The sequence below is a fragment of the Salmo trutta genome, chromosome 15 (genome assembly GCF_901001165.1).
Source record: "Salmo trutta chromosome 15, fSalTru1.1, whole genome shotgun sequence".
In the NCBI taxonomy this organism is placed as follows: Eukaryota; Metazoa; Chordata; class Actinopteri; order Salmoniformes; family Salmonidae; genus Salmo; species Salmo trutta.
In genome coordinates, this window is record NC_042971.1 from 39831537 (window position 1) to 39903625 (window position 72089).

At 42.7% G+C, this 72089-nt stretch overlaps 3 protein-coding genes across 8 annotated transcripts; 2 read left to right on the top strand and 1 right to left on the bottom strand.

Moving 5' to 3' along the window:
• Positions 1-13029: 13029 nt before the first annotated feature.
• LOC115149014 (uncharacterized) lies at positions 13030-14336 on the top strand. The gene is made up of 4 exons (XM_029691462.1): positions 13030-13299; positions 13429-13530; positions 13646-13855; positions 14060-14336. The coding sequence occupies exons 1-4, from the start codon at positions 13138-13140 to the stop codon at positions 14291-14293; spliced, it is 708 nt and encodes a 235-aa protein (XP_029547322.1). The 5' UTR covers positions 13030-13137; the 3' UTR covers positions 14294-14336.
• A 116-nt stretch (positions 14337-14452) lies between these two features.
• LOC115149013 (unconventional myosin-Ic) lies at positions 14453-50366 on the bottom strand. Of its 4 annotated transcripts, none has more exons than XM_029691460.1 (31): positions 50213-50366; positions 30599-30757; positions 28000-28115; positions 27545-27743; positions 27107-27187; positions 26440-26619; positions 26247-26345; positions 26001-26114; positions 25775-25846; positions 25409-25528; positions 25180-25265; positions 22122-22227; positions 21902-21982; positions 21676-21767; positions 21406-21500; positions 21255-21301; positions 20972-21052; positions 20678-20783; positions 20487-20604; positions 19622-19735; positions 19421-19497; positions 18346-18414; positions 17856-18100; positions 17332-17415; positions 16904-16997; positions 16748-16803; positions 16323-16458; positions 16119-16189; positions 15914-16011; positions 15604-15703; positions 14453-15359 (listed from the first exon to the last, which is right to left on the bottom strand). In XM_029691460.1, exons 2-31 carry the CDS (start codon positions 30722-30724, stop codon positions 15336-15338), a joined length of 3087 nt encoding a protein of 1028 aa, XP_029547320.1. In that variant the 5' UTR covers positions 30725-30757; positions 50213-50366; the 3' UTR covers positions 14453-15335. The 4 variants fall into 4 exon arrangements, with proteins under 4 accessions (XP_029547320.1, XP_029547319.1, XP_029547318.1 ...); XM_029691459.1 differs by lacking the exon at positions 50213-50366 and adding an exon at positions 42256-42950 and having other exon boundaries at positions 26001-26086; positions 26267-26345; XM_029691458.1 differs by lacking the exon at positions 50213-50366 and adding an exon at positions 42256-42950.
• An 886-nt stretch (positions 50367-51252) lies between these two features.
• LOC115149012 (rho GTPase-activating protein 35-like) lies at positions 51253-66888 on the top strand. 3 transcript variants are annotated; one of them, XM_029691456.1, is made up of 8 exons: positions 51253-51735; positions 51915-51966; positions 56871-60770; positions 61237-61378; positions 61882-61959; positions 62351-62482; positions 63585-63690; positions 63882-66888. In XM_029691456.1, exons 3-8 carry the CDS (start codon positions 57048-57050, stop codon positions 64285-64287), a joined length of 4587 nt encoding a protein of 1528 aa, XP_029547316.1. In that variant the 5' UTR covers positions 51253-51735; positions 51915-51966; positions 56871-57047; the 3' UTR covers positions 64288-66888. The 3 variants fall into 3 exon arrangements, with proteins under 3 accessions (XP_029547316.1, XP_029547315.1, XP_029547317.1); XM_029691455.1 differs by having other exon boundaries at positions 51253-51966; XM_029691457.1 differs by having other exon boundaries at positions 51253-51966; positions 56879-60770.
• The last annotated feature ends 5201 nt before the right edge of the window (positions 66889-72089 follow it).

The following is a 72089-nucleotide window of genomic DNA, read 5'->3' on the forward strand; positions in this document are numbered from 1 at the left end:
TCACGCAACATTCTTCCCATCAAGCAATGTCCGTTTAAGAAGCTTAATCACCTCATCGCCACTGTAATATTTGTGTTGTGGAGAAAATGACCAGGCGGGAGACGGGAGTACAGTTTAGTGCTGTTGAGTTAAAACATCTCGTGCCCTACATTAGTAGCATGTGCACTTCCTATTAGGTGTCATAACATAACACTACCGTAATACATTACTGCTTAGTAACAGCATAGTAACTAATATAGGCAGACATACAGTATCAGTCAAAAGTTTGGACACTCCGACTTATTCAAGGTTTTTTCTTCTTTTTTATTATTTTCTACATTGTAGAATAATAGTGAAGACATCAACACTATGAAATAACACATGGAATTATGTAGTAACCAAAAAAGTGTTAAACAAATCAAAATATATTTTATATTTGAGATTCTTCAAAGTAGCCACCCTTTGCCTTGATGACAGCTTTGCACAGTCTTGGCATTCTCACAACCAGCATCACGAGGTAGTCACCTGGAATGCATTCCATTTAACAGGTGTTCCTTAAAAGTTAATGTGTGGAATTTAAGTTAATTTGGGCCTCCTGAGTGGCGCAGTGGTCTAAGGCACTGCATCGCAGTGATAGCGGGGCCACTAGAGATTCTGGGTTCGAGTCCAGGTTCTGTCGGCTGGCCGCAACCGGGAGACCCATGGGGCGACACACAATTGGCCCAGTGTCGTCCGGGTTGGGGGAGAGGCTTGGCCGGCAGGGATATCCTTGTCCCATTGCGCACTAGCGACTCCTGTGGCGGGCCGGGCGCAGTGATACGGTGGTCAAGTAGGTGTATGGTGTTTCCTCCAACACATTGGGGCGGCTGGCTTCCGTGTTAAGTGGGCATTGTGTCAAGAAGCAGTGCGGCTTGGTTGGGTTGTGTTTCGGAGGACGCATGGCTCTCGACCTTCGCCTCTCCCGAGTCCATATGGGAGTTGCAACGATGAGACAAGACTGTAACTACCAATTGGATACCACGAAAAAGGAAGAAATTTTTTTTTTTCTTGGGGAATTTCTTTCCTTCTTAATGCATTTGATCCTATCAGCTGTCTTGTTCAAGTAACAGACACATCTCCACATCAACTGTTCAGAGGAGACTGTGTGAATCAGGCCTTCATGGTCGAATTGCTGCAAAGAAACCACTACTAAAGGACACCAATAAGAAGTAGAGACTTGCTTGGGCCAAGCAACACGAGCAATGGACATGGTGGAAATATGTCCTTTGGTCTGACAAGTCCAAATTTGAGATTTTTGTTTCCAACGGCCGTATCTTTGTGAGACGCAGAGTAGGTGAACGGATTATCTCTGCATGTGTGGTTCCCACCGTGAAGCATGGAGGAGGAGCTGTGATGATGTGGGGGTGCTTTTCTGGTGACACAGTCTGTGATTTATTTAGAATTCAAGGCACACTTAACCAGCAAAGGCTACCACAGCCTTCTGCAGTGATACGCCATCGCATCTGGTTTGGGCTTAGTGGGACTATCATTGGTTTTTCAACAGGACAATGACCCTAAACACACCTCCAGGCTGTGTAAGGGCAATTTGACCAAGGAGAGTGATGGAGTGCTGTATCAAATGACCTGGTCTCCACAATCACCCGACCTCAACCCAATTGAGATGGGTTAATTGAAATGCATTCCAGGTGACTACCTCATGAAGCTGGTTGAGAGAATGCCAAGAGTGTGCAAAGCTGTCATCAAGGCAAAAGGTGGCTCAAATATAAAATATATTTAGATTTGTTAAACACTTTTTTGGATACTACATATGTGTTATTTTATCGTTTTGATGTCTTCACTATTATTCTACAATGTAGAAAATAGTAAAAATAAAGAAAAATCCTTGAATGAATAGGTGTGTCCAAACTTTTGACTGGTACTATAGATCACCGCTACTACAGCTATGTAATCACACTGAATATTGACAGTTTATTATTTTTACTGTCTTTAGGGCTTCTCTAGTGCAAATAATATGGCAGGGTACAGATGTACAGTGGGAGATAGAGATATAAGTAAAGGGATTGCTGGGGTCAGGTACTGTCCGTACATTGCAAAAGAGCAGAGCAAGCGTTTTGGTGTTCCATGGTATCGTCAGTGCTCTCTTGCTTACCAAAAATGGGAAGGAAAGCAAATGAAACTAAAACAGATGTATTGAAACTAAAAGTGACCGAGACAGGGGAATCTCTGTCAGTGTTCCTTCAAACAGAATGAGGGTAGCTCTACTGGTGAGTCATGTGTGTGATTTGACACTGTCGTGCTCGTGCGTGAAAAGCCTAGGATGCCGGCCGTTTCTGAGATACTGGAACCGGCGCTCCTGGCACTGACGATCATACCACACTCAAAGTTGCTTAGGTCACTTATTTTGCTCATTCTAACATTCAATCGAACAGTAACTTATGTGGCAGACAGGCATCCAGGCATTGACTCACTTTCTGTAGCAGTGAAATGAGGTTGGCCCACTGTCTTCTGCTGTCTGTCCTCTGTTGCTCTACAGCAAACTCTATAAGACAACAGATTTGTCTTTCCTTTGAGCGGATGAATATGGTCACATTGCTGAATAGGTTACATTCCACTAAATCTTCAACTTAAAAGGGATTTGTTGAAAAAGTGGTACAATTTTGAGATATTACTGTCACGGTTGTTGTAAGAGACGGACCAAGGCGCAGCGTTTGTTGAGTTCCACATATTTATTTAAAGTGAAACTTCTTTAACCAAAACAATAAAACACAACGTGATTACATGGTGACACAAGCACCAAAACAAACAATATCCCACAAACACAAGTGGGCGAAATGGCTACCTAAATATGATCCCCAATTAGATGCAACGATTACCAGCTGCCTCTAATTGGGAACCATACAAAACACCAACATAGAAATATTGAACTAGAACACCCCCTTGTCACGCCCTGACCTACTACACCATAGAGAACCAAGGGCTCTCTATGGTCAGGGTGTGACAATTACCTTGATATACATCATATTTCACTGCTCCACAGCTCAGGTAACACAGCATGTTGACTGGTCTATAATCAGTGATCTGACATGCATGGACATCCACATGCTTCAGGATTCAAATCTGGATACATTGTAATAGACACAATCCAAACACTGTAATAGTTGAGTTGTTCCACGAAATGAGTGCCTTTGGCATCCTTTTGATATTTTAAGTACAAATAGTGTACCAATATTTAATGTTAAAAGCCTGTTATATTCAATGGAGTGGAGAATTCGATATATCAATTTTTTTATATAAATAATGACTTGCTAAATTGACAAAATTCAGCATTTTGACAAGTCTCTCCGTGCACCCTCTGTGACTTCAAGGGAGATTTTTACCCACTTAACCCCAACATTTCTCCAAGTTTACACCATGATTGTAAAGTCCTAGTTATTTTGATTGATTTGACAGTCATTTCTGAAGATTATTATTTATTTCATGTTTTTAGTGATTCATTTGAAGGTAAAAAAAAAACCTGTCCCTCATTTTAAGGTCAACCCTGTAACATGAACTGAACTCTCATTTTAATAAGATGAAACTATTTTAAAAAATTCAGAAGAAACATTCAACATCTAATAGTCAATTCATAATGTAAAAGCAGGTCAGCTGGTTCTACTCTTCTTGGCCATTTTAAGGTATTTGTTGTGGAAAACTGACTGGGTCGAGCGTGACACTCCAACCTTCTTACCCATTGTTAGGTTCTAATTCTCAGAGTAAAAAACTCACCGGACACCATGAAAGCTTAACCAAGTTTATCCTTCCCAGAGGATCAATACAGCTGCATTAGACAAAACATGTTTCCACCAACACAAGTGTATATATACTCCAATTTAGATGCACTCCTCCTTCTCTCCAACCCCTACATCTGTTATGGTTCGACAGGAAGACGAAGTGATGGGGTAATAAACCGCTCCTCCTCCATTAACCTGTTATGGATAGGGGGCAGTATTTTCACGGCTGGATAAAAAACGTACCCGATTTAATCTGATTATTACTCCTGCCCAGAAACTAGAATATGCATATAATTATTAACTTTGGATAGAAAACACTCTAAAGTTTCTAAAACTGTTTGACTGGTGTCTGTGAGTATAACAGAACTCATTTGGCAAGCCAAAACCTGAGAAGATTCTGTACAGGAAGTACCCTGTCTGACCATTTCTTGGCCTTCTTTGTCATCTCTATCCATTACAAAGGATCTCTGCTGTTATGTGACACTTCCTACGGCTCCAATGGGCTCTCAGAGCCCGGGAAAAAGCTGAATGACGTAATTCAAAGCCCTGGCTGAAACACACGAGTGCTTTGGCTAAGTGGTCTATCAGAGGACAAAGGGCTTAGGCGCGTGCCCGAGTCGACCCAGTGATTTATTTTCTTTCGTCTGTTTACCTAATTGCAGATTCCCGGTCGGAATATTATCGCTTTTTTACGAGAAAAATGACATAAAAATGTATTTTAAACAGCGGTTGACATGCTTCGAAGTACGGTAATGAAATATTTAGAAATCTTTTGTCACGAAATGCGCCATGCGCGTGACCCTTATTTACCATTCGGATAGTGTCTAGAACGCACGAACAAAACGCCGCTGTTGGATATAACTATGGATTATTTGGGACCAAACCAACATTTGTTATTGAAGTAGAAGTCCTGGGAGTGCATTCTGACGAAGAACAGCTAAGGTAATCAAACTTTTCTAATAGTAAATCTGATTTTGGTGAGTGCTAAACTTGGTGGGTGTCTAAATAGCTAGCCCTGTGATGCCGGGCTATCTACTGAGAATATTGTAAAATGTGCTTTCACCGAAAAGCTATTTTAAAATCGGACATATCGAGTGCATAGAGGAGTTCTGTATCTATAATTCTTAAAATAATTGTTATGTTTTTTTTAAACGTTTATCGTGAGTAATTTAGTAAATTCACCGGAGGTTTGCGGGGGGTATGCTAATTCTGAACGTCACTTGCTAATGTAAAAAAGCTGTTTTTTGATATAAATATGAACTTGATTGAACAAAACATGCATGCATTGTATAACATAATGTCCTAGGGTTGTCATCTGATGAAGATCATCAAAGGTTAGTGCTGCATTTAGCTGTGGTTTTGTTTTTTGTGACATTATATGCTAGCTTGAAAAATGGGTGTCTGATTATTTCTGGCTGGGTACTCTGCTGACATAATCTAATGTTTTGCTTTCGCTGTAAAGCCTTTTTGAAATCGGACAGTGTGGTTAGATTAACGAGAGTCTTGTCTTTAAAATGCTGTAAAATAGTCATATGTTTGAAAAATTGAAGTTTTCGGATTTTATAGGAATTTGTATTTCGCGCCACGCCCATCATTGGATATTGGAGCAGGTGTTCCGCTAGCGGAACATCTAGATGTAAGAGGTGGTGACCTGAACTCAACCCCCTTGATGCCTAATCCAAAGCTCTCCACCCGTATCACCTATAGCACTCCCGTGACTGCCTCCCCTCTACCCAGCACATTCCAAAGCCATCTGGCTCCTACAGATAACCATTAACTTCTGATGTAAAAAAAACAGTTTCTATCACTCCTCATATACTATAGTATTACTCCTGATGTATCATGTCTCTAGTTTAACAATATTCTAAGCTTAATCCAGAATCTAACACCATAGACAGGATAGAAATGTTTTATGTGAAGCTTGCCAGCTTCCATTTCTCCTGTCACGAGGGGATTTATGGCTGATTTAAGATTAAATCTTGAACCCTACACTTAATAGGCACTTACTATAGTATTTTTTTAATTTAACCTCTTTAGATGGGAAAACATGCTTTTTATGAAGTTGAACATGTGCTCTTTATGACAGAATGTTAAAATTAGGTGCAAATCAAATGTTTTCTTTCACCAAGTTACACATCTCAAAAGGCACCGAATTGGTGGACGGGCCCAGTTAGTAAAATATGCACGTTCGAAGTTTACACAAGATACAAATCCAGACAGTACTGTCGATGAAAAATTCGGACCCTGGCATACAGAGAGAGACAGGATCACATCCCAAAAATAAGTTATCGGACAAGGAGAGCTCATCTTAGTGCACATAGGCTTGTAATCACACTGAAATGGTTTTAGGCTAGCACTCCCCCAAGCGGATCTAGACTAACACCGAACTGTTCTTCAGCATTTGGTCCCTGAACTGATAGAAACTGAGGCAATCAATCCAATTTGATTTGTTAGCACTTATCCCCAATACATTTCTCACAGTGACAAAGACCCCAGGAGAAGGAACAGAATTACTATCTGGTTTAATATTGACAGTTTATGCTTTTAACTGTCTTTAGAGCTTCTCTAGTGCAAATAATATGGTACAGATATAAGGAAATGGATTGCTGGGGTCAGGTGCAAAAGAGCAGAGAAGAGCAAACATTTTGGTGTTCCATGGTATCGTGACTGCTCACTTGGTCACTAAAACCTACCCTAACCAGAAACCATGGATAGATGGCGGCATTCGCACAAAACTGAAAGCGCGAACCACCGCATTTAACCATGGAAAGGTGACTGGGAATATGGCCGAATACAAACAGTGTAGTTAGGCAATCAAACTGTCACGTCCTGACCAGTATAAGGGTTATTTGTTATTGTAGTTTGGTCAGGACGTGGCAGAGGGTATTTGTTTTATGTGGTTCGGGGTGGTGGTTTATTTAGTAGGGTGTTTGATTTATTATTTCCGGGTTTTTGGGTACTGTTCTATGTTAGTGTATTTCTATGTTCTGTCTAGTCTTTTGTATTTCTATGTTTTGTTTATTGGGGTTGGACTCTCAATTGGAGGCAGGTGTTTTCTCGTTGCCTCTGATTGAGAGTCCTATATATGTGTATGTGTTTGGTATAGTGTTTGTGGGAGATTGTTCCATGTATAGCTTATGGCCTTACAGGACTGTTTATTCGTCGTTGTGTTTCATTTGGTGTACGTGTTTATTTTGTTTTTTCCTTCTTTCCATAATAAAAGAAGATGAGTATACATATACCCGCTGCGTTTTGGTCTCAATCCGACGACAACCATTACACAAACAGGCGAAATGTCAGTATAGAGACAAAGTGGAGTCGCAATTCAACGGCTCAGACACGAGACGTATGTGGCAGGGTCTACAGACAAACACGGACTACAAAAGGAAAACCAGCCACGTCACAGACACCGACGTCTTGCTTCCAGACAAACTAAACACCATCTTTGCCGCCTTTGAGGATAATAGAGTGCCACCGACGTGGCCCGCTACCAAGGACTGTGGGTTCTCCTTCTCCGTGGCCGACGTGAGTAAGAAATTTAAACGTGTTAACCCTTGCAAGGCTACCGGCCCAGATGCGGCAGAGGATAAGTTCATTCGAGTTACCAGGCTCAGAAATTGCAGCCGAAATAAATGCTTCACAGAGTTCAAGTAACAAACACATCTCAACATCAACTGTTCAGTGGAGACTGTGTGAATCAGGCCTTCATTGTCGAATTTCTGCAAAGAAACCACTTCTAAAGGACAGCAATAAGAAGAGTCTTGCTTGGGCCAAGAAACACGAGCAATGGACATTAGACCGGTGGAAATATGTCCTTTGGTCTGGAGTCCAAATGTGAGATTTTTGGTTCCAACTGCCGTGTCTTTGTGAGGTGCGTGTGGGTGAACGGATGATATCAACATGTGTATTTCCCACCGTAAAGCATGGAGGAGGAGGTGTGATGGTGTGGGGGTGCTTTGCTGGTGACATTGTCTGTGATTTATTTAGAATTCAAGGCACACTTAACCAGCATGGCTACCACAGCATTCTGCAGCAATACACCATCCCATCTGGTTTGCACTTAGTGGGACTATCATTTGTTTTTCAAGAGGACAATGTCCCAACACACCTCCAGGCTGTGTACAGTATGGGCTATTTTACCAAGAAGGAGAGTGATGGAGTGCTGCATCAAATGACCTGGCTTCCACAATCCCCCAACCTCAACCAAATTGAGATGTTTTGGAATGTATCAGACCGCAGAGTGAAGGAAAAACTGCCAACAAGTGCTCAGAATATGTGGGAACTCCTTCAATACTGTTGGAAAAACATTCCATGTGAAGCTGGTTGAGAGAATGCCAAAAGTGTGCAAAGCTGTAATCAAGGCAATTGTTGGCTATTTGAAGAATCTCAAATATAAAATGTATTTTGATTTGTTTAACACTTTTCTGGTTACTACATGATTCCCTATGTGTTATTTCATAGTTTTGATATCTTCACTATTATTCAACAATGTAGAAAACAGTAAAAATAAAGAAAAACCCTTGACTGAGTAGGTGTTCTAAAACTTTTGACCGGTAGTGTATATATTCTTTATTCCGTTCCTTTACTTAGATTTGTGTGTATTAGGTAGTTGTTATGGAATTGTTAGATTACATTGTTAGATATTGCTGCACTGTCAGAACTAGAAGCACAAGCATTTCGCTACACTTGCAATAACATCTGCTAACCATGTATATGTGACCAATAAAATTTGATTCGATTTTTGATTTGATTTGAAAAATGGTAAGGAAAGGTAATGAAATTAAAATATATGTATTGAAACTAAAAGTGACCGAGACAGGGGGAATCTCTGTCAGTGTTCCTTCAAACTGAGAGAGCACAGGGAGTCATAAGAATGAGGGAAGCCCATCTGGTGAGTCATGAGTGTGATTTGAAAGGGGTAGTATGTATGTATGTGACTCATAAAGATCTTCTTCCACACAACACACACATCCACACACTCCCACTCAGCCCCTCCCGATACCACATCACTGTGAGAGTGTTTTGCTCCCCAAGGAGAGGAAGTAGATACTGTATCTGTCCCGACTGTCCACTTCCTCTCTCCAGGTCTGAACCTGACCTGTGTGCACGGACCAGTAGGGCCACAACAGTGACACCACAGATACACACTCAGATAGTACCAAGTACCACAGCTGTGCCCATACTACTGCCTGGTTTTGACTGATCACTAAATCGATTAAGCAGCTGCTTAATATATCTTTTATCTCTCATTTGAATCTTGATTATGACTATTTATGACCGTTGACCTTAGGGTAATGCCAGAGTGCCATATCATATCTCTGCTATGGCTCTTGATAACAGAAAGTGGGATGGATAGTCATGATGGTCATGACGGTGGTGGTGAAGGTGGTAAAAATGTTACTGATGATGTACTCTGAGACATTCCCATGGCAGTCCCCCTGCAGGCTGCTGATTCTGGGGGATCACCAGGAGATTGGCAGGACAGAAACTCCTCTCTGCTCTTTTTATCACCTGCCACTCTCTGCATAAGACTGTGATGAAACGGCCTGCTTCCGCAATCCAGAAAATGACTCCTCTCGCTCTCTCTCTCTCTATCGCTTGATCGTAATTGAGAAAGTAGATGGAGAGAGAAAGCGAAAAGAGAGAGACCACTATTACTCAGACTGTCTATGACACACAAATGTGACGCAATGCTCTCTCAAGACGGCACTATGATACAACAACTTACAAATATTTTTTTTGTCATCAAAAGTATATTTTAAAACTGCCGGAAATGTTTATTTTCCAAAAATCTCAACTGTCAAATTGTATAAATAAATGGCAAGACAGAAAGCCAAAAACTGTAAACTGCTACATTTGCAGCAATAATTCTGCAGTGGAGGGGACATTCTTGTCTAGGCACAAGGGTTATTGAGTGACCTTTGATCCCTTCACTGTATGATTACCACATTTTACATGCACACCTTTGCCCTGTAGTGTACATAATTTATATGGTGCAACAACCAGAGTGGGTATGCATTATGATGACTGACAGTGTGTGTGTGAATGCAAGAACGCTGGCTGTATTTGTGAAATGTTGTCTTGTGACTTATCTCATACCGTGCAGCAACAGGTAAGCTGTAAAAAAATGGTTGATAACATCAATAGGTGCTTCTACACTTTTTTTATTTAATTATACAAAAATATACCCTACCGTTCAAAAGGCCAGCATCCCAGAGTCGCCTCTTCACTGTTGACGTTGAGACTGGTGTTTTGCGGGTACTATTTAATGAAGCTGCCAGTTGAGGATTTGTGAGGCATCTGTTTCTCAAACTAGACACTCTAATGTAGTTGTCCTCTTTCTCAGTTGTGCACTTGGGCCTCCCACTCCTCTTTCTATTCTGGTTAGAGCTAGTTTGCGCTGTTCTGTGAAGGGAGTAGTACACAGCGTTGTACGAGATCTTCAGTTTCTTGGTAATTTCTCGCATGGAATAGCCTTCATTTCTCAGAACAAGAATAGACTGACGAGTTTTAGAAGAAAGTACTTTGTTTCTGGCCATTTTGAGCCTGTAATCGAACCCACAAATGCTGATGCTCCAGATACTCAACTAGTCTAAAGAAGGCCAGTTGTCAGTTTTCAGCTGTGCTAACATAATTGCAAAAGAGTTTTCTAATGATCAATTAGCCTTTTAAAATGATAAACTTGGATTAGCTAACACAACGTGCCATTGGAACACAGGAGTGATGGTTGCTGATAATGGGCCTCTGTACGCCTATATAGATATTCCATAAAAAATCTGCCGTTTCCAGCTACAATAGTCATTTACAACATTAACAATGTCTACACTGTATTTCTGATCAATTTGATGTTATTTTAATGGACAACAAATGTGCTTTTCTTTCAAAAACAAGAACATTTCTAAGTGACCCCAAACTTTTGAACGGTAGTGTATATTCCAAGCAGACTCCTGATATGACTTGTGGATTAGTGCATGCTGCTGGTCAATGCAAAGTGTATCATTTGATTAACTATGCTGCCAGACTTAGAGTAGTGACATACTGCATCCTGAATGAGAACAGTGCTTTCACAATTATTCACTTTCAAAATTACTATCAATTGCATTTTGAGATATTATTTCAGGTGGGCATAAATGGGATATGTTTTTCATACTCTACAACTACCTTGGTGGGCTGTGCAGTAACATCAAAGTGAATAAAAAAATGTCATTGCCCAATGAAGCTTTAGTTTCCACGATTATTTTAGGCAGTGATTAGTTGTCTATTTCTGGAACAAAATACTGTAATTTAGATAATAATGCTGCTTCATCCTCTTCTTCTACAGTCACCCACCTACGTCTTGGTCATCCATCCATCCAAGTTCACAATTTTTTTTAACACTATACATTATACATAGTATAAGGTATACTATTATAAAGATTTCTGAAAAATAAAGGGATTCGTTTAATTTACCTTTTAACTCTTAATTTGGATTAAAACAATTTGCATGTGGAATCAGCTGTTTCTGGTAAACTTGTTATTGTCAACGTCTCAGCTAGTGCTATCCTATAGCCAAACCCATAATGTATGCCCTCATTATAAGAGGTGCTGTATGCATATAAAATGTGACAGAATTCAAGATTACATGTTGATGTAGGTATTTATGCATTAAATATTTTTGACCAGATTTTGATATTTCTACTTTAGCTTATTTCCAATGCGTGTTTTCAGACTACCGACTGGATTCGTCAGGGCGTGTCACATATATGAATATATAAAGACATTGGGGTCCGAAATGATTAACACCGTTGATAAAGATGAGCAATAATGACTGTATAAAATAAATGATTGAAATACTGAGCTACAGGTAAATGCCAAAATAATGGAAAGACTTGAGTAAATGAGGGATACAAAGTATATTGAAGGCAGGTGCTTCCACACAGGTGTGGTTCCTGAATTATTTAAGCAATTAACATCCCATCATGCTTAGAGCCATGTATAAAAATGCTGGGCAGGCCATTATTTTGGCTGCCATAGCTATGCCTCCATAGGATGACAATGCCCCCTTCCAAAGCGCAGTGGTTTGACAAGCATGAAAACTATATGCCATACTATACGCCAGGGTTGTGGGTTCGATTCCCACGGGGGACCAGTACGGGGGAAAAAATGTATGAAATATATGAAATGTCTGAAGTGTATGCATTCACTACTGTAAGTCGCTCTGGATAAGAGCGTCTGCTAAAATTTAAAAAATGGTGCCCCAACACCCTATTAAGACACATGTTGTTGTTTCCTTTATTTTGGCAGATACCTGTAGTTTATACATCATTAATAAACAGCTAGGAATCCAATGGTTGAATTTGTGTGATTGATATTTTGGTTATATGACAGTATTTGGCAACCAGCTAAATGACAAATCACACAATTTCAATCATTGTTTTATAACTGTATATTAATTATTTATAAACGATTAACAAGTAACTAACTGTGTATAAACTACTTATAAGCCCCGTTTAAAATAATTTGGCACACTACTAATGGAAAGAGTAAAGGAGGGATTGTAGGTCTTTAAACCCAATACCGATCCAATGGTCTAATAAATCAGATACAAAAATAAAATGTAGTTCACTATTCTCATCAGAATATCATATATAATGACTAATTAAGCTAGATTGCAATTACACTGTAAAAAGTTTAAAAAGTAGAGTTCGATCAAGATAAGATTTATTAGCATAATTATACAACATTTATTAGCCTAATTATACATCCTATTAGGCCCTTTTATCTCAAAATGATAGTGAAAACCTTACAACCTTCTACATTGAATTGGCAATTGAGATGAATCATCCGTGCAGGAACCCCTAATCAAGCTCCTGAGAAAAACTCCAGGCCACAAGAGAAACTAAAGACATATATAAATATCAAAAGATGCTCCTAGGATGTATGTCAATCACAGATTTTTATCGCTAAAAGGTAAGTCTGCTCTGTCTCTCGAGCTCACTCTCTGAACTAGTGTTGAGCTTTACAGGTGTTCCATAGCTGGACCACCTGTGGTATACTCCATTATCGCTATAAGGCTTAGATACTAAGAAGTCTGTGTTAGTGTGATGGGAGAATGATACTAGGTTAGAAAGCAAGGATTTTTGGAGCTTGTCAAATTCTACAGTTTTCCATAGTAGGTACTAGATTGTCAAGGATCTACAATTTGTACCATCTGTCAGTGTAGTCTCCATTAAAACCAGAACATTGCCTTTAAATTTCAATCACGCTATAAAGCTGAACTTCCGCAATACAGATTGAATAGAGCCATTACAGAGTTCCACAAGTAGCCAACATGTAATGAATATTGATTGGAATAAATGTTGTGATTGTGCAGTTCAGCATACATTCATCCTCTCCCTGTCTCTTCCAGATGGCTGTTTGGTGGTGCGTTCTGTTTCCCCTGTTCTTCCTCACCCTGAGCTGTGTGTACCCATGTTGTGGTTCCACTCCAGGCCTACTCCAGGCCTACTCATACTCCCTGAAATCCACCAGGTGCACCCACGCCCGGGTTCAGCAGCTGCTCAGGAGATATGTGAGTTAACTCCTCTGTTATTCCTCTGTTACTGGTGGCTAGTCTGCTAGCACTTGTACGCCCAGAGACAACAGCTATCCTCACCTACTACAGGCTGTTATCATAATGTACCCTCATTTGTCTTGTCAGAAAGAAGAGCTGTTAGATGATGAGCAGTTTGAGGACATAGATCTGGAGTTACAGACCATACCATCACTCTCTACAGACTTCTACCACTGGCTTCAGATGAAGGTTTGTGTTTGTGTGTGACCTGTGTATGAATCACTGTTAACCTGTGGTGGTTTAATGCTTTAAAAGGTACGATGGAGCAGGAGGGACATTGTGTATAATGTTACGATCTGTACAGGACTGGGAGCGTCTGAGTGCTGCCTCTCAAGCCCTGCACACTTTCTGGGCTCACCTGGATATGAAGAGAAAGGAGATGGAGGTGGATAAGGTGGAACAGAGAGAAGCCCACTGGATGGGGACAAGGGGGAAGGCTAAAACCTCCATACCCCAGGGTATACACCGCATTCAGACAGACCTGCGGGATCTCATGACAAAAGTCAACTTTCAGGTACAATGCCCATCATATAAATTAATGAACAAACACATGCACAGATACACATGAGGTGTTGACACATTGTGTGTATACTTATTGTCTTTGCTTCGCTACATTAGGTGTTCACATAGCTACCCATCACTCAGCAGCTACTGCATATCCACCGTGAGGAGAATATTGTTACGAGCTGTCTGATAAACCTCTCTGTGGTCTTTACAGTTGAGGTATGTGAACAGTTCCAGTGTGAGCCCCACCTCTCCCCCAGCCCTGACCCGTCCAGTGAGCCCTTCCTCCAGCCACCAGGCCCCATCAAAGTCCCTGTGGACCAGCCGCCTGGAGGGCTACGTCATCCTCAGGGACCTGGAGCGCTACCTCACCAAGCTGGCCAGAGACTTCATCCTCCTGAAGACCAAACCCAGTGGTCCTCCAAGCGCCCAGCCCAGTGGCAGATAGACACGGTGTGCATGGATTCATATTCATAATGCGTAATAGTACTGCACTAGCCTGGAAAAGTTGTGGTCAGAGTGGCTTTTAACTTATTTTGTGGACGAGGGATATTATTGGATGTAAGAATTTACGTATTGTTATGAATCATAACACAACAGTATTTTATGTTGTCAATGCACACAGTTTATTTCAGCAGTAACAAGTTAATACAGCTAATACCAATAATAATGATATTCATATAATAATGATATTCATATTATTCACATTTATAAATAATTCTGTATGACTTTTGACAGAAAGACTTCAATGGAGTTTAATTTCTGGTATTTACCCTAAGATCATGATTTCTGATCGTTGAGAGATGCTCTGTTCACTTTGTTAGACTGAAATCAGGTTTACATGTAGTATTACTGTAAATTGTACAGCCTTACTCTCCTCTGGGTTTCTCCCTGAGTTTCCATCTTTTCTGTCTCTCACTTTCTCTGACTAACAGCCGAGAACCGGAAGAGTGTTGAGAAACACAACCCAACATCCCCTTCTCCAAAGCCCTCACTGACTTCAATGCCTATTTGCCTATTTATTTACTTATTTATTACTTATTTATTTGAAAATGCTGTTTATTGTTGTTACTATGGAAATATAAATATTGTTTTGTATTTGTATTACATACAAGAGCTAATATATTGTAAACAGGACTACAAAATAAAGATGAAGCATAAGATTTAAAATGTGTGGTTTCATTTAATACGACTATTGCTAATAAACATCAAAGTATTCTGAATGCCGGCAAAACCTCTGAATCCATTATATATGATATGTCGTCAATAACTAAATCAATAACTATATAAATGCAGATTGATAAGTGCAATTGTGTTAAAAGAGAAAATAATCATATTTTTTGCAGTGAGTGTATGGCTATGGTCTCACATTTAAAGATGAAAAACAACTTTGTGTGGCTATAATCTGATTGGCTATGGCAGAAAATCATCCTGTGGAATGATTGGTTCGCTGTGGATTACAGTGAGGCGGCCATTACTTCCCATCATCATCATGGGTTGAGTTTAGGAGCCGTCTGCAAAACAAGTCCATTCACAAATGGCGTCATTGTTATTACCTAATGTGGATTATTGGTCAAAACTTCCAATGAAAATATAAAGACGAAAGAGGTGGCTATCTTTAAACTCTACTGCTTTCCATTTTACAATCCCAGTCCTCCATCTACAAGTCCTCTCTTCTCTTCTATCCCCCTTTCTCATCCTCCCTTCCTCAGCCCTGCTGTCCTCATAATAATATGTCTCTTCCGTCCCCTTACTCACCACTAGCAGGTGTCCTTTCTTGCCTTTGGCCACCTTCAGCTCTGGTCCACTGGTGAAGTCAATGACCCCCTCTTTCCCCTGAGCCACTGCAAACTTAATACTGCACACAGGAACAGACAGGAGGAGAGGACCAGAGGGAGGAGAGTAGGAAAGGAGGGAAGGGGATGAGAGAGAAGAGGGGATAAAAGATAACTATTATGATCACTAACAGTGGATGACAGTTGGAATGGGTTGACAAATGTCAGCAGGCTCTCAAAGATACTCTGATGAAGCTATCCAGTGTCCAGATGATCAGAGGAGCCAAACTCACCTGTCCTGGCTCATGTTGACCTTGATCTTCTTGTCCGCCATAGTGGCCAGCTTGGTCACCACCTCGATCAAATGATCACACTGGAGCACCACATCACTCTACAGGGCAGACAAGGGGTCAGAGGTACTGTACTTTATGGCACCATGGCAGTAAGTCACCATGACAACTGCTAGATAGAATAACCAGGATGAGGTCATCCTGTTACCTTCTGCTTGTTGTCCTCACTGGGCACATGGAGAACCATGAACCCATCACTGAGAGAACTCACAGAGATGCCTGGAAAGAGAAGAACCGTGTTATACACTGGACACATACACTACAACTACCTCATAACCAAGGTTACACCCCCCCACCCCTGGCCGACCACCCCTGGCCCCTCAATTCCCTATGGCCCCCAGCAGAGACTCACTCTTCAGGGCTGCATAGTCGATCCTCTGCTTCAGCTTGGCTTCGGCCACCAGCATGGCGAAGGAGGAGGTGAGGAGCAGCAGGCGAGGCCGTGCCTTGTAACCCCTCCTATCATACTTAGTCACCTCAATTCCATACTGACACAGACAGATAGAAAAAGAGAGGGATTGAGAGAGAAAGAGAGAGAATGACAGAGAGAGAGGGAGAGACACAGAAAGAGGGAGGGGTTGTCATAAAAACCCAAAGTTTGAAGTCTAACTGTGTAAATACTGATTCAAAGCAATACATGACATTGTAAAGATGATGTACACAGCAAACAGACAATTAGCAGGATTAAACTGCTCAGCCAACAACGTGAGACAGGGGTCACAAACACTGTCTCACAAACACTACAGAGGAATAGTATTACAATATCATATTACTCACCTTCACTTTGTCATTGCCCAGAGTCTGTATCACTTTGAGGTTGAACTCCTCATTGTCTGTATACAGGAGAGAACATCTGTCAGTGGTGTGTTTGTCAAGTACGTGGTCTGTGAAGTTTGGAAGTGTGTGCACACTGTGTTAGTGAGTGGACCCTACTTAGTCTGGAGGCCACAAACAGCTTAGGGACACTCTGGGGATAGCTGTCCTTCTGGTCCTTGAATATCTGACTGGCTACCACCTTCTGCTCCATCTATAGAAAGAGGACAGAAGAGATGCCTGTAGAGTGAGGTTGGAGAGAGAGACAGAGGGAGAAAGAATGGAGAACTGTGGACAGAGACAAAGAGAAAGAGACTCAGAGAAAGAGACACACAGATAGAGAGACACAGAGACAAAGAGACACAGAGAAAGAGACACAGAGAAAGAGACACAGAGAAAGAGACACACAGACAGAGAGACACACAGACAGAGAGACACAGAGCGAGAGAGAGAGAGTGTGAGATTTAAAAAATGAATAGAAAGAGGACAGAAATATCCTTCCTATGTGTTCCCGTCAGGTGACAGTAACAGACAGTAGAGTAGCCTACTTGTTTCTTCCACTCTGGCTGGATCCTCCTGCAGTAGGCGTGCATCATGTTCTGCATACACAGCCTGCACAGGTGCTCTGACGCCTACACAGACATAGGGACAGATACAAATAAAACATTGACAACAGTCAGATGCATTGCACCATCACCCCTTGGCTTACGCTTAATGTCCCTCAGTGAGTTTTGTGTGGAGTGTTGTTGGGCTGGTTACAGTACCTCAGTGAGTTTTGTGTGGAGTGTTGTTGGGCTGGTTGCAGTACCTCAGTGAGTTTTGTGTGGAGTGTTGTTGGGCTGGTTGCAGTACCTCAGTGAGTTTTGTGTGGAGTGTTGTTGGGCTGGTTGCAGTACCTCAGTGAGTTTTGTGTGGAGTTTTGTTGGGCTGGTTGCAGTACCTCAGTGAGTTTTGTGTGGAGTGTTGTTGGGCTGGTTGCAGAACCTCAGTGAGTTTTGTGTGGAGTGTTGTTGGGCTGGTTGCAGTACCTCAGTGAGTTTTGTGTGGAGTGTTGTTGGGCTGGTTGCAGTACCTCAGTGAGGCTAGGTGGGGGGATGGGCCAGCTTTTGTCCAGGACATTCTTAGGTGAGTTCCTGAAGAGCATCATCAGGAAGGAGAAACGCTGATGGTCCAGGAAGTACTCGTTTTCTGGACAACGCTCGTAGTGGCGGTAGATGAAGCCTTTGATGAACTTGCGTATGATGTCCACAGCGTGTCTGCGACGCCTGGCCCTCTGGCGGGATTTCATCCCTCTCCACGCAGACTGGATCACTACAACTAATAGATAGATAGATGGATAGATGCATAGATGGATAGAGGACACAATCAGTCATGTCACAGACACACCACAACAAGCTACAACTGTGCAGAGCTCATAAGAACAAACAACAAAGTAATGTCCTTTGCATTACTTCATTCATAGATTCAGCAGATATCAAGAAAGTGGCTACAGAGTAACTGCTTCAGGAAGCAGTAATTGAGAAGCAGAGAAATAGTGTGAGCTCTTTGATCCAGACCCTCACCTGCATGTCTGATGCGGAGGTACTTGGCCCTCTCTCTGTAACCCCTCCATGAGGTCTGTAGGGTGAGAACTAGAGCAGAGAACAGGAACAGAGGAGACAAAATGATTGGACCACAGAACAGAAATGTTTAATTGGATCCTACACTGAACAAAAATATAAATGCAACATGTAAAGTGTTGGTTCCATGTTTCATTCAAATAAAAAATCCCAGAAATGTTCCATAGGCACAAAAAGCTTATTTCTCTCAAATTTTGTGCACACATTTGTTAGTGTTAGTGAGCATTTCTCCTTTGCCAAGATAATCCATCCACCTGACAGGTGTGGCATATCAAGAAGCTGATTAAACAGCATGATCATTACACCGGTGCATCTTGTGCTTTGGACAATAAAAGGCCACTTTAAAATGTGCAGTTTTCTCACACAACACAATGCCACAGATGTCTCAAGTTTTGAGGGAGCGTTCAATTGGCATGTTGACTGCAGGAATGTCCAACAGAGAGATTGCCAGAGAATTGAATGTTAATTTCTCTACCATAAGCTGCCTCCAATTGGCTTCACATCCGCAGACCACCTGAAACCACGACAGCCCAGAACCTCCACATCCGGCTTCTTCACCTGCGGAATTGTCTGAGGGGAGGTGTGCTAAGGAGGTTCTGGGCTATTTCTGTCTGTAATAAAGCCATTTTGTGGGGATAAACTCATTCTGATTGGCTGGGCCTGGCTCCCTATGTGGGTGGGAGCCATGGCTGCACCCCTGCCCAGTCATGCGAAATCCATAGGTTAGGGCCTAATTAATTAATTTCAATTGACTAATTTCCTTATATGAACAGTAACTCTGTAAAATCTTTGAAATTGTTGCAAGTTGTGTTTATATTTTTGTTCAGTATAATTCCATTACCTTACTGTATTATCCATCCTCATGCTGCTGCTTAGTTGACCAAGTGGGCAGATCCCTGTTTTCCACTGCTACTCTGCTGTTTATCATGATCTGTGTTATTCTCCTAGCTAATTACATGAATTACATTCATTTCCCACAAATGGCCTTGTCATCATCTTCCCTGCTGTATAGTCTCACCGAGGGCAGGCCTCCTGGCTTCCAGGGAATCTTCAGTGCTGAACAGAGTCTTAGGGAAGCGGATGAAGATCTTGGTCCTGCAAAGAGATAGGCAATTATACATCAACAACATACTGTCTCATGTTTCTCCTCACAACATGACTAAGGGAAATGTATGTCCCCTTACTTCCCTCCCTCCCCTCTCTCTCTGTGTGTACCTACTTGCCCAGTTTGTATTCCTCTGGTTTGTAGCCGAGGTGTTGGACAAGAGTGGCTACTCCATCAGCCAGTCTGCCCTGCCAGTTAGGCCACGTCCCGGGACACAGAGACTTGTACCTGTGGTTACAAAAATGTATATAGTTAATACAGAAACTGTGGTTACAAAAATGTATATAGTTAATACAGAAACTGTGGTTATAGAAATGTATATAGTTAATACAGAAACTGTGGTTACAAAAATGTATATAGTTAATATAGAAACTGTGGTTACAAAAATGTATATAGTTAATACAGAAACTGTGGTTATAGAAATGCATATAGTTAATATAGAAACTGTGGTTACAGAAATGTATATAGTTAATATAGAAACTGTGGTTACAAAAATGTATATAGTTAATACAGAAACTGTGGTTATAGAAATGCATATAGTTAATATAGAAACTGTGGTTACAGAAATGTATATAGTTAATATAGAAACTGTGGTTACAAAAATGTATATAGTTAATACAGAAATTGTGGTTATAGAAATGCATATAGTTAATATAGAAACTGTGGTTACAGAAATGTATATAGTTAATATAGAAACTGTGGTTACAGAAATCTACATAGTTAATATAGAAACTGTGGTTACAGAAATGTATATAGTTAATATAGAAACTGTGGTTACAGAAATGTATATAGTTAATATAGAAACTGTGGTTACAGAAATGTATATAGTTAATATAGAAACTGTGGTTACAGAAATACATATAGTTAATATAGAAACTGTGGTTACAGAAATGTATATAGTTAATATAGAAACTGTGGTTATAGAAACATGTAAACAGAGTGGCATAATACACACACACACACACACACACACACACACCTCTGAAGGAAGGTTTCGTAGTGTCGGCGGTAGGCAAACCCAGCTCTCCTGACCCTCAGGTTCTCCATCAGACCCAGATACTTGACTTGGTGTCTGACTAGAGCCTCATCAAACCTCCCTGGGGAGAGTGAGAATATTTAATTGACTGATTGATTGATTGGACTGATTGACTTCACAGGGTGTATGATTACCTGACTGCTTGGCATCGTTGGGTTTGATACAGCGCACATAGGATGGATCCTTGGACATCAGTATCTCTATAAGTTTGGCCAGGCTGTTCTTAAACTGAGTGGCAGCCTACAGAGGGAAGCAGAGAGGTGACATATCAAACTGTGTGTGTGTGTGTGTGTGTGTGTGTGTGTGTGTGTGTGTGTGTGTGTGTGTGTGTGTGTGTGTGTGTGTGTGGTGTGTGGTGTGTGGTGTGTGGTGAGTGTGCGTGCTTGCATCTGTGTGTGTATGTGTGTGTATATATATATATATCTCACCGTTTCTGGGCGTTTTTGGTCAGTCACTTCCTCTCTGTGGAAGCATTGACTCAGGACCTGGCTAGCTGACTGGCATATGACCTGGACAGAGAAAGCACACCACAGAACCATGTAAACACAACACACCAAAACATCTGCAACACTCTATACCTACTGGAGTGTACACACATAAACCATGTGTGGGAATTCCGAGAGAGATCATGTGAAACCTGTAGTAATTGTGTGGTGAGTGTGTGTGTGTGGTTTGTGTGTTCTCATATCTCTATTGTTGCTCCAGCCTCGCCTCTTTCAAGTTTCTGTAGAGAAGGTCCTTGTTCTTGTCCAGAAACCCTTTGATGCAGATGAACACAAAATATTACAAACAGTATGTGAGGATGAAATCAGTTAATTATTTTCTGCAGTTACACTATTGCCAGATTGATTAGCTAGCTCACCATTGACACTGTAGTTGACCTCTCCTGCGTAATGAATCAGTTTGAACTCCTCTCTGCTCACTGCCTTGCGAGTCTTTGCATTCGCCAACTTGTGACTGACAGACATACAGAGACAAATCATATCTTAGATACAGAACCACAAATATACACACAAAAACATATTTGGAACATGGTGCAAATACACAAACAAACTGTGAAGGCACCCATGTGTTTTGTGCATGTGTTTTGTGCATGTGTTTTGTGCATGTGTTTTGTGTAAAAAAGACGCACGTGACAAAATGGGCATGGCCTCCCAAAGTGTCCTCAAGCTTCTCGAGGAAGGAGATATCGCTGGGCTCCCCTGGTCTCAAACACTCCTCATCCTAAAACACATTTATACCTTAACATTCAACTAGAGACAGGGAGAGGACAGAAGGAGAGCCATATTAGAGAGAGGTGAAAGGCTAAAGTGAGTCAGATACACTACTAAACTGAAGTGAATGTCAGTCATTCTCACCAGGATGGAGATCAAGCCTTTGTGCTTTTCCTCCACCAGGTCACAGATTATCTTGTTGTCGAAGTACTTCACCGGCTCCCACTGAAATACACAGTATCATTACCGAACTACACCTTCATCACTACATGACAATAGGTTTTCTTAGTATACCTCAATTCTTGTTTTGTGTATTTGAATGAAACCCCGCCTCTCTTTCTCTGAGTACCCCTCCCTGACTCACAGTGATGCCCTCTGCCTCGTACTCCTCCTGCTCAGACTTGAGGGTGAGCTCAATGAACAGCTGCTGCAGCTTCTCATTGCAATAGTTGATGCAGAACTGCTCAAAACTACAGGGAGATGGTTAGGGTAAAAAATATGGCACAAAACAACTGTGCTACAATGTTTTTTATTTATTCATTAGCCTTTATTTAACCAGGGGAACCCATTGATAACAGGGTCTCATTTCCAATGGTGCTCTGAGAACAACAGTTAAAGTAATGTGAGCAACAAATTTAAGCATGATCACTACAAAATTAGTTACAGCGCTTCAAATAAATAATATTACATTCAAAAGGGCAGTAGAAACAAATATACAGTGCATTCAGAAAGTATTCAGACCCCTTGACTTTTTCCAAATGTTGTTATGTTACAGCCTTATTCTAAAATTGATTACATTGTTTTTCCCCCTCATTTATCTACACACAATACCTCATACTGACGAAGCAAAAACAGTTTTTTCGAACATTTTAGAAAATATCTGAAATATCACATTTACATAAGTATTGAACCCCTTTACTCAGTCCTTTGTTGAAGCACCTTTGGCAGCGATTACATCCACGAGTCTTCTGGGGTATGACACTACAAAGTTTGGCACACCTGTTTTTGGGGAGTTACTCCCATTCGTCTCTACAGATCCTCTCAAGCTCAGGATGGATTAGGAGAGTTGCTGCACAGCTATTTTCAGGTCTCTCCAGAGATGTTAGACTGTGTTCAAGTTCGGGCTCTAGCTGGGTCACTCAAGGACATTCAGAGACTTGTCCCGAAGCCACTCCTGCGTTGTCTTGGCTGTGTGCTTAGGGTCGTTGTCCTGTTGGAAGGTGAACCTTCACCCCAGTCTGAGGTCCTGAGCACTCTGGAGCAGGTTTTCATCAAGCAGGTTTTCATCTCTCTGTACTTTGCTCAGTTCATCTTTGCCTCAATCCTGACTAGTCTCCCAGTTGCTGCCATTGAAAAACATCCACACAGCATGATGCTGCCAGCACCATGCTTCACTGTAGGGATGGTGCCAGGTTTCCACCAGATGTGACGCTTGGCATTTAGGCCAAAGAGTTCAATCTTGGTTTCATCAGACCAGAGAAGAGAATCTTGTTTCTCATGGTCTTAGAGTCTTTAGGTGCCTTTTGGAAAACTCTAAATGGGCTGTCGTGCCATTTACTGAGGAGTGGCTAATGTCTGGCACTCTACCATAAAGGCCTGATTGATGGAGGGCTGCAGAGATGGTTGTCCTTCTGGAAGGTTCTCCCATCTCCACAGAGGAACTCTGGAGCTCTGTCAGAGTGACCATCCGATTCTTGGTCACCTCCCTGACCAAGGCCCTTCTCCCCCGATTGCTCAGTTTGGCCAAGCGACCAGCTATAGGAAGAGTCTAGGTGGTTCTAAAGTTCTCCCATTTAAGAATGATGAAGGCCACTGTGTTCTTGGGGACCTTCAATGCTGCAGAAATGTTTTGGTACCCTTCCCCATATCTGTGCCTCGACACAAAACTGTTTCGGAGCTCAACGGACAATTTCTTCGACCCCATGGCTTGGTTTTTGCTCTGACATGCACTGTCAACTGTGGTACCTTATATAGACAGGTGTGTGCCTTTCTAAATCATGTCCAATCAATTGAATTTATCACAGGTGGACTCCAATCAAGTTGTAGAAACATCTCAAGGATGATCAATGGAAACAGGAAGCACCTGAGCTCAATTTCAAGTCTCATAGCAAAGGGTCTGAATACTTATGTAAATAAGGTATTTCTGTTTGTTATTTTTTTTAAATTAGCAAACATTTCTAAAAACCATGTTTTCACTTTGAGGTATTGTGTGTAGATGGATGAGGTAAATATTTTTAATACATTTAGAATTCTGTCTGTAATACAACAAAATGTGGAATAAATCGAGGGGTATGAATACTTTCTGAAAGCACTGTATATCAACATGTCCAGGTGAACAGTGAATAGTGTTGCCATAATATTTTAATTGCAGAAATGTGATCATAATCAGATTAGGATATTTTAGCGATCTGCAATAGAAGATGTCCTAAATGCCCCCCAGCCTGCAGATGTGAGCTAAACAGCACACTTGCACTTGAGATGTGTTTTTAGGTTATGGATGAGAAAGTGAACTGGTAAATCCAAAAGTTTGGCTCAATTGTAATGCTGCAAGGGTTGTATTAAATAGGAACAATATGTATTTATGTTCAATTCAACGACACTAAACGTATAAACAAAATCATTGACTGTGAAAGTTGACACATGTAGACCTTCATATATACGCTATACGCAGCACTTCGTTTAAAGCATCAATTTATCGAATCAATTATTGTTTTGTTGCTCAAACCGCAGGCAACACCTCTCAAACTCAGACATTTTGAAAAGACAGTGATGTCGATTCACACAGGAGTAGTATTATCAGAGGACCTTGGAGTTAGTCCAAAAACAGTAGGTGTTTTGCAGCTGGAATTATTACTCTTCTGCGATGTACAAATGACCGACATAGCAGATTCAGACAGGACTTAAATTACAGACGTGGTGATACGTGCTAGTGATAAAACACAAGGCTGAGTGGTAGATTTGAAACAGGTTTTAAAACAGAATCTGCTCGTGCATGTAGATGGAGTCGCCGTAATCAATTACTGGGAGGAGTGTTGCTTGAACAATCTTCCTCCTATTTTCAAAAGTGAGACAGGATTTATTTCTATACAGGAAACCAAATCTTTACTCGCAATTTTTTTGGCAGTTTATCAATGTGTGTTTTAAAGGACAGTTTACCGTCAACCCAAATACCTAGATACTTATAATGGGCCACAAGCTCAATTTGGGCGCCTCTCAAGGTACAGGTACGCAGGTCTTTAGGATACATTTTATGAGACCTGGAGAGAAACATTAACCTGGTTTAATCGACATTTAGAACTCATTTAAGATCGGTGAGTGATTCTTGAATTTAGTCATAGCCAAACAATTACATAATGTACAGCACATTGCTATACAACACATATTTATGCACTGAATAAATGAGCTAACATTTGTTCTGGTACCTATTGTGCTGGAAGACCTCAAAGCCATAGATATCCAGCAGTCCTATGACCGATGACGAGCCTTTACTGCTGTTGTACACATCATCCTGCAGATAGACAGCACACAATACACTCAATTTTGGAGGTAGGAAGCAGCATTATGTAGCTAGCAAAAAGAGGAGCAGTAACTATGTCCAAAAAAGCAAATTGTTTTGCTAGCTAGCTATCATGAGTGATGTTTGTGTGAGACCTTGAATGCCAGAGACTGGTTGATCTTCACCACCAGCCAGGTGAAGGCTCGGCCATACACCGCTTTGGCCAAGGCATCACGGGCTGCCACAGCCTGCTCAAAACTCAACGGGCTTATCATCTGGGACACACACACACACACACACATACATTAGAGATGCAAAATAATTTAATGTTAGCTTTAGTGTTATCCTATGGGCTCAGCTGAACTGTATCAGTACCCTCTCTTTAAAACCAAAATCTAAATATGCATGCTATACACATCAAAGGCATACTGTATTACTTGTTTGTAAGTGGGATATTAAACTATATTATATTACCAGGCATAGTTCTGTATCAAGTGAAACAGCCCACCATAGACACTCACCTCCTCCCCTTTGGCAGTGATTTTCTTATGAGTGAGAGCCTCTCTCAGTGCTGCTCCATCCACACCTAGCAGCTGCAGAACAAGCAGGACAACATCAACATCTGCCTTTAGAATGGGAAATGTGTGTGTGTGTGTGTGTGTGTGTGTGTGTGTGTGTGTGTGTGTGTGTGTGTGTGTGTGTGTGTGTGTGTGTGTGGAGGGTATCGTTCATCTTCATAGCTCCAACCTTGGACAGGTATTTGAGCTGTGGCTCAGTGGTGATCTGGTTTTCCCCATTCTTTCCTTCTCCAAACTGAGTGTTCCCAAGATGGAGGACACTGGCGATTATATTCAACAGATCCTAAAGAAGAAGAGTGAACAGACATTTAAACCATGACCTTCTCATTCTTCATGGTGAAACTTTGGGTTGAGTGAAAATTGTTTGCAGTGAAAAACGGTATGCAGTATTATTATACACTAAAATGTCTCTAACCTCCACCTCATCCTCATGGAAGCCGATGACGGTCAGGGCCTTCCTCACTGTTCTCCAGTCATTCTTATCATTGATGGAGCTCACCCTAGGACAGCAACCCTGAGAGGAACAGGACATCACTGATCAAATAACTGCGCACAGACACACACACGCACACACACGCACACACACACACACACGCACACACACACACCTTGACCAGGTATTGGTATTTCTGGGCATTCCTCTCCAGTCCCAGCTTGCTGAGAAGGTCTTGTTCTCCTCCCTCGAGCAGCTGGTAGAAAATATGGAAGTTCCTCTCGCCGTGGTTCTGGTGCACAACACGGGACTTCTCCAGCAGGTAGTTGAGGATGTGGCCTCCTATCGGCGCCCCCTAGGGGAGGTTAGGAACAGGGACAGTCAAGGTACTGCTGAGTGTGGTCCTACTAGAGCTGCTTTAAAGCCGATTTATGCTTGATCCGGTAATGCGGTCTGGCGGCTCCATACGGAGGGTGTAGCACAATATAAACACAAACTCACTTCCTTGACAACTTCCTTCACAACAGCTCTGCTCCACAAAGCGCAAGAAGTATGAATGCCCTGACTTCTGCAGAGGCCGCATCACAGTAAATGCTGTACGGCCAATGCAGATGCGGAATGACTATAAATCGTCTTTGAGCTGAATTATGCCCTCATGACTTAGACTCATAGTAAGGCATGCTGTATGGTAAGGCCTGAATGCAACATGTTTTAGTTATGCACAATCTTTTGATGGAATGGTGTGTTTTAGAGACAGTATGGTGGGATGGCATGAGTATCAGCGATAGTAGACTTATGTGAGGAAAATCCCTTAACCCAGGAAGGAAGAACAAAAGGCTTACCCTGAAGTCAAACTGGACATCCATGTATTTGCCAAACCGGCTGGAATTGTCATTGTGCAGTGTTTTGGCATTACCAAAAGCCTGTAGAGAGAGAGAAGGGAGTGAGGGGAACAACAGAGATAAGATCAAACACAGCTGAGCGATAGGAAACATTAACAGTACAGTAATAGCATGTTCACAGCAGGATGTATCTATTGTTATTGTTTTGTCAGAGATTGGTTCAAAATATGCAATGTATCAACATGATTTCTCTCATCCACAAATAGATGCACCTGTTTGAAGCAACATGATTTTGTAGTGGGCCATTAATTTCTCTCATTGGTGTTACACCAGTCTCAGTACCCCTGCTATAAATGTCCTTCCTCCTCCAGAGCCTTAGAGGTGCTCATGGAGATCCTTGGCAGGGGATCTTGGGAGGGGGCGGGGGGTATACCGTACCTCCAGAACAGGGTTGGACTGCAGCAGGCAGTCCCGGAGCGTACTCATGCGGTCAGCGACAGGGCAGGTAGTGGCGTAGTACTGGAGGATCTTCTTGGAGGCCTCAGTCTTCCCTGCTCCGCTCTCCCCAGAGATCAGGATACACTGGTCCCTCCTCTCAGTCCGCATGGCCCGGTACGTGTTGTCTGACACCGCATAGCTACAGGATAGAGAAACAGAGGGGTGGGATACAAACATGATATTAGCTAATGATCCAGCTCATACTGGTGTTTTCACATACAGTGGATCACGATCATATAACAAACACACAATACATACTGTAAATGTATTGTACCCAATGCAGATTCATATGTAGGCCTACTGTATGTACATAAAGACATCTGCACATACATGCTGGTCCTGCTTGGTCAGAGAGAGGTTCAGGATCAGGGGTCAGGGGTCAGAGGGTGACTCACATGTGGGGTGATATCTCGTAGAAGCTGACCCCTCGGTAGCGCTCCATGTGAGCCTTGGAGTAGATCTCCAGGTCCTTGTTGGGGTTCACTGACACCAACACTGACCCTATGTAGGTCTGATACAGGGAGACAAGAGCCATACACTGCCGTCACCAACCCCTCAAACACTGACATAAAATCAACCTTAACCAAACATTATGTGAAGCTATGTAGGATCAGTCGTGAAGAGGGCACGACAACACCTCTTCCCCCTCAGGATGCTGAAAAGATTTGGCATGGGCCCTGAGATCCTCAAAAAGTCACTGCTTGGTATGGCAACCGCTTAGCATCCGACTGCAGGCGCTACAGAGGGTAGTGCCTATGGCCCAGTACATCACTGGGGCCGAGCTATCTGCCATCCAGGACCTCCAGGAGGTGTCAAAGAAAGGCCCTAAACATTTTCTAAGACTCCAGCCACCCAAGTCATAGACTGTTCTCTCTGCTACCGCAAGGCAAGCAGTACCGATGCACCAAGTCTGAAACCAACAGGACCCTGGACAGCTTCTAACCCCAAACCACAAGACTGCTAAATAGTTAGTCAGGTTAGCTATTGGTTAACGATTTATCTGCATTGACACTTTTTGCACTAAGTCCTTTGATTATCACATACGCTGCTGTTACTATTTATTATCTATCCTGTTGCCTAGTCACTTTATCCCTACTTTTTCAACATTTTATGTTACAGTCTTATTCTAAAATTGATTAAGTAAAAAAATGTCATCATCAATCTTCACACAATAACCCATAATGACAAAGCAAAATATTTTATTTTTTGCAAATGTATTAAAAATAAAAAAACTGAAATACCTTATTTACAGAAGTAGTCAGACCCTTTGCTATGTTACTCGAAATTGAGCTTAGGGTGCATCGAGTTTCCATTGATCACCTTTGAGATGTTGCTACAACTTGATTGGAGTCCACCTGTGGTAAATTCAATTGATTGGACATGATTTGGAAAGGCACACACCTGTCTATATAAGGTACCACAGTTGACAGTGCATATCAGAGCAAAAACCAAGCCATGAGGTCAAAGGAATTGTCCGTAGAGCTCCAAAACAGGATTGTGTTGAGGCACAGATCTGGGGACGGGTACAAAAAAATGTCTGCAGCATTGAAGGTCCCCAAGATCATAATGGCCTCTATATCATTCTTAAATGGAAGAAGTATAGAACCACCAAGACTCTTCCTAGAGCTGGCCGCCCGGCCAAACTGAGCAATCGGGGGAGAAGGGCCTTGGTAAGGGAAGTGACCAAGAACCCGATGGTCACTCAGAGCTCTAGAGTTCCTCTGTGGAGAGGGTTGTCCTTCTGTAAGGTTCTCCCATCTCTGCAGCACTCCACTAATCAGGCCTCTATGGTAGAGTGGCCAGACGGAATCCAATCCTCAGTAAAAAGCACATGACAGCCCGCTTGGAGTTTGCCAAAAGGCACTTAAAGGACTCTCAGACAATGAGAAACAAGATTCTCTGATCTGATGAAACCAAGATTGAACTCTTTGGCCTGAATGCCAAGCGTCACGTTTGGAGGAAACCTGGCACCATCCCTACGGTGAAGCATGGTGCTGGCACCATCATGCTCTGGGAATGTTTTTCAGTGGAGACTGGGAGACTTGTCAGGATGGAGGGAAAGATGAACGGAGCAAACTACAGGGAGATCCTTGATGAAAACCTGCTCCAGAGCGCTCAGGACCTCAGACTGGAGCGAAGGTTCACCTTCCAACAGGCCAACGACCCAAGGACGGAGCCAAGACAACGCAGGAGCAGCTTCGGGACAAGTCTCTGAATGTCCTTGAGTGGCCCAGCCAGAGCCCGGACTTGAACCCCATCGAACATCTCTGGAGAGCCCTGAAAATAGCTGTGCAGCGACGCTCCCCATCCAACCTGATTGAGCTTGAGAGGATCTGCAGAGAAGAATGGGAGAAACTCCCCAAATACAGGTTTTCCAAGCTTGTAGCGTCATACCGGCAGGTAGCCCAGTGGTTAGAGCGTTGGGCCAGTAACTGAAAGTTTGCTAGATCGAATCCCCGAGCTGATAAGATAAAAATCTATAGTTCTGCCCCTGAACAAGGCAGTGCACCCACTGTTCTTAGGCCATCATTGTAAATAAGAATTTGTTCTTAACTGACTTGACTAGTTAAATAAAGGTTAAAAAAATATCTAAAAAAATGAAATACCCAAGAAGGCTCTAGGCTAACAAAGTACTCAGTAAAGGGTCTGAATACTTATGTAAATGTGATGTTCCCGTTTTTTTTATTTGAAATACATTTGCTAACATTTCTAAAAACCTGTTTTTGCTTTGTCATTATGGGGTATTGTGTGTAGATTGATGAGGGGAAAAAACGATTTTATCCATTTTAGAATAAGGCTGTAACATAACAAAATGTGGAAAAAGTCAAAGGGTCTGAATACTCATTGTGTATTTATTCCTTTCTCGTGCTATTTTTATATTTTTATATTATTTGTAAAAATAATTTGGGGGGGTTAGTTAACACCTGCTGTTTACAAAGCATGTGACAATCATTTTTATAGGACCAATATTTCCATAATGATATGATTATTTACATAGATGAGGTTCTCCCCAAAACGTCGGCGCAGATTCTCGATGAAGGCCGCCTCGCTGGTGTAGTTCTCCAGCAGGACAAAGTCCTGCACCCCCACCCTGTCACGTGCTGTAAGAGTACTCTCCATAACTAGATGAACTCTGCCCTCACCTCCCACCTCCTAGAAAGAGAGAGAGAGAGAGATAGAGAGGGATGGGGTGAGAAGAGCGGGGGGCTTCATTGCCTGCTGCTCTTTCCCCAGATACACATAACCCAAATTGACCCCTTGGCCCTACCAATATGCACTTCATCTAGACACGATAGAATTTGACAGGTATAAGCAATATGTTAAAATCCTCACCTTGCCCCCTGATAGGCTTGGAGTATTTTCCCCATATTGCTTACGTAACCTCTTAGATCAACACAAGTGCATGGAGGGTTGGGCAGAGGGTCGAGTTGGGATTGAGTGTATACCGACAACAGCACTGCAAATAAACACCTCCACAAGAGGCTTGTCAGGAACAACCATATCAACCAGAGGAAAGCACACAGGACGTTCAGACATGCAGAACACAAATCAAACAATGATGACATTTCAAGAATCCCTAATATAAACAGTGTCTCTAAGCTCCTCTATTGTGTGATTGTGAGATAGTGTATTGGGATGTATATACAGTAAATACAGGCCATAGCTCCAGTCAGGGTCTGACCAATGCTGCTAAAGAGGTGTGTGTACATGTAAACACTGGTACACGGATGGCAAACATGACAGGAATTAATATCCAGAGAAGTTCACCGTCATGTCCATCAGAAAAAAATCCCAAGGGAACAGACACACAAATAAAAATATACCTACTGTGGATTATCCAGCTATGACTGTACTATAATCCAGCAGTACAGACCGGAATCTCAAGGCTAGGCTACATCCTATATTCCAGCACAGTGCTACTACAACCAATACACTCTAGTTTGTTTGATCACTTTCTGTATCTTTTGAACAGAGTAAGCCAGCCCCCCCCCCCCCCCCCCCCTAACACACACATTCACACATGCACGGACCCCCACCCACAAACATACACACATACAAACACATGCAAAAACGCACACGCACACGCACACACACACACACACACACAAAGGGGAGGAACAATGGGGCCAGGTGCTTTGGGAACACACAGCCCTGTCAGGGGTGTCGTTAGGGGCTCGTTAAGGTAATTAACTGGTCGTTATCTCTGAACGCTTAATGGTGGAAAATCCTTGAAACAACACAAGGACAACAGTGGAGTGTAGCCAAGAACTTTGAGCAGAGGAAGGCCAGGAGACACTTCCACTCTGCGCTCTAACCCAGCCCCCCTCTAACTCAGTGTATTGTTCTCCCACTCACTTCTGCAGGTGGCCTTCCTGCAGCCAGTAAAACAGAGGAATTCTTTCTCGCACACACATGAATATGTAGCGATTAGCGAAGCAGTCATATTTTCCGAAGGATACAACTGAAGTATTTTAGGGTCAGGTCTTCAAGGAACTTCATTGAATGTGTCTTTTGTGTGTTTTGGTGTTTGTGTGTTTCTCTCAACTCTAATGCTTTAGCTCACACGTTTCTTCTATTTGTATATTTTTATATTATTTGTAAAAATAATTTGGGGGGGTTAGTTTACACCTGCTGTTTACGAAGCATGTGACAATCATTTTAATAGGACCAATATTTCCATAATGATATGATTATTTACATAGATGAGGTTCACCCCAAAACGTCGGCGCAGGTTCTCGATGAAGGCCGCCTCGGCCTTCCGCCCTTGCTGTCTCTGCCTGGCCGGTTTCCCCTCTTTCCACTGGGATTCTCTGCCTCTACCCCTATTACGGGGGCTGAGTCACTGGCTTACTGGTGCGCTTCCATGCCGTCCCTGGGAGGGGTGCGTCACTTGAGTAGGTTGAGTCACTGACGTGGTCTTCCTGTCTGGGTTGGCGCCCCCCCTTGGGCTGTGCCGTGGTGGAGATCTTTGTGGGCTATACTCGGCCTTGTCCCGGGATGGTAAGTTGGTGGTTGGAGATATCCCTCCAGTGGTGTGGAGGCTGTGCTTTGGCAAAGTGGGTGGGGTTATATCCTACCTGTTTGGCCCTGTCCGGGGGTTTCATCGGATGGGGCCACAGTGTCTCCTGACCCCTCCTGTCTCAGCCTCCAGTATTTATGCTGCAGTAGTTTATGTGTTGGGGGGCTAGGGTCAGTCTGTCACATCTGGAGTATTTCTCTTGTCTTTTCCGGTGTCCTGTGTGAATTTAAATATGCTCTCTCTAATTCTCTCTTTTTCTTTCTTTCTCTCTCTCGGAGGACCTGAGCCCTAGGACCATGCCTCATGACTACCTGCCTTGATGACTCCTTGCTGTCCCCAGTTCAACTGGCCGTGCTGCTGCTCCAGTTCCAACTGTTCTGCCTGCAGCTATGGAACCCTGACCTGTTCACCGGACGTGCTACCTGTCCCGGACCTGTTGTCCCAGACCTGCTGGAACCCTGACCTATTCACCGGACGTCCTACCTGTCGCAGACCTGCTGTTTTCAACTCTCTAGAGACAGCAGGAGCGGTAGAGATACTCTCAAAGATTGGCTATGAAAAAGCCAACTGACACTTACTCTTGTGTTACTGACTTGTTGCACCCTCGACAACTACTATGATTATTATTATTTGACAATGCTGGTCATTTATGAACATTTGAACATCTAGGCCATGTGCTGTTATAATCTCCACCCGGCACAGCCAGAAGAGGACTGGCCACCCCTCATAGCCTGGTTCCTCTCTAGGTTTCTTCCTAGGTTTTGGCCTTTCTAGGGAGTTTTTCCTAGCCACCGTGCTTCTACACCTGCATTGCTTGCTGTTTGGGGTTTTAGGCTCGGTTTCTGTACAGCACTTTGAGATATCAGCTGATGTAAGAAGGGCTATATAAATACATTTGATTTGATTTTGATTTGATTTGATTCTGCCTCTTTAAAGGGTTGTGAGTGGACTCTCAAGTAGTGTAGGCCTAGTTGCTGTTGTCCTGTGGCCCTCAGTGAGAAGATAAGTGCAGTAGGTACTCATCAGAAAAGCACAAGCCTCTAGGTCAGGGGCGTCATGCACCCATTCTTTTAGAGGGAAGTACGTGAGGATTAACGGAGGTGGTCCGGAGGGGGAAAATTCTAAGAATTTAGCATTTTTCAAACACCTGAAACAGATTTTTCCTGCAATATAAAGCCATAATCATAATGCCCAATTCCATGTCAACATTACTTATCTTTTTCTGCATAGATTATATTCTAAGCATAACTTTTTACCTGTTCAATTGTCATTTTAAAATAATGCACATTGATTCTTTAATGCCTTAAGGGTTGTTCCACCTCAAAAAGCACAAGAAATAGGATTTTGACACCCTCCATCTCAGATTGTTCTGAAAAAGTTTGTTGTTGTTGTTAAAAAGAGATAAGATTAGTATTCCTGCAACACTATTTTGTTTAAATATAATTTGATCTCTAAGAAATTAAGCTAATTGATTGCACCCAAATTGGTAATTTTAATTTATAGGATTCATATAATATTCAGTAAATATAGTACGTACTATAACATCTGATTTTGACTATAAATTAGACATGAGGAATCCAAAAAAGAAATCAGAAGCCACCAACGGATTTGGTGATGTTCCCCTAGGGTTAGGATTGAGGTTAGGTTAAGGCTTGAGTCGGAATGTAGACATGAAGCTAGAGTTAGGCTTGAGCTGGGAGTGAACATGAAGCTAGGGTTAGCGTTAGGGCCTTAACCCTAGACATAACCCTAACCTTAATCAAATGAACAATGAATTAATTTGCCCCTCCCCCACTACATGGAAGAAAAGGAGGCCTCACTTGAAGCCTGACCGTAATTTGCTTTTGAGTGACATCAGCAGAACGGTTGAGACTAAACAAAATTCAAGCACGGGATCATTCAACAGACACTCCCAATGAACGCAAGCCTACATCTGACCATGTGAAATGAATTCTTCACAGTGAAAACTTGGTCCCACACAGAACAAGGCTTTTCTTCCATAGAAAAGCATTACCTACAGCTCTCACATAACCATGACGCCCCCGTTGACTGCTATTGAGCTTGCTAACCGTCCTTGCACACAACCAATCGTGAATTTATAGGGATGCCCTGTGTTAAGGTTCAGATTTTCTGTGGCAACAGGAAGTGTCTTAATTCATCTTCAACATGGCCTTTCATTCTCTCCTTGCAGTTACACAAAAACACTGTCTTCCATCCTCCGTAGAATGGTAAATTCTTATTGCAAAGACTTTAAACTCAGAGCATCGTTAAAGAGTGTCTCCATCTGTCTGTCTGCCTGCCTTACTGCCTGCCTGTCTGTCTGTGGCCTGTCTGGGAGAGAGAGAAATGAGGAGGGAGAGGGAAGGAAAGACTGAGGGAGAGAGAATAGAGGGGGAGGAGAGAGAGAAAAGGGAGAGTGAGGGTGGGGGAGAGAGGAGGAAGAGAGTGAAGGAGGGATGGGGAGAGAGGGGGGAGAGAGAAATGAGATGAGGGGGAGGCAGGGAAAGAAGGAGGGAGCGAGATAGGAGGGGGAAAAGAAAGGGAGAGTAAGGGGAGAGAGAGAGAGAGCGAGGGAGAGAGCAAAAGAGAGAGTGAGAGGGATGGAGAGATGGGGTGAAGGAGAGATGGGGAGAGAGAGGAGGGAGATGAGAAGAGGTGGAGGGAGGGAGGGAAAAAAGGAGGGAGAGATAATGGAGGGGAGGAGGGAGAGAGAAAGGGAGAAAGGGAGAGTAAGGGAGGGGAAGAGGGTAAGACAGACAGAGAGAGAGGGTGAAATAAGGGATAGGGAGAGAGAAGAGAATGGGGGGTAAAGAGGTAGAGAGTGAGAGAAACAGACATGAAATAAAACATTTGAAAAAAAGATTAATTCAAACAACACTGCAGCAGTAATAAAAATGCAATTTATATGTACACCTGTAGAATCTACACAACATACTAAGAATAATATGTACAGCAGTATATGTATTAGAGTGAGCTATGTCAAGAATCCAGTATATAAATACATACAGTGCTGTGAAAAAGTATTTGCCCCCTTCCTGATTTCTTATTTGTTTGCACATTTGTCACACTTAAATGTTTCAGATTGTAATGCGATGCTACTGGCGGCTGAGAAGTCAGGCGCAGGAGAGCGGAAACTGATTTATAACGGTTGTGTTTAATAACCATAAACCACCGTCAACAGAATAATACAATAAATGGGTCAACCAAAACCCGGTACATACCAGCATACCATGCACAAGCACTACAACAAACAATTACGGATAAGGACATGGCCGGGGGGGGGGGAAGACAAGACAAAAGAAAAATGAAAAGTGGATCGGCAATGGCTAGAAGGTTGGTGACGTCGACCGCCGAACGCCGCCCGAACAAGGAGAGGGACCAACTTCGTCAGAAGTCGTGACACAGATCAAACAAATTTAAATATTACACAAAGATAACCGAAGTAAACACAAAATGCAGATTTTAAGTGATGATTTTATTTATTAAGGGAAAAAAGCTATCTGAACCTTCATGGCCCTATGTGAAAAAGTAATTGCCCCCTAAACCTGGTTGTGCCACCCTCAGCAGCAACAACTGCAATCATTTTGTTTGCGATAACTGGCAATGGGTCTTTCACATCACTGTGGAGGAATTTTGGCCCACTTTTCTTTGCAGAATTGTTTTAATTCAGCCACATTGCAGGGTTTGAGCATGAACTGCCTTTTTAAGGTCATGCCACAGCATCTCAATCGGATTCAAGTCCGGACTTTGACTAGGCCACTCCAAAACCTTCATTTTTTTTTTTAAGCCATTCAAAAGGTGGACTTGCTGGTGTGTTTTGGATCATTGTCCTGCTGCAGAACCCAAGTGCGCTTCAGCTTGAGGTCACGAACTGATGGCCGGACATTCTCCTTCAGGATTGTTTGGTAGAGAGCAGAATTCATGGTTCCATCAATCACAGCAAGTCGTCCAGGTCCTGAAGCAGTAAAGCAGCTCCAGACCATCACACTACCACCACCATATTTGACTGTTGGTATGATGTTCATTTTCTGAAATGCTGTGTTACTTTTACACCAGATGTAGCGGGACGCACACCTTCCAAAAAGTTCAACTTTTGTCTCGTCAGTGAGACGAGCCTTTATGTTATTTTTGGTCAGCAGTGGTTTTCACCTTGGAACTCTGCCATGGATGCCATTTTTGCCCAGTCTCTTTCTTATGGTTGAGTCATGAACACTGACCTTAACTGAGGCAAGTGAGGCCTGCAGTTCTTTAGATGTTGTTGTGGGTTCTTTTGTGACCTCCTGGATGAGTTGTCGCTGCACTCTTGGGGTAATTTTGGTAGGCCGGCCACTCCTGGGAAGGTTCACCACTGTTCCAAATTTTCTCCATTTGTGAATAATGGCTCTCACCGTGGTTCACTGGAGTCCCAAAGCTTTAGAAATGGATTTGTAACCCAGACTGATAGATGTCAATTACTTTGTTTCTCATCTGTTCCTGAATTTCTTTGGATCGCAGCATGATGTCTTGCTTTTTGAGATCTTTTGGCCTACTTCACTTTGTCAGACAGGTGCTATTTAAGTGATTTCTTGATTCAACAGGTCTGGCAGTAATCATGCCTGGATGTGGCTAGTGAAATTGAACTCAGCTTTCCAAAACATGTGATTAACCACAGTAAATTCATGATTTAACAAGGGGGGGCAATTACTTTGTCACATAGGGCCATGAAGGTTCGGATAGCTTTTTTCCCTTAATAAATAAAATCATCACTTAAAATCTGCATTTTGTGTTTACTTGGATTATCTTTGTGTAATATTAAAATTAGTTTTTTGATCTGAAACAATTAAGTGTGACAATGCAAAAAAATAAGAAATCAGGAAGGGGGCAAATACTTTTTCACAGCACTGTATGTGGTGTGTATAAAAAGTGTAACTAAAATATTAGAATCTCAGGGATACAGTATTTAAATACACAGTGTGAAACGGGAAGTGTCCAGTGGTTCAATGTCTCTATAACATGTGACAGCAGTGTTGGCTGTGTGAGTGTGTGAACATGTGTATGTGCATGTGTTTGTGAGTATGAGGTGTGTGTGTGATAGCTTGTGAGTGTATTGCATGCATCACTCATTCATACAATTCACACGGGTGGCATGGATTGCTGACATTACTGGTTCATAGACAGAAGAAAAAGAAACAATATGTAATTTTGTAATTTGGATAACTATCCCTTTAGAAAGGGGCGGGGTTCATAAAACAATTATCAACTAATAGCAGGAACAGCACCATCTAGTGGTCAGAACGTGGTAATATCATAATATAGGATGGGACATAAATCAACTTCAATGACTAATTTCTTTGAACAGGGAAATCAAACATCACCAAGAATACATTAAATAGGATGAAGAAACAATACTACGTGCCGCAGCTCCATACTAATTGTTAAACATAGAGAACTGATACTATATACTCGTTGTTGGGGTTGGGATTGGCGTAGGGCAGGGATCATTAACTACAGCGGCTTCGAAAAGTATTCAGACCCCTTGACTTTTTCCAAATTTTGTTAAGTTACAGCCTTAGAGAAAGACAGGATTGTGTTGAGGCACAGATTTGGGGAAGGGTACCGCCCAGCCAAACTGAGCAATCGGGGGAGAAGGCCTTGGTCAGAGAGGTGACCAAGAACCTGATGGTCACTCTAACAGAGCTCTAGAGTTCCTCTGTGGAGAAGGGAGAACCTTCCAGAAGGACAACCATCTTTGCAGCACTCCACCCATTAGGCCTCTATGGTAGAGTGGCCAGACGGAAGCCACTCCTCAGTAAAAGGCACATGACAGCCCGCTTGGAGTTTGCCAAAAGGCACCCAAAGGACTGTCAGACCATGAAAAACAAGATTCTCTGGTCTGATGAAACCAAGATTGAACTCTTTGGCCTGAATGCCAAGCGTCATGTCTGGAGGAAACCTGGCACCATCCCTACAGTGAAGCATGGTTGTGGCAGCATCATGCTGTGTGGATGTTTTTCAGCGGCAGGGACTGTGACACTAGTCAGGGTTGAGGCAAAGATGAACGGAGCAAAGTACAGAGAGATGAAAACCTGCTTGATGAAAACCTGCTCCAGAGTGCTCAGGACCTCAGACTGGGGCGAAGGTTCACCTTCCAACAGGACAATGACCCTAAATACTCAGCCAAGACAACGCAGGAGTGGCTTTGGGACAAGTCTCTAAATGTCCTTGAGTGGCCCAGCCAGAGCCCGGACTTGAACCCGATCAAACATCTCTGGAGAGACCTGAAAATAGCTGTGTAGCGACACTCCCCATCCAACCTGACAGAGCTTGAGAGGATCTGCAGAGAAGAATGGGAGAAACTCCCCAAATACAGGTGTGCCAAGCTTGTAGCGACATACCAAAGAAGACTTAAGGCTGTAATCGCTGCCAAAGGTGCTTCAAAAAAGGTACTGAGTAAAAGGTCTGAATACTTGTGTAAATGTGATATTTTTCAGATATTTTCTAAATGTTCTAAAAAACTGTTTTTGATTCGTCATTATGAGGTATTGTGTGTAGATAAATGTGGTTGGCTTTTTGTGGTCTGTGGTTGGCTTTTGACCATCTCTTTGGATTCCTCATGTTTTAGTCATTGTTAGAAAACAGTTTGGTTCAAATCAGATGTTAGGTACTATAATTATGTAATATTATATGAATCCTATAAATTAAAATGGCCAATTTGGGAGCAATCAATTCGCTTAATTTCTCAGAGATCAAATTATATTTCAACAAAATAATGTTTCCAGAATGCTTATCTTATCTGTTTCTACTACAGAAACAATTTCAGAACAATCTGAGATGGTGGGTGTCATGGCTTGCCGAAATTACATTGAACAACCCCTATAATAGTGAGGGTTGAGGGTATTGTAGTCCTATGGAGCCAAAAGGGTTGTGGATGATGCATCTATGAGAGGCAGCAGGGAGGCTTCAGCTGGACTTGGCTCTGGGCCCCTTAAGTCAGCTCAGTTGGGCTGATTCCCCTCAGTCTCTTCCTTATAAGGTGCCCCTCTCCTCTGTCCCCAGACAAACCTACTATGGGTGGACACACATCATCTCCACAGCTGGCTCTCTATCATGGATGTGCTAGCACTGGACAGTGTGGAAAAATACCAGTTACAGTATGTCCCTGGAGAGCCTAGAATCAGTCCCAGGAAATGTAGATGACACATTGTAATGGTGGGACAACTTTAGTCCAAATGCATACAGTACCAGTCAAAACTTTGGACACACCTACCCATTCAAGGGTTTTTCTTTATTTGTACATTTTCTACATTGTAAAATACTAGTGAAGACTTCAAAACTATGAAATAACACATATGGAATCATGTAGCAACCAAAAAAGTGTTAAACAAATCAAAATATATTTTAGAGTTTAGATCTGTCAAAGTAGCCACCCTTTGCCTTGATGACAGATTTGCGCTCTTGGCATTCTCTCAACCAGCTTCATGAGGTAGTCACCTGGAATGCATTTCAATTAACAGGTGTGCCTTAAAAGTTAATGTGTGGAATTTATTTCGTTCTTAATGCGTTTGAGCCAGTCGCTTGTGTTGTGACATGGTGGGGTTGGTATACAGAAGATAGCCCTATTGGGTAAAAGACCAAGTCCATATTAGGGCAAGAACAGATCAAATAAGCAAAGAAAAAGGACACGACTTCCACCGAAGTCGGCTCCTCTCCTTGTTCGGGCGGCGTTCGGCGGTCAACGTCACTGGCTTTCTAGCCATCGCCGCTCCATTTTTCATTTATCCATTCATTTTGTCTTGTTCCCTGCACACCTGGTTTTCATTCCATTTACATTTACATTTAAGTCATTTAGCAGACGCTCTTATCCAGAGCGACTTACAGTACATTTCATTTCATGCATTTTTTTTTTTGCACACTACATGTATTTATTCCTCTGTTCCCCCTCATGTCTGTGTGTGATTGTTTCGTGTTACGTGTCATTTTTGACGCGCTATTTCTGGTGTGTATTTATTCCGTGTTTTTCATTCACGAGGTATGTTTATTTGTTTGTACTTTATTATTGTGACTGTTTGCGCGTTTTTACACTTTGGCATATTGGATGGAGGTTTTGACACAGTGGTGTCCATCTGTTGGTTTCTCCTGCCTAAATAAAGTGTGCGCCTGTTCACAACTCTCTGCTCTCCTGCACCTGACTCCGCTCCCAGTACACACACCATTGACAGACAGTCCATCATTACTTTAAGACATGAAGGTCAGTCAATCCTGAAAATTTCAAGAACTTTGAAAGTTTCTTCAAGTGCAGCGCAAAAACCATCAAGCACTATCAAACTGGCTCTCATGAGGACTGCCACAGGAAAGGAAAACTCAGAGTTACCTCTGCTGCAGAGGATAAGCTCATTGGAGTTAACTGCAACTCAGAAATTGCAGCCCAAATATGTAAATGCTTCACAGAGTTCAAGTAACAGATACATCTCAACACATCAACTGTTCAGAGGAGACTGCATGAATCAGGCCTTTGTGGTTGAATTGCTGCAAAGAAACCAGTACTAAAGGACACCAATAAGAGGAAGAGACTTGCTTGGGCCAAGAAACAGGGCAATGGACATTAGACCGGTAAAGATCTGTCCTTTGGTCTGATGAGTCCAAATTTCAGAATTTTTGTTCCAACCGCCATGTCTTTGTGAGATGAAGAGTAGGTGAACGGATGATCTCTGCATGTGCGGTTCCCACCGTGAAGCATGAAGGAGGAGATGTGATGGTGTTTTACTGGTGACACTGTCAGTGATTTATTTCGAATTTAAGGCACACTTAACCAGCATGGCTACCACAGCATTCTGCAGCAATACGCCATGCACTTAGTGGGACTATCATTTGTTTTTCAAAAATTACAATGACCCAACACACCTCCCGGCTGAGTAAGGGCTATTTGACCAAGAAAGAGAGTGATGGTGCTGCATCAGATAACCTGGCCTCCACAATCACCCATCCTCAACCCAATTTAAATGGTTTGGGATGAGTTAGACCATAAAGTGAAGGAAAAGCAGCTAGCAAGTTCTCAGCATATGTGGAAACTCCTTCAAGACTGTTGGAAATGCATTCCAGGTGAAGCTAGTTGAGAGAATGCCAAGAGTGTGCAAAGCTGTCATTAAGGCAAAGGGTGGCTACTTTGAAGATTCTCAAATATCAAATATATTTTGATTTGTTAACACTTTTTTGGTTACTACATGATTCCATATGTGTTATTTCATAGTTTTGATGTTTTCACTGTTATTCTACAATGTAGAAAATAGTACAAATAAAGAAAAACCCTTGAATGAGTAGGTGTGTCCAAACATTTTACTTGTACTGTACACCCTGACTCATGCTGAGTACATTATTTGTGATTGATGAATGTGTCTCCCTTTCCTCTTTGTGGTCGCAGTGAGGGCAACCCAACATGAGCTTAAATTACCTTGGTTTTCAGAGGAATGTTCCATATGTTCTGTACACATCTGCTCTGTGTGTTCTGCAACACACACACACACACACACACACACACACACACACACACACACACACACACACACACACACACACACACACACACACACACACACACACACACACACCTATGACATGTTATGAGCAGCATGTAGAGAAGGGAAAAGGATCTTACCCTGCCTCGGTACCTCATCCTGTCCTAGCTTAGTGTTTGGTGATCTCGCTCTCTGGTCCTTGGTGCCTCTGGAGTCACTGGTCCTCCCTCCCCATCAGGAAGACTCCCTACGTGTTCTAGTTAGCCTCTCTGTCCATGTGCAATAGATTCAGATTACAGTTACTCTCTCCTTCTTCTCTCTCTCGCACACAGTACAGTATACTGTCTCTGTAAGTCTGGTTCTCTCTTCCAAACACACAAATACACTCCCTCCCTCTTTCTCTCTCTCTCTCTCTCTCGCGCTCTCTCTCTTTGTTCTCTCAGTCCCTCCTGCTACACTATGAGGACAAAACACACAGCATCAAGCCTAAATACCAGCAGTTCAACTTGTTTACACCTTCAGCCCGGTAGTCCCATTGACAGGTCAAGAAAACATCCTCTTCTCCACTAGTCCGCAAGTTCTTAAACCACCGATCTGAAACACGGGCTGTAACTCCACTTACACGTCACACATTTGGACTGGAGCAACTTCCAAAAAAGAAAGAGAGAGAAAAATACAAGGGAAAGTATGCTGTCTGAGCCAGACCAAAGAATAGAGGGCAAAGAAAAGGAAGATTTCAAAAGGTTTGGAAAAATATGCTAACAGCCCATGGACGTCAACAAAACATGTAATCGGTCTGAAATTATATTAAAAAAGTTACAAAAATCACGACTGAGGTCTGAGGGCATTATTTCCCTCCCTCCCTTCTTCCCTCCCTCCTTCCTTCCCTCCCTCCCTCCCTCCCTCCCGTCTTCTCTTCTCCCACAAGCTGAGACAGATTTGTAAGAGATGACAGCAATAGAACTGTCACACCAACAAGATTCATTTCATACCCAACCCTCTCCTTTGGCTCTCTTCCCGTCCATGAAAAAAAAAACAGTCCATTAAACACAAGATGCATCACTCTCTTACAATAACACCAGCACAGACATTTCTCTTATATCATTACTCTGCTACCCCTTCTATGCAATATGTTTGTAGGCTATATGTTCACACATTTGTTCACACGTTTTGTAACTGTGTGTTAGTGATAACTATATCCCCTAACCCATCATGTACAGAACACACAGAGTGGAGCAGCAGTGCACTTATTTGACAGTCTCTTTCACCCTACAGTGGCTTCACCCCCTGACAGGGTTGGTAAGGCCAAGGTCACTGGTCTCAGTTTGAGGACGGCACTCCCCATTGTCTGCCGCCACCTCTGTTCTGATTTCCAGTTACTATCATTTAACCCCCCCCTCCCTCCCCCTCCCCCCATTGTCCCCCCTCTCTCTTTGCCAACATCATCAGAAATCCAGCCTTGTGGAATTTGAATAATGTTTTCCAGACGGAGCCTCTCTCTCTCCCCCTCTGAACAGAGTCACATAAGGGCGGTGTGCAGAACAGTGAGATCCAATATGTCTCCACCCAGACCTATCCTAAAAGACCCACAGTGCATGCTATGCTCTCCACCCCCTTTTCACTCAATAACAACAAACAACATCTTTGGATGAGTTTTTACAAATGCTTTAAAATACTTTTTTTTTTTTAAAGGCACCCCAACACTTTTTTACATAACCAAATAGAGCCTAAATAACTTCCCTACCATATTCAGTCCTTCTCATAGTAGCATAGACTGATGACTGACTCTAATTTATGAAATGACAGTTAATTGCATTACCAACTCAAAAACAGCAACATTGTGCATGATACTGTAGCCTAGCCTATATCTCCAATGACAAAAGCTGGGAGAGTTTGTTATGCTCTTTCCCCTCATTGTGTTTTAACTGGTGCATTTTCCATCACTGGCATGATGAGGCTTGGAGGAATGATAATGATAATTTGGGGCAGGGAAGTCTGAGCGAGGCCAGGGGGGATTATCACACTGGATGTCATTCCCACACACACAAAAGCACGTGCACACGTGCACATACAACCACGCGTAACACATGCAGGTATGTACGCACACGCAGGTATGCATTCACCCTCACACATGTACACACACACACAGTTTATACATCAAATATTCATAGGAAGACCAGATGGACTTCAGTACCAAAAACACACACATACACAGGTACACACACACAAAATGCATGTGTGGTGACAGCGTAAAAGAGGTAGGCTAATGAGTATCAGGTATAATCCCTGGAACAGAGCAATAAGCTCATCGTTATCTACACGCCAACTCTTGCCAGACTTCTCTTTTTTCCTCTCTCCCTTTCTATCCCCGTTTATGCTGCCACCTATACTCCATTTCACCCAGTCTGTTAGTGTTATAAAGCACTGACGCTTAAACAGTGTTCTGTGAGAGAAGTGCTTTGTCCAGAAAAAGGTTATTGGTGTATTAACAGAAAGTTGGTCTTTTTTTTTTTTTACATTTATTTAACTAGGCAAGTCAGTGAAGAATAAATTATTATTTTACAATGACGGCCTACCCCGGCCAAACCCTAACCCAGACAACTCAGGACCAATTGTGCGCCGCCCTATGAGACTCCCAATCACGGCCGGTTGTGATACAGCCTGGAATCGAACCAGGGCCTGTAGTGACGCCTCTAACACTGAGATGCAGTGCCTTAGACCACTGCGCCACTCTGGAGCCCCTGTCATTGTGAGGTTGTGTAAACAGCAACCTATGTATGTGGCTCTGTCTAGTCCACTGGTTCCCAACTTTTTTTGCTTACTGTACCACCAACTGAATTTTGCTCTTCCCAGAGTACCCCTGAAGTACCCCCTCATGTACATTTTATCAGTAAGCATGTGGTCTCATGAGTGTTCTCAAGTACCCCTTGTGGATAGACCAAGGAATCTGGTTGGGAATCCCTGGTCTAGTCTATGAGTCTACAGTATCACACACCTTCACCTGCTTACTGTCCATCTGTGTTTGATTCCCACAGCCACCATCTTTTTCTCCCCCTCCTTACCTTCACTCACCCTCAGTAGTCTCAGGTCCCCTCTCACAGACAAAACACTGGAGCTGTTCCTCTGAATCCTCACCCACTATCTACAAAGGCCTACGTCCTTTAGGGCTGGGTGGTATACCATATTTTACTATATACTGGTATACAGTGCATGGACCGGTTTGGGTTTTTACTTTACCTTCTATAATGGTATTTTAATGCTTGGTTTGTTAAATGTGATATGCCATGTGTGACATACATTTCTGTAGTTTAAACCGCAACTTGAGTCATCCCTCTCCACTCTCTCTCTATCCATGGCGCTTTCCACACAGACCTAGTCCCAACCCCTGTCACTCAAAGAGCACATTTGTTGTTGCTTGACCATGAGACACTTCCATTCAGTCTACATGGTCAATGCAGCACATGCAACAATGTTGATGACAATGATGCTACTTCCACTTTGCTTCTTAATATAAATCCACAAGCGTTCTATAATTACTCTATTAGTTTGTGTTTCTTACATCTGCAGTCTTTTCTTAGCAAGTTTTAGCTAAATTGTATTAGCTGCTAATCGCTAGTTAACTGGCTAGCTAGTTAATAAATGAACTTAGTCAGAGCAAACGTAGCTAGCTAATACAGCCTGATACCAGTGATGGTGTAGGCCTAAATCAGCATGTTGTTTGTGCGACAGTATCTTCTGACATAGAATAATAGGCGAAGCATGAATATGTTGGCTACATGAAGAAACATTTAACATAGCCAAAGATTATAGGGTCCCCTGGGAAACACTGACTAACACTTTGGTTCCTACCCTGTCGCATAAACTCCTCCCTGGCATTTTCATTCGTTGTCATGTCAAACAACCCTGTATTCAAAGTGCCCACTATAATTTATATTCTAACTATTGAATTAGACATATTTCCATGATACCAACAGTTCACCCAAGTGTTTTGATCTATATTGCAAATAAAATCCAAATTGCAACATTTAGTTAAAAATAAGGCCTAGATTATTTGTCCATATCGTGCAGCCCTACATGGCAGTGTGGAAATTGTCTCAAATGAGTGCACGAAATGCTGAAATTTATGAAAATTTCTGCTTGAAGTTAAAAGTGCATTGTGGGGTTGTGGTTTCAGGAAACCACCATGGTTGGCCTTTAAACAGAAAGTGGCAGTGAGGAGAGGAGGAAGTGAGCTCAGATCAGGTACCTGTGCATCAATAGAGACACTGTGTGGTATGCCCAAAAATAGGACATGGCTCATGCAAACACAAGCAACAAACCACACAACAACAACAGATGAACTGTAAGCCTAGAGACAAAAAGCAACTGAGTAACCCTATGCACTGCATTTTAGTAACTTTAGTTCACACAACAGAGTGCATGGTCATATTTAATAAGCTAATAAGAAACTGATGAATTTTATAAAGGAGTTTGACCTTAGCTTTACAGTTGCATTTTTGGTGACATTCCGCAGCTGACTGAAATATGTCAGATAATGATGTTCCCTCATGCACCACAGAAAGAGAAAACATCATCTTCCAGTGAGGAGGGAGGCTCATTCCAAGGCCAAGCTGATCTAACAGAGGAGGCTAGCACAGTCCACACTAGGGTTTAATATTTTCCCGGTATTTTACAAATGTCCCATGCCTGAAATAAATCACTTTTCTCCCGGGTAACCCGGTATTTCCCGCCAAAACCGGAAGTGTCATTCAAACGCATTATAAAGCATATGAATATGTCTGGATTTGAAACCTGATGCTACCTGAGCCTGATGAGCCATACATTAAATACCTTTTATGAGCCCTACGTTAACGACATTTAATGATCCCAAGCCCAAAAAAGCCAAAATGATTATGCCATTATCAAATGCATATATGACATACTGTAGGCTACTGCACATTACGCATGACATAAAAACATAAAAACCCATATATGTAGCTAGCTTAGGTAAATAAATTAAACTAGTTCCAGTAGGCTAATCTTTTTTAGTGTGAACTGTATTACTGTACTGTATTGTATTATACTGTATTAAATGGCCTGGAATTACGCACATCGTTCAAACTATGATAAAGCAGAAGAGAACATGTGATTCTGGTGCAGCACATGAGGCCTACAAATTACAAGTATAGGATAGCAAATTTGATTTTAATTTTGAAATATAATAGGGCCTATTTGTATAGGTTAATTAGTAGACTGACGGATATTTAAAAAAAAAGTATTGTTCATTTAACCTTTATTTAACTAGGCAAGTCAGTCAAGAACAAATTCTTATTTACAATGGCGGCCTACCCCGGCCAAACGCTCCCTAACCCGGACGACGCTGGGCCAATTGTGCACCACCCTATGGGACTCCCAATCACAACCAGTTGTGATACAGCCTGGAATCGAACTAGGGTCTGTAGTAACATCTCTAGTACTGAGATGCAGTGCCTTAGACCGCTGCGCTACGTATTTTCTACATTGTAGAATAACAGTGAAGACATCAAAACTACGAAATAACACATATTGATTCATGTAGTAACCAAAAAAAGTGTTAAACAAATCAAAAAATATTTCATATTTGAGATTCTTCAAATAGCCACCATTTTCCTTGATGACAGCTTTGCACAGTCTTAGCATTCTCTCAACCAGCTTCACCTGGAATGTTTTTCCAACAGTCTTAAAGGAGTTCCCACATATGCTGAGCACTTGTTAGTTGCTTTTCCTTCACTCTGAGCTCCGACTCATCCCAAACCATCTCAATTTGGTTGAGGTCGGGGGATTGTGGAGGCCAGGTTATCTGATGCAGCACTCCATCACTCTCCTTCTTAGTAAAATAGCCCTTACACAGCCTGGAGGTGTGTTGGGTCATTGTCCTGTTGAAAACAAATGATAGTCCCACTAAGCCCAAACCAGATGGGATGGTGTATCACTGCAGAATGCTGTGGCAGCCATGCTGGTTAAGTATGCCTTGAATTCTAAATAAATCACTGACAGTGTCACCAGCAAAGCACCCCCACACCATAACACCTCCTCCTCCATGCTTTACGGTGGTAAATACACATGCGGATATCATCCGTTCACCTACTCTTCATCTCACAAAGACACGGCGGTTGGAACCAAAAAGCACCAATTTGGAGTCATCAGACCAAAGGACAAATTTTCACTGGTCTAATGTCCATTGCTCGTGTTTCTTGGCCCAAGCAAGTCTCTTCTTCTTATTGGTGTCCTTTAGTAGTGGTTTCTTTGCAGCAATTCAACCATGAAGGCCTGATTCACACAGGCTCCTCTGAACAGTTGATGTTGAGATGTGTCTGTTACTTGAACTCTGTGAAGCATTTATTTGGGCTGCAATTTCTGAGGCTGGTAACTCTAATGAACTTATCCTCTGCAGCAGAGGTAACTCTGGGTCTTCCATTCCGGTGGCGGTCCTCATGAGAGCCAGTTTCATCATTGCGCTTGATGGCTTTTGTGACTGCACTTGAAGAAACTACAAATTCTTCCGTATTGACTGACCTTCATGTCTTAAAGTAATGATGGACTGTCGTTTCTCTTTGCTTATTTGAGCTGTTCATGCCATAATATGAACTTAGTCTTTTACCAAATAGAGCTATATTCTGTATACCCCCCTACCTTGTCACAACACAACTGATTGGCTCAAACGCATTAAGGATAGAAATTCCACAAATTAAATTTTAAGAAGGCACACCTTGTTAATTGAAATGCATTCCAGGTGACTCCCTCATGAAGCTGGTTGAGAGAATGCCAAGAGTGTGAAAAGCTGTCATCAAGGCAAAAGGGTGGCTATTTGAACAATCTCAAATATAAAATATTTTGATTTGTTTCACAGTTTTTTGGTTACTACATGGTTCCATATGTGCTATTTCATAGTTTCGATGTATTCACTATTATTCTAGAATGTAGAAAATAGTACAAATAAAGAAAAACCCTTGAATGAGTAGGTGTTCTAAAACTTTTGACAGGTAGTGTATTTAATTTGTTTTGTTAAAAATATGGGGCTCAAAACAGGTGTGGCTCTGCCCTGAATGATTGGTCGCCACTGTAGATAAGTATAGGTCAGCAATGGGGAGTTACTGCTTCCTACAAGAGCACAAAACGTGTAGGCTACATTTCAAGCTGTCTTTCAAAGGCCAGTCAGGTAAAAAGCTTATATCTTAATTAAATGGGCAGTGTTGTATTTTGAGACAGGCTTGAATATGCAAATAAGCCAATAGGCAGAGGGGTAGCCTATCTAATTCTCTGTATGGTAATAATAATACATTTTATTTCGTATAGTGGTTTCTTGCATCATACAACACAATTCAATGTAATTCACAGACACCTATTTGGCCCATGGTGTTACAGACCAAGTAAGAAAGTATTCAGTAATATTAAGCCCTTCATAATGTAAAAACATTTTTAAAAGTCTCATGCAATTTAGGCCTGCATTGAACACCACATATAGGCTACTGTAGGCTATATCATATAAATCAGTGCCCCCAAAATTAGAGGGAACATTGTTTCTCACCTGTTAAAACTATAACCTAAGCATGATTGCAAAACTTAACACTGTGAAAATTGCAATAAAGGCAATATTTGCTTGAAATAACCCCTTAAAAACTACCAGTGGGAGAATATAGCAGTTGGTTATATATATATTTTTATTTTTGCAAATAAATACAATCTTGTATTCAATATATTTAAAAAGTCAAGTGAAAATTACCCTATTGGCAAAATTATACAATTTGCAAGGCAAACACAAGAGCAAAAGTGTGTTGGTTTTGAGTCTGATTTTAGAAATAAGCATTTAGCCTACAGATTATTAATAATACATTTTCCACAACGTGGCAATTCTGAAGCATATGCGATACAAGTTCGGACAGCTATAAAGGGTAATTTTGTTAACTATTATTATAAAGCTAACGTTAGCTGCAAAGGTTGCAGTCAGCTACAAAATACCATGATGAGTTCCTCCTTTGAGTAGAGTAGCCTTGATCACCTTATCCATAAATGTAATATTTCAGCTAATTGAAGCAATGCTATAGCCAAAGATAACAAAATGCTTGAATTAAAGCTTACCTTAAAGCTGTATACTTAATTTATGTTCCCGTTATTTCTGAAATCCCACATGAGCTCCGTAATCCACTCAAACCAACGCGTTGGAAAAGTGTCAGGAGACGAACTGTCACCATGGTGTCTTGTCCTGTCGTTCCAATGCTTGCCTCCCCGTGCGCAAATGTTTTGGAAGTAAGTCATCAATAATTATCCAATATAGAATTTTGGTGTGACGTGTGCTGCTGTGGCTGAACTTCAAATGTGTCTATTGCATATATTCAACGCGTATTCGGGCTAAATTATTACATATATATTGCAGTAGCACTGGCCCCATGCATAGACGTGTAAAACCTGTATTTATTTGTACAAATATACGTACACAACAGTAGGCTACACCAGGGGGCGGCAATAACCTTTACGGCATCAGATTTATAGAAGCCCACAAGATAGGGTCGTTACTAGCTTCTGTACGATAGACATTAAACCCAGTTCTTTACCAACAAAATCATAAACCCCGCCCATTTCTACAATTTATCTTCTTAAAAAAATTCTTTTAAACATAACCCTAATCTTAACTATGCTGCTAACCTTAATTAAGACCAAAAAGCTAAAACTTTTCTTTTGCCAATTTTGACATTGTGGCTGTGGAATCTGACTTTGTGCCTATAGTCTCTAGAAGCTAGTGGAAACCCCAAGATACAGTCTATTGTACAATGTTGGATAGGAAATATTATTTTTTAGACAATGTTAAAAAGTTGGCCTATCATTTCACTTTTACTTGAAAGTATTTTAATCTCTTTTGGGACTTTTTGGGACCTGTCTCAGAACAGTGATGAGCCTAATAATAATAATAATTTGAACAAATATTACTATGACGCATTATGTGACTTTAGAGTAGGACATAATAATAAAAGAATAAGACAAACACAAAGACATAAGGCCTACCAAAGCAGGTGATGTCATTTTGTTCAAACAAAATAGAACTCTATTAAACATATATTGGTTAGTTTGTGAAAAGCAGGAATGCACAGAGATATATCACAGCCATTATCATCCTTGACATACGTTGGCTAAAGTCACCTTTGTAGCAGTGATGGTGATTGCGCGTGTCGGCATGACAGCAAGGTCTCGCCTTTGTAAATAGCGACGTTCTGCAGTTGTGTGTGTGCGCCGCTGGGCGAGTCTTCGCCGCGTCTGTCTCCGTAGCTCCCCATTTTCTGAGAAAAGGAGAGGAGAATTAGCTCCGGGAGGAGGGCCGCCGCCATTATTGGGAAGCTGGGGAAAAAAACACTTTCACACACACGCAATCTCTTGTTAAATTGATAAAGACGTTACCAATTTATTGCATGAAGCCAGTTTAGAATAAACCTTGTACGGCAATTGCAGCAACCTCGACCGGTGTCCCGTGCATGATCGATCCAGCATAATGTTGGCACAACAATGGACATAATAATTGGTCAAAAGCAACGTGGTGAACCAAGGAGAAAACGGTGAAACAAGCTTTTATTATCCGAGGAGAGAAAAAACAGGAAGATCATTGTTTTTACGTTAGTAGTTTTATTATCACAAAGACAACGAAAATATCAATGGAATTGGAAATCATCAAAATAGGGATATAGACTTACAATGAATCTGTCAAGCTAACAATAACAACATATGTATAGTTATTAGTGTCTGTTTCGGAATCAAACGAGCCACATTTGTGTTTCTTGTCCATGTATATCAGGCGGCCGGGCTGCGGCAAGCGCTGGCCTGACAGATTCAGGGAGAATGCGATGGTATGTATTCACTTTCTCCCCATTTTAATCTGAAACACAGACTGAAACCAGTGTTCCAGCTAAACATTCTCATGCTCAATTTACTCACAATGTATCAATTGTCTGTTACAAATGTATCTTTGGGTGAATAGGGTGGTGATTTAAAAAGTGCAAGTGGATTCAGAAATACAAGGTGAATGGGTTTAGTTACGAGTCGGCTATTTCATTCTGTGGACAAGAGGCCTGGCGTGGCCAGAGCTTTCCATGAACATTCATTCCAAATTCGTTGTTAATCCATTCAAATATGCATAAGGAGTTGTAACCAACCCACTATATATTGACAATGTCGAACAATATGGCGCAATTATGTTTGTGCTTCTGAATATAGAAAATGATGTATCTTTACAATCAGAGGGTAGGGTAGTGACTTGCTTGTTTTCATTTCCAAATAACTTGCCTGTTCAACCTGGTTGTCAGTCAGGCCTTGTACAGCTGAGCTTCATGATGGACTGCCTACTGTGCCTTTGATGGGTTATTTAGACAGGTTTTAAATGCTGGATTTTATATAGCTTTAGAATATATGGAGATGCCTCCTTTTGTAAACAATAATAATGAAAACAGTTTTATTAAATGGCAGTAGCCTGTCAGTTTGTAGTTCACATTTCATGTCAATATTGATACAGTAAGTACATCAACAGTCTATTTACATGAGTCATTTTATCACAATAATACAGTGTGATTTGTTTTCTGGTTGTACTTTGGGCATCCTCTTGTCATAATTTGGTTGTAGTTATGGAGTTTCTCCAGTATGGCCCCTTCCTCTGTGTCAAATATACGGCTTGGCAACTTGACAGACAAGAGTACACCAAACCTTACCTGATTCTAACGCTGGTGATGATAGGTTACTGTGTACATGCAGTAGACTGGATTATGCTAATTAGTGATTGTCTGTATGCTGGGCAGATTGTTCATCTGTTGTTTTTTTCTTTGTTTGGCAACAGTATAAACACAGCAATTAGGAAGCTATTACACTAAGAACAGTGCAAACAGACCTCTGGCTGATGAGTTTATATTTTTGTTGCTGTCTAAAGAGGTTGATGTTTACCTGAATGTGTGTTGTCATTCATTCATGATATTCATGATATTCAGGATCAAGGCCATAGTCAAGAGCATAGATCCTTAATAGTGACCAGCTAAAGGTCCCGGTTGGCAAGGAAACCAAGAGCACTGCTTAGCCCTTTGTCTGAAGAGGTCCTTGTCCACCATCGAGATAAGGACGTATCTTACATAGTTATGAGACACACAGACCATTCATCCCCTCAATGCTTTTGGCTAGCAATAGGTAGGATGGGACTCCAATTAGTGTGAGTGCTTCTCCTCTTCCTCCCCTTCACTCCCATCCCTGCTCACACTCCAAAACCTGCCAAGTCATAAAGTAGGCAGGAAAAATAGCCTAAAAAAAGATAGCTCTGAGCAGAAGTACAGTACAGCCTCGTGGCTAGAGAACCAAACTGCTAACTAGCAGGTTAATGATCCAAATTGGGTTTAGGGCTAACCTTGATTCATCCACTTAACATGACCAACTCCTCACATGTTGTAATGTACTTGATGTTGTATTGTACTTGATGTTGTATTGCAGTTGGTGTGATCCTTTTATGGGATTGTCAGTAGCCTACATGTGATAAGTTTGTCATTGAGTTGAAGTATGTCGATCCATGGTGGAGAGTACCCATGTCTCCAGTCCCATTTAGGCTCCTTTCATGTGACATCTCTCATACAAGGCCAAAAAAAGAATGTAATCTCTTCACTACATACCCCCTCAGCATATTTACTGTCTCACTTGATTTGCAGGGATATTGAGTTTTTCTTTGTATATTGCATTTGTTGGGTTGTTCCATGTCATTTCAGCAAGCCATGAAACCCACCATCTCAGATTGTTCAGAAATGGTTTCTTTAGTTAGAAACGTATAACATTAGCATCCCTGACACGTTATTTTGTTGAGATATAATTTGATCTCTGAGAAATTAAACTAATTGATTGTACACCAATTGGCCACTTTTAATTTATAGGATTCATATAATATTTAATAAATAAAGTACCTTACATCTCATTTGGACCAAATAGTTTTCTAACAATGACTAAGACATCCTCATGTAAATGGTAAAAAGCCATCCACGGACCCCCACACCCCACGCTAATCCCAACCCAACAACGAGTATACAGCAGTGGAGGCTGCTGAGGGGAGGACAGCACATAATAATGGCTGGAATGAAGTGAATGGTATCAAACACAAAAACATGTTTCTGATACCATTGACTCCATTCCAGCCATTATTATGAGCCGTCCTCCCCTCAGCAGCCTCCACTGGGATACAGTATCAGTTTTCTATTTCTGACAACTAGTATGGAGCTGCGGCTCGGAGAATTGTTTCTTCATCCTTTGTAATGTATTCTCAGTGAATTTGGATTAAGCAATTTCAGCCACACCTGTTGCTGACAGGTGTATAAAATCGAGCACACATCCTTGCAATCTTCATAGACAAACATTCACAATACAAATGGCCTTACTGAAGAGCTCAGTGACTTTCAACATGCCACTGTCATAGGATGCCACCTTTCCAACAAATCAGTTCATCAACTTTCTGCCCTGCTAGAGCTGCCCCGGTCAACTGTAAGTGCTGTTGTGAAATGGAAACGTCTAGGAGCAACCACTTGCTCAGTCGTGAAGTGGTAGGCCACATAAGCTCACAGAACGGGACCCCGAGTGCTGAAGCACGTAGCGTGTAAAAATTGTCTGTCTTCGGTTGCAACACTCACTACCAAGTTCCAAACTGCCTCTGGAAGCAACGTCAGCACAATAACTGTTTGTCAGGAGCTTCATGAAATGGGTTTCCATGGCCGAGCAGCCGCGCACAAGCCTAAGATCACATGTGCAATGCCAAGCGTTGGCTGGAGTGGTGTAAAGCTTGCCGCCATTGGACTCTGGAGCAGTGGACACGTTTAAATGGAGTGATGAATCACACTTCACCATCTGGCAGTCTGACAGACGAATATGGGTTTGGCGGATGCCAGGAGAGCCGAATGCATAGTGCTAACTGTAAAGTTTGGTGGAGGAGGAATAATGGTCTGGGGCTGTTTTTCATGGTTCGGTCTAGGCCCCTTAGTTCCAGTGAAGATAATTCTTAACGCTACAGCATACAAGGACTCTCTAGACGATTCTGTGCTTCCAACTTTGTGGCAACAGTTTGGGGAAGGCCCTTTCCTGTTTCGGCATGACAATGCCCCCGTGCACAAAGTGAGGTCCATACAGAAACGCTTTGTCGAGCCTGGCCTAATCGCTCAACATCAGTGCCCGACCTCACTAATGCTCTTGTGGCTGAATGGAAGCAAGTCCCCACAGCAATGTTCCAACATCTAGTGGAAAGCCTTCTGAGAAGAGTGGAGGCTGTTATAGCAGCAAAGGGGGGGATCAACTCCATTTTAATGGTCATGATTTTAGAATGAGATGTTTGACGAGCAGGTGTCCACATTCTTTTGGTAACATGTATGGAGGCAATCCATGCTTTGGTTTTGTTTACCAGACCACTGTTTCAAATGCAAGTCAATGGTATCTATAATAGTATTTTTGTGCTTCATAACCAAATCATCTATAAGTAACATCATTGAGTTACACAATATATTTTTAGATACTTTCAGATGATTTGAATATGAAGTGGGAAAATGCTAATATAGGTACTATTAATTTGCATTGGATTTGTACCACAAATCTTAAAAAGTTACCATTTGAAACAATCACTAAATTCACTAGGAATATATTACATATAATGGAAAAACAATACTCAGAGCCGCAGCTTCATAGTACTTGTCAGACACAGACCGATACCGGAGCGCCAAGTCTAGGTCCAAGAGGCTTCTAAACAGCTTCTACCCCCCCCCCCCCCCCCCCCCCCCCCCCCCAGCCATAAGACTCCTGAACATCTAATCAAATGGCCACCCAGACTATTTGCATTGCCCCCCCCTCCCCCTTACACTGCTGCTACTCTGTTGTTATCATCTATGCATAGTCACTTTAATAACTCCACCTACATGTACATATTACCTCAACTAACCGGTGCCCCCGCACATTGACTCTGTACCGGTAACCCCATGTATATAGGCTCGCTATTGTTATTTTACTGCTGCTCATTTAATTACTTGGTACTTTTATTTCTTATTCATATTTTGCATTGTTGGTTAGGGGCTCGTAAAGTAAGCATTTCACCGTAAGGTCTACACCTGTTGTATTAGGCGCGTGTGACTAATAACATTTGATTAGATTTTTGATATACTCGTTTTTGGGGTGGGATTGGAATGGGGGGTTCTGTGACTGGCTTTTGACCATTCCTTTGGATTCCTCATGTGTAACTCATGGTTAGAAAAAAAGTTTGGTCCAAGTTGGATGTTAGATATTATATTTATTGACTATTATATGAATCCTACACATTTTTAAATGGGCAATTTGGATGCAATCAATTAGGTGAATTTATATTAAAACAAAATAATGTTGCAGGAATGCTAATGTTCTGTTTCTAACAACAGAAACGATTTCAGAACAATCTGAGATGGTGTGTGTCAACTCTTTCTTGTGCTTTTTGAGGTGGAACGACCCTGTTCTATTAAAAGGCCAGCCCAGATTGAGAGCGGATTAGAAATGAGAAATTCTTGCCCCTACTCAGTGTTCTCTCATTAAGTTGAAGGGAAATTATTCTTAGTCTTGTCTTCTTTTAACCACTGTCGTTCTTGTGAAGGTGTTTGACTGTTCTTTTTTTTGATGAGAGCAGAAATAAGGTTAACTTGGCTCAAACTAATATTTGTTCCTTTTTAAACATAAATTAAGATTTTGTTTAGCTAATTATTTGATTTTTGTGCTCTTTTTTTCCTGACAGGCTCATAGCTACATTAGAAATGACTGAGAGAAGCCTCTGCCTTTGCTACACCCCTACACTGCTGTTGATAAAACATGAAGCACACTAGAGGAAACACCAACTAATCTGCCACTCACATCCAGGTGTTCTCTTCTATCGAGTGCCTGAATATGGCAGGATGAGTGTCAGCAGACGATAATGATGGCGAAAAAGCAGGATGCTAAGTCACCCACATACAACCTTATTGTTGTGGGTTTGTCAGGGACTGAGAAAGAGAAGGGCCAGTGTGGAGTGGGCAAGTCCTGCCTGTGTAACCGCTTTGTTCGCCCCAGTGCTGATGACTTCTATCTGGACCACACGTCAGTGCTGAGCACCAGTGACTTTGGGGGCAGAGTGGTTAACAATGACCACTTCCTGTTCTGGGGGGAGGTGGGGCGGGTGGTGGAGGAGGGGCCGGAGTGCAGGATGCATGTGGTGGAGCAGACCGAGTTCATTGATGACCAGACGTTCCAGCCACACCGCAGCACTGCCATGCAGCCCTATATCAAGAGGGCGGCCTCCACCAAGCTGGCCTCTGCAGAGAAGCTTATGTACTTCTGCACGGACCAGCTGGGGCTGGAGCAGGACTTTGAGCAGAAGCAGATGCCTGAGGGCAAGATACAGGCTGACGGGTTCATGCTCTGTGTGGACGTCAGTAGGGGGATGAACCGCAACTTTGACGACCAGTTGAAGTTTGTCACAAACCTTTATGGTCAGCTGAGCAAAACAAAGAAGCCCATTGTGCTGGTCTTAACCAAGTGTGATGAGGGGGTTGAACGCTACATCAAAGATTCTCACACCTTTGCCATCACTAAAAAGAGTCTTCCAGTAGTGGAGACATCTGCACGCTCCAACATCAATGTTGACCTAGCCTTCATTGCTTTGGTGCAACTCATTGATAAGAGCAGGGGCAAGCCCAAGATCATTCCTTACTTCGAGGCCCTCAAGCTCCAGAGTCAGCAGATAGCCCTGGCTAAAGACCGATACGAATGGCTAGTCAACCGCGTAGTGAAGAACCACAACGAGACCTGGCTTAACACCAGCCGACGCATGCACAGCTCTTCAGAGTTCAAGGAATACGTCTTTCTAGAGGGTACAGCGAAATGCAAGAAGCTCTTCCAGCAGCATGTGTACCGTCTGAAACAGGAGCACATTGAGAGACGTCGGAAAATCTATCTGAGCACTCTTCCTCTAGCACTTAGCTCCCTGGTGCCTGACCTGGATGAGATCGACCAGCTGAGCTGGTCTGGGGTTCAGAAGGTCCTGGAGTCCAAGCAGCACTTTGCCCACTGGTTTGTGGTTTTGGAGGACTCTCCATGGGAGGACACGTGTCACATAGATAACATGGAGGATGAGCGCATCCCCTCAGACCTGCTGGAGACAGCCCCAGCCGAGTACATTTTCAATGCCCACCTGGAGCACCTGAGGAATGAGTGCAAGCGGGCTGAGATGAGGCAGGAGTTCAAGCACAAGCTGGCCTGTTCTCCCTTTGTCACGCCAGGCAAGCCCTGGGAAGAGGCCCGCAGCTTCATCATGAACGAAGACTTCTACCAATGGTTGGAGGAATCAGAGTACCTGGACCTCTACAACCGCCACCAGAAAGACATAATAGACCACGCTAAAGAGGACTTCCAGGAGCTGCTGCTGGAGTACTCTGAGCTCTTCTATGAGCTGGAGGTGGATGCCAAGCCCAGCAAGGAGAAGATGGGGGCCATCCAGGATGTTTTAGGGGAGGAGCAGAGGTTCAAGACCCTGCAGAAGCTTCCAGCTGAGAGAGATGCTCTGGTGTTGAAGCATATCCACTTTGTCTACCACCCAACCAAGGAGACCTGTCCCAGCAGCCCACAGTGTGGAGACTTCAAGATAGAGCAGCTCCTGGCCTCACGTTTCCCAACATGCTACCCATTCTTCAATGTGAAGTCCCATTTTGGGGATATTAAAGCTGACCGAATCAACCTTGTGATATTGGGCAAAGACGGACTGGCCAGGGAGTTTGCCAATGAGATCAGGACCCTCTGTACCAATGACGACCGGTATGTGCTGGATGGGAAAATGTATGCGCTGACCCTGCGACCTATTGAGGGAAACGTACGACTTCCTGTAAATTCCTTTCACACTACCACTTTCACACCCCATGGATGCCTGTGTCTGTACAACTCAAAAGAGTCCCTAACCTATGTCGTAGAAAGCATTGAAAGGTTGCGGGAGTCAACAATAGGTAGAAGGGACAGCCATATAGCTCAGCTTTTAACGTCTCTGCTCTTGGTTACTAAAAGGGGAGTAGGGACATATGCAGATATTGGGGGAGAAACTGCCTTAGGCTTAATAACACAGGGACAGCAGGTAGCAAGGAGACTGCAGTGTAGCTTCCTAGACCCAGCCTCTCCTGGTGTGGGCTATGGGCACAATGTGAATGACAGTCAGATCAATCAAGTTTTGAGGGGTCTCCTGGACTCTAGGAGGAGCTCATCTTTTAGTAGCAGCTCCCCACCTCTGCCCCCTAAACCTCCAGGCCCAAGAGACTCTCCTCACCAGCCCAGCCCAGAGGCAGACATCCGCATCGTCATGTGCTTGATGTGTGGAGACAACTACGACGTGGAACAGCTCCTCTCTCCCTTCCTACTGCCTCAGCACTGCAGGCCAACATCCAATAGTGGGACCTCAGTGATACTGGAGCAGACAGTGGGGCCTCACAAACAGGTGATTGAGCTCTCCCTTCTTTCCTACCACGCCTCCTTCTCCCTGAGGAAGAGCAGATTAGTGCATGGCTACATCGCTGTGTACTCAGCCCGCCGCAAGGCCTCCCTGGAGACTCTATGTGCCTTCCTGTGTGAGATCCAGGACATCATCCCTGTTCAGCTGCTGGCAGTAGGGGAGAGCCAGGTGGAGCTCACAGAAAGTGAGTCTGCCAGAGAGCAGCTAGTCCAGGGAGAGGAGCTGGCCCAAGAGATAGAGGGCAGGTTCAACAGTGTGGTGTGTGGGTCTGGAGGGGTGGTGGGCGGCCTGCACAGGATAGAGATGTTCCAGCACTTCCTGATGGAGGTGGTGGAGAAACGCAACATTGTGGAGGCAACACACATGTATGATAACGTGGCTGAGGCCTGCACTAACGACACTGCCTACTCCCCTCGCTGTAGCTCACCCAGCCCTGGCAACATGTTCCTAGACTCTGATGTGGATGACGTGGAGCCCTCCCCACCCTACTTCGATGGCACACTCACCTCCCATGGTGGGGGCTTCAACCTGCCTGACCTGGACTCCAGCGATGTCTCTGTCATCTCTGACATCAGCTCCTTTGAGAACAAACTCAACAGCAAGGTCCCTCCCCAGGTGAGGCCCAAGCCCACTGTGACCTTTGACTTCCGGAAGGTGGGCCGAAACCCCTACAACACAGACACCATGGGCCACCGTCGCTCCCTGCCCTCTGCTGTGACATGGGTACCAGGTGGGGACGGAGGTTACGACCCCTCAGACTATGCAGAGCCTATGGATGCTGTGTCCAAGCCCCGGCCCAGCAACGAGGAGATCATCTACTCTGTGCCCCATGACAGCACGCAGGGCAAGATAATCACCATCCGCAACGCCAACAGGATGCACTCAAATGGGAATGGCTCGGACAGTGAGGCAGACAGCAGTTCCCTGGAGCGCTGCAGGAAGTTCTCGGCGGCGGGGGTGAAGCCCCGGCTGTACCGTGACCGCTCCAAACGCCTGGGTAAGTTCAGCAGCTTTCGCACTAGCTTCATTGGCAGCGACGACGAGATGGGGGCCCTGCCAAAGACCAAGGAGGATGAGTTCGGAACCCTGAAAGGAGACATCATCAATGAGGAGGGAGAGGACCCCAAGAAGAGGAACATTCTGAAGAGCCTACGGCGAACTGCCAAGGTATGTATTTCTTCACTTAGTATTCTCCTCTTAACTGCTAATGGGTTAACACTATAATTTTCAAGTTTGAATGACTATTGTCTTTCAAGTTTAGGTAAATGGATGGCTAGCTTTGATCCGATAAACATGGTTAAGTATTGACAACATGGTTAATATGTTTTCTCACGTGAACTCTACTATCTAAATAACTTTTTTGATGCGTAATTCCTTGATTGTTTTAATCAAAACTATTCCGCCATGCTAATATGCTATTCATAGAAAGTAAGTTCAAGGTGAGTTGATAGAATTTAAGCCTGTATTTCAGAGTAACTAAGACACTTGATGCGGCAGCTGTTAATGCTGAATACATAAAGGCAAATTTAGTTTGCCACCTTACAGCTGAGTTGAACATAGTGTTGACATAATGAACAACCATTCTAATATGGACTTGGTCATTAACAATGTCAACATTCCTGTTTCTGTGCAGAAAACCAGACCAAAGCCCCGGCCCTCTATTCCCAAGCCCCTGGAGAGCAACTACTTCGGGGTACCCCTGGTCAATGTGGTGTTCCCAGACAGACCTATCCCACTTTTTATCGACAAGTGTGTCCACTTCATTGAGACCACAGGTAGGTCACAAATTTCTGTCTCCTCTTCTCCCCTGTGTTTGTTTATGTGTGTGTGTGTGTGTTTGTCTGGTTCATTATGCTATTTGACCTGGATGCTGTGCAAAACGTAGGCAGAATCTTATCGTTGATAATTCTGAGGTAAACAAACCTGTGTTGCTGAATTATGAAAATGTGTAATGTCTTTTTAGTGTTGCACTGTGAAAGTTTTACTTAAATAATCGCTTTATGAGGTTGTTCATTTTCAATGTGCTTTAATGTAAGCCATTCTGGACGAGGGCATCTGCTAAATGAAAAAAATTGAATGTGAATATAATGATTATTTTTCCACCCAACTATTTACGCCAAGAAGAACTAACTACGACTAGAGCAAATGTAGCCAGTGATCAAGTTCTGTACTTCAGCAGTGCCCTCATTGACTTTACAGGAAATGGATAATGACGTAATGCAGATGGCGTTGATGGAATGAAGCATTCTTCCTGGTTTCAATCTCTGTCTGTCTGCAGGTCTCAACACAGAGGGGCTGTACAGGGTGAGCGGGAACAAGTGTGAGATGGAGAGCATGCAGAGGCAGTTTGACCAGGGTGAGTTACTGTACCTAGTCCTGTCTGGTCTAAAACATTGTATCAGACCAATGGATGGATTGACTGTAATACTCACCACACTCTGTCCCTAACCCCTGGACTAACCCTGGTTAGTTATTTGGCTAATCAATATATTGACACATGAGCTGTAGAGGAAATTATGGCCTACAACAAAATATATTTAGAACAGTGACAAAGCCGACTACCTCTTACACACTATTCCTATCCCTCTCTCTTCCCCTTTCTCTCCTTCTACCTCTCACCTCCCTCTACCACTCTTTCCTCTTTCTCTTCTTCTACATCTCACCGTCCTCTCCCTCTCTTCTTCCCTCTTCATCTCCCTCATCTTGTTTTACCTCTTTCTATCCCTCTACCTCTTTTTAACCTCTAGACCATGGGCTGGACCTAGTGGAGAAGGACTTTGCCATCAACACGGTGGCTGGGGCTCTGAAGGCCTTCTTCTCTGAGCTGCCGGAGCCGTTGGTGCCCTGCATCCTGCAGGTGGAGCTGCTCGAGGCCTTCAGTAAGACATGGAGCTGGCTGGGGTTAGGAAGGGGTACTGGGGTTCTGGAGGGCTCAGTAAGACATGGAGCTGGCTGGGGTTAGGAAGGGGTACTGGGGTTCTGGAGGGCTCAGTAAGACATGGAGCTGGCTGGGGTTAGGAAGGGGTACTGGGGTTCTGGAGGGCTCAGTAAGACATGGAGCTGGCTGGGGTTAGGAAGGGGTACTGGGGTTCTGGAGGGCTCAGTAAGACATGGAGCTGGCTGGGGTTAGGAAGGGGTACTGGGGTTCTGGAGGGCTCAGTAAGACATGGAGCTGGCTGGGGTTAGGAAGGGGTACTGGGGTTCTGGAGGGCTCAGTAAGACATGGAGCTGGCTGGGGTTAGGAAGGGGTACTGGGGTTCTGTAGGGCTCAGTAAGACATGGAGCTGGCTGGGGTTAGGAAGGGGTACTGGGGTTCTGGAGGGTTCAGTAAGACATGGAGCTGGCTGGGGTTAGGAAGGGGTACTGGGGTTCTGGAGGGCTCAGTAAGACATGGAGCTGGCTGGGTTTAGGAAGGGGTACTGGGGTTCTGGAGGGCTCAGTAAGACATGGAGCTGGCTGGGATCAGGGTGGGTTACTGGGGTTCTGGAGGGCTCAGTAAGACATGGAGCTGGCTGGGGTTAGGAAGGGGTACTGGGGTTCTGGAGGGCTCAGTAAGACATGGAGCTGGCTGGGATCAGGGTGGGTTACTGGGGTTCTGGAGGGTTCAGTAAGACATGGAGCTGGCTGGGATCAGGGTGGGTTACTGGGGTTCTGGAGGGCTCAGTAAGACATGGAGCTGGCTGGGGTCAGGGAGGGGTTCTGAAGGGTTCAGTAAGACATTGAGCAGGCTGGGGTACAAGGGTGGTGCTGAGTGGTTGTTCAGGGAGTGATTCTTGTGATTTTTGACAGTCAAGTTCTTACAGGGTGTTGGGAAGGATTTCTCGTCGGTGGGATAAGGATATGTCGTGTTTTGTTCTCAGAAAATATAATATATTATAATTATGTGTGTAGATGTATACTGTATGTAGTGCTGCATATGGAGTAACAGTGTTGAAAACATGTGAGTCATAGCACTGACCCCCTCCCTGTGTGTGTGCACAGAAATCAACGACAGGGAACAAAGGCTGTACACCATGAAGGATGTGCTGAGGAAGTTCCCCAGGGAGAACTATGACGTTTTCAGATTTGTCATGAGCCACTTACACAAGTGAGTGCAGATCAGACTGGCTAGCTGTTCCATTCTATGACCTTGGCCCTGACTGCATTGTGACTGAAACCATTTGCCTGTTTTGTAACATGTATCATTAAGTAGCTCTCATACCTGTGTAATAATGTTATTACACTAGTAGCTGTTGTCATGCTGTTGTTGATGGTGGTGTATTGTCTTGTCTCTCCCAGGGTGAGCCAGCTGAGCAGACAGAACCTGATGACCAGTGAGAATCTGTCCATCTGTTTCTGGCCCACTCTGATGCGGCCAGCCTTCACCACCATGGACGCCCTGACGGCCACGCGGACCTACCAGACAATCATCGAGACCTTCATCCACCAGTGTGCTTTCTTCTTCTACAACCAGCCCCTCCTGGACTCCCCCACTGGCCTGGCTGGCCTCCCTGCCTCCCCCACCACCACCCTCACCGGGGGCTCCACCTATTCCTGCTACCGCTCCTCCCCTCCCCCCACCACCACGCAATTCAGCCCCCTGCAGCAGTCACCCCCCACCACCCCCCAGTCACCCCTGCAGTCCCTTCTGCCCCCCCTCCACCAACACCCCCACTGCGCCCCCACCGAACAAGAGACACTGTAAAAGACACTGTGAAAGACACTGAGAAGGGAGCACACGCTGTACCCCTGATCTAATGATGCTGGACCCTTACACACACAAACACACACACCAATACATACACTTACACTCCCTTGTTTGGTCATTGATAATAACATAGATAAAGAGAGAGAGGAGACGAGGAGCGTTTGACAAACAAACTTGCCACTAGTGAACAGCATCCAGCTGACCTGCCCCTGCCACCTGTGTGCCAGTGCAGATCCCAATGCTGACTCTTCCCCTCCACCCCCCTATAGCCCCTGATAACCGGGAATCTGACTCTAGGACTCACCAACAGGAGGGCCAGGGGAAAGAACAGAGTGGGTTTCAATTGTTACAGTTAAGAATCTCTCTGCCAACCAACCATTTTAACCCTAATGATACACTATAATGAAAAAGTCCAAGCCTCCATGTCAAGTTGGAAGATATGATTTGTGCCCATAGCTATGTTGTTATTTGTGTATAATAATTTTACATCTGTTTCTTTCTGTTTGTTAATGAAAGTAGCCACTGGATGTATGGACTGTGCTCTGAAGGCTGTCGGCAGTAACGTGCCACCGCTGTTTGGGGAGCCTCCCTGTCTTCCTGAAGGACCCCTGCTATGGGGTTGGGGGGTTCAGTGGGGATGGGGGGGTAGTTTGGGAGAGTGGGGGGACATCCAGGGATGCACTTTAATGGTCAGAATGTTTTTGTTACATTTTTTTTTTTTATCCAAAAGGATGTTGTTGGGCAATGTTTTAGTGTGTTGAGTTCCCGGCTCAAACAGCCATACCCATTGCCTCTCTGAAGGGGCCTTGGCAGATCAAAATGTTGTTTACACCCAAACCCTTGTATTTGTATCCACATACTTATCTGAAGCACTTTTAAACTCTAGTGTGAAGTTCCACGAAATACAACCTTGATCAATTGACTTTGTTTTAATGGCCGTGTGGGTGTGGCAGTAGTAGAGAGGGACTCGTTAACATGACCCTGTCATAAAATTGTTATTTTAGAGGATTCAGGGCTCACTTTATAACCCCATGGAAAACCAAACCATAATACTGGTTACACATTCCTCTTTCATCTTAGTCAAGACAGAAATAGTTTGTTCTGAGAATGCAGGTTTGAATAGCATGCAGTTCTTTTTAGGACTGCTGTTGCTTTACTAATGGTTGCGAATATGGAAGTCGCCTGGTGTTGTTTAGGCAAGTAAGTTTGAGCCAGGGTCAGTTAATCAGGCCATTCAGGATCCAGGAGAGGAATGCTCTTGGTTAAGATGACCTCAGGTCCACTCTATCAGTTAGGGTTTGATGATTGAACATTGAAGATTGATTATGGGAATTATTGACAGAAACCTCAGACAGTAGCATAATGAGGGAGAGGTTAGAGAGACATTAGTTATACCAGACAAGTCCTCTATGTACTGTATTTGTTCCACTGTGTTATCTGGTGGCCATGGAAACCACTGCCCTATTGCAAAATGATGCTGGATATGTTGCTATGGGTGTCTAGCCAGTTGAACTCTTTGTACTCATCTAATATTAAGGACCTTAAACTGAGGCAAGGTGTGCATACAGAAAACACTACCACGGCAACGAACTACAGTACAGTAATAATAGTATAGTATATCCAATAGAGATGTATGGACTCATGCCCAGGAATGTCAACAAAGCATAGAATAACTTGCTCCAGTGTTCTATGGGATTCATGTTGGTGGTTAACTGTCCTCTCACTTGTTGAAGAAAAAAGTAGTCAAGGTAAAGTAGTTTAATGAATACTCCTGCTATATTCTGTATTCTTCTATCAATGTAAGATAAAAGCATTGCCACAGGCACCTTTTGGGGTTGACTGAGGATTGGCCAGGAGGCATGGTGGTACTCTGTTGGCCATGTTGGATTGTTCTCATGCTGCCTGCTCAGAACAGATCAGTCAAAACTATTTGTTGTATTGAGGGTCAACTCTACTCAATACTTGGATCACTCACTGGTACTTATCCTGTGTGTTCCTGCTGTGGGAGGCAGTTGTCTCTGTGATCAATATACTAACGCTGCAGTGACTCCTCAACCAGTACAGTACATTATTACCACATGCACAACAGACCAGATGGGAGATGGATAGGAAAAACAAATTGTCCCAGTAGAATGTGACTTTGGCTCAGAGGATTCATGTGGCTGCATCACATCATTTCTGACACAACTTTGACAGATCTGCAGTTCATTGAAGAAAAAAAGGCAAGAGCATACTATAGTAAAATGGTTGTTTATTTGTATGTTAGGGGGTCTAACACTTTGCCCTTTAGTCAATGGTAGAATTTTTTTTGTGTGTGCATTTCAATGATTTGAAAGTCAAATTTTTACAATTTTGTGAATGGTTTAAGGCCACTTCAGTTTAGTGCATGATTTAACAACACACCAAGAGAGAAGGTTCAACAACTCATTATTTTAAAACAAGTGTGACAATAAAACAAAAGTGAAATAACAAGTGAAAGATGAAGTACTGTTCATCAACAGCAAACCATGGGATTTGTCTGACTGAGAATGGTGTATGACGATGAAGGCCTTATGTGATCTGTATAATAGTGAATAAATTAAATCTTGTAAGATTGTCGTCAGACCTCCTGTGATTCCATGTGTGTGAGAGTACATCAAGTAAGATATTTCTGTACATTTGGCTGCAATATTTGGCAAGTGATGTCTGACACATTGCGTATTCATTTGTTTTTGCCTATATAGCAGTTAATCTGATTTAATGCAACAATGACTGACAGGAGAGTAATAGAATTTTGTGCGATTACAATTAAGTAAATGCATTTAAATTTCAATCTATGGTTATTTCAGACATCCCCTTAGATGTAAGGCTGAGGCTGCGGATGTAACTGGCTGCCTGTTACACCCTGTGGAAACCCTGGATTGCTGATGCTATGTATTGACCAATGAGAGGGTTTTTGAAGCCACCGGTCAGCCATATTGGCACTTCCCAGAAGAAGCGGTCCTTAGGAATAAATGGAATTCTACAGTATTTCAATTAAATGTTTGAAAGACAAATGTATACTGAACAAAAATATAAACAGAACATGCAACAATTTCAAAGATTTTACTGAGTTACAGTTCCTATAAGGAAATCAGTCAATTGAAATAAATAAATTAGGCCGTAATCTATGGATGTCACATGACTGGGAATAGAGATATGCATCTGTTGGTCACAGATAACTTAAAAAAATAGGTAGGGACGTGGATCAGAAAACCAGTCAGTATCTGCTGTGACCACCATTTGCCTCATGCAGCGTGACACATACCCTTCACATAGAGTTGATCAGGCTATTGATTGTGGAATGTTGTCTCACTCCACAATGGCTGTGCGAAGTTGGTGGATATTGGCTGGAACTGGAACACACTGTTGTACACATCAATCCAGAGCATCCCAAACATGCTCAATGGGTGACATGTCTGGTGAGTATGCAGGCCATGGAAGAACTGGGACATTTTCAGATTCCAGGAATTATGTACAGATCCTTGTGACATGGGGCTGTGCATTATCATGCTGAAACATGAGGTGATGGCAGCAGATGAATGGCACGACAATGGGCCTCAGGATCTCTTCACGGTATCTTTGTGCATTCAAATTGCCATCAATAAAATGCAATTGTGTTTTTTGTCCGAAGCTTATGCCTTCCCATACCATAACCCCACCGTCACCATGGGGCACTCTGTTAAACTGCATTGTTGGTTAAGGGATTGTAAGTAAGGTTTCACTGTTAGGTCTACACCTGTTGTATTCGGCGCATGCAACAAATAAAAATGCATTTGATTTGTTCACAACGTTGACATCAGCAAACCGCTCGCCCACACGATGCCATACATGTGGTCAATACACGGTTGTGAGGCCCGGTTGGACGTACTGCCAAATTCTCTAAAACTACGTTGGAGGTAGCTTATCGCATCTGTGGCATTGTGTTGTGACAAAACTGCACATTTTAGAGTGGCCTTTTATTGTCTCCAGCACAAGGTGCACCTGTGTAATGATCATGCTGTTTAATCAGCTTCTTGATATGCCACACCTGTCAGGTGGATGGATTATCTTGGCAAAGAAGAAATGCTCACTAACAGGGATCTAAACAAATGTATGCACAACATTTGAGAGAAATGCCGGGATATTTTATTTTACCTCATGATGCATGGGACCAACACTTTACATGTAGCTTTATAGTTTTGTTCAGTGTATTTTCTTAATGTAGTGGGGACAATAACATTAGAACGTTTAAAAAAGTATACTTTATGTTTAGCTCACATAATATAATGTAAAAGTATGCATTAAGGTGTGTGTAATATAAAAAATGTGGCAAAAACAAATGTAGACATTAACAAATGCATTTCTATAGCTTCCAAAATATTTGGCTAAAAAGGCTAACATGCTACCAAAAGACTAACAGTGTTAGCACAACCCCAAGTGACAAACATACTCCTAATTATATGACTCCCAATCAGGAACAACGATAACCAGCTGTCCCTGATCGGGAGCCACACAGACCCACATAGAAATACAACACCCAGAACACACATACACAGACATACTCTGCCACGTCCTGACCAAAACTACACAACAACACCCTCTGCTGGTCAGGACGTGACACATGTTCTGCCCATGTGTTCCTTTACCTCTATGCACACATTTTTGTGGTCACCCTCCATTCAGATTTCTTACTGTCAATCGTAGATTATAATTCTACCGTGAAACTTCCATGCAGCATCTGCATGCCAACCATGTGATCTCATTCAGTTGCATGGGGATATGCATTTACATGTTATTAGTTATGTACAGTGTTGTTTTGAATTATGTACGGTGAGCAAATTGTTTAGAAGATGGTGTTAATAAATCTGTGTTTTGTTTAAATCAAAGTACATACAGTGCCTTCAGAAAGAATACACAAATGTTGCACAATCCAGGTGTGGAAATCTCTTAGAGACTTACCCCCAAAGAAAACATATTTAATAAAGATATATTAGTGTTTTATTTTTAATATATATTTTTTACAAATGTTTGATTTTTTCTGCCACTTTGACATTACAGAGTATTTTGTGTGGATCGTAGACAACAAATGACAATTAAATCAATTTAATCCAACTTTGTAAAAAATGGGACAAAGATAAGGGGTGTGAATACTTTCTGAAGGCATTATATTTTGCCTAGTGGCACACGTTGTTGACTTGTGGCCACATGAGAGAAAAAATGTGTGACCATTCGCACAATCATCCTAAAATCTCATAAGAAATATGGTGGTGTTTTTTGTCAGTAACATTATATTTGGTATAATACTATCATTATGTGGTCTTGTAGAAATGTATTCAACTTTGATCTAACTTTATTAAACAAGCACCATTCTCCATGAGTAGAGAAGAGAATGTGCATGAGTAGAGAATCCTGCACATGAGCAGAAGCTTCAGGACCTTTAGCCCCAGGGAAGAAAGGTCCACAGCCACTCTGTTGGGGAGACTGTAAGGACACTGCTGACCTGCAAAATGACTACCAAAAACTCAAACTGACCCTTACCTTAACCCTAACCTTTACCTAATTTTAACCAATTCTGAAATTAAATATTGGTTTGCATGTCAGGGGTGTCCGTATAGCCTTTTCCACTTGACTGATGTAAAGATAGTGTCAGTTATAAAGCTGAGGTGGAACTCTGCTGGAGCTCCTAATGTGCGGGTTAAATATTTAGGGACTAGTTAAGGTGCCATTGAAACGCATCGATAATTTGCTGTCTGCATTTACAACTTTTGAAGGGTGACTGCTCTGGGCAAGTCTCATCAGGTTTGAATTTTCTGATGCCACCTCGTGGCTACATAGCTGTAGGGCCGCACCACCATCATACTACCTATGGCGTTGCACTGAATCACACTTACGTCAGTGAATTCTGAGGTAACATATTTCATTGACTGAGTCTTCATGATTGCTCACAGTGCTTGACTGGGACATCTTTAGGCTCCTATGGATTAAATTACTTGGAACAGTCTTCCATAATGCTTCAACTAATGTTACAAAAAATGTCAGGTGTGTCAAATTGAAGGATAATAAGTTTAATAAGAGTCTAAGCCTTTAGATGGAAATATCTACTAAGCTAACATATGTCATTGTTTTAATATGGCCATAACATAAGATGGACCATTTAGCTATTTTATTTTGAGTTTAAGGACCCGTGGAGGTATACCCCCCCCCCCCCCAAAAAAAAAGAATGATCTGATGAAACACTGAATTTGGCCTTACTGCTATTAGCCCATAGAAATGCTTTGAATACCATATTCATATATGGCAAAAAAAGATAGTCCAAAATGAATCTAAAGGAAGTATGATTTGATGTGTCTGAAATGCATCTGAGATACATAGGAAAGCATCTGGGACAAAAACAAAGGTTACATGTGTAACCTTGGGTCCAAAAAAGCATATTCAAGTCTATTCATTTTCATATTTACAGGACAGTAACAGGTGACCTTCTCACGAGTCCTGTGAAGCTTGTCGGCATTGTAGAGCAGAACGGATGATATATTCCTTTTTGTGAGAATCTCAGGTTATCATAGTGGGGCCATATTAGTTTGTAACTCAAACCATTTGGATTTGACAGAAGTTTCCATGAGAAAAAGAATTCAGTCGGCACACTGAAGGGAATGACTTCAGACGAGTCCTGTGAACCTTGTGGGCGTCATAGAGCAAAACATCGGTGAGAGTCTCAGCTTTCCATAGTAGGGTCACATTAGTTTGTTGCGCAAACAGTTCAGACTTTACAGACATTTTCAGGAGAAGACAAGTTATAGGGGATAATCCTGTTCTGAAAAACAGCGCTGTACCTCAACTGCCTTCCGCATCTTCGGTGGAAGGCCGACATTGAGACGATTGAGATGCAGCCCATGCAAAAACCTAGAAGTCTCTAGCTTAATCAGACGGATTTTGATCAATTAAACTGTGATTAAAATAACAATAAAACGGCAATTCCGTGTGGCCGCGGACATCGACCCTAGGGAGGAGAGACAGTTGAGCTCCAGACAGACAGACAGACGGACCAGTATACTGATACGATAGTAGCGTAGATCCAGTCTCTTTAATTACACTGAACAAAAATATATACGCAACATGTAAAGTGTTGGTCCCATGTTTCATGGGCTGAAATAAAAGATTTTAGAAATTTTCCATATGTACAAAAAGCTTATTTCTCTTACATTTTTGGCACAAATATGTTTGCATCTCTGTTGGTGAGCATTTCTCCTTTTCCAAGTTAATCTGACAGGTGTGGCATAACAAGAAGCTGATTAAACAGCCTCATCATTACATAGGTGCATCTTGTGCTTGGGATAATAAAAGGCCACTCTAAAATGTGCCAATGTCACAGATATCTGAAGTTTTGACGGAGCGTGCAATTGGCATGCTGACTGCAGGAATGTCCACCAGAGCTGTTACCAGAGAATTGAATGTTAATTTCTCTACCAATGTCGTTTTATTGAATTTGGCAGTACGACCAACCAGCCTCACAACCGCAGACCATGTGTAATGCGTTATGTGGGCGAGCGGTTTGTTTATGTCAACCTTGCGAACAGAGTGCCACATGTTTGTGGTATGGGCAGGCATAACCTTTGGACAACAAAAGCAAATATATTTTATCTATGGCAATTTGAATCCAGGGAGATACCGTGACGAGATCCTGAGGCCGCCATCACCATCACCTCATGTTTCAGCATGATAAAGCTGTCATCAAGGAAAAGGGTGGCTACTTTGAAGAATCACAAATATAACATATATTTGATTTGTTTAACACTTTTTTG

Excerpts from the sequence above, each read along its gene's own strand:
- LOC115149012 (XM_029691455.1), top strand. The coding sequence starts at position 57,048 with ATGATGGCGAAAAAGCAGGATGCTAAGTCACCCACATACAACCTTATT. Across the intron at positions 61,379-61,881 it reads CCACTTCATTGAGACCACAG|GTCTCAACACAGAGGGGCTG; the intron begins GTAGGTCACAAA and ends GTCTGTCTGCAG. Across the intron at positions 63,691-63,881 it reads GTCATGAGCCACTTACACAA|GGTGAGCCAGCTGAGCAGAC; the intron begins GTGAGTGCAGAT and ends TGTCTCTCCCAG.
- LOC115149014 (XM_029691462.1), top strand. The coding sequence starts at position 13,138 with ATGGCTGTTTGGTGGTGCGTTCTGTTTCCCCTGTTCTTCCTCACCCTG. Across the intron at positions 13,300-13,428 it reads AGCAGCTGCTCAGGAGATAT|AAAGAAGAGCTGTTAGATGA; the intron begins GTGAGTTAACTC and ends TTGTCTTGTCAG. Across the intron at positions 13,531-13,645 it reads ACCACTGGCTTCAGATGAAG|GACTGGGAGCGTCTGAGTGC; the intron begins GTTTGTGTTTGT and ends CGATCTGTACAG.
- LOC115149013 (XM_029691458.1), bottom strand. Across the intron at positions 25,266-25,408 it reads ACCAGTCTCTGGCATTCAAG|GATGATGTGTACAACAGCAG; the intron begins GTCTCACACAAA and ends GTCTATCTGCAG. Across the intron at positions 15,704-15,913 it reads GTCAACATGAGCCAGGACAG|TATTAAGTTTGCAGTGGCTC; the intron begins GTGAGTTTGGCT and ends TCCTGTGTGCAG.